This window comes from Manacus candei, unplaced genomic scaffold, assembly GCF_025592945.1.
Source record: "Manacus candei isolate 608988 ecotype Guabito, Panama unplaced genomic scaffold, ASM2559294v1 h1tg000042l, whole genome shotgun sequence".
Taxonomy (NCBI): Eukaryota; Metazoa; Chordata; class Aves; order Passeriformes; family Pipridae; genus Manacus; species Manacus candei.
Genome location: NW_026138090.1, coordinates 837,240 through 907,978, shown reverse-complemented (window position 1 = coordinate 907,978; position 70,739 = coordinate 837,240). Strand labels below are relative to the sequence as shown.

The following is a 70,739-nucleotide window of genomic DNA, read 5'->3' as shown; positions in this document are numbered from 1 at the left end:
AAAGTGTTTGGTGTGGGAGCATGCTGAGATCAGTTCCCAAATCTTTCAACCGAGACGTTAGATCAAGTCCAGGCCACTTGTAGGATTACCTACCCTGTTCATGGATCACAGGAGAGGTATTTAAAGTTGAATGTGCACATTTTGTCAAAATTGTGACTTAGAGCCATCCCGCAGCCCCTGTCATTAGCTCAAACTGATTTCAATTCCTAGTAATGGTTTCACTAACCAGAAGAATTAAATGCAAACAAATGTACGGAGCTTTGAGCAGCCTGGTCTAGTGGAAGGTGTCCCTGCCCATGGCAGAGGGTTGGAATTACATGATATTTAAAGGTCCCTTTCAACCCAAACCATTCTTTGATTCTATGATCCTTGGCTACTGGTAAACACAGGAGCAAAAAATTTTGCTGAGTTGGGATCAGCAATTTATGCACCTGGAAGACTTTGTACTCCCTAAATAAGGGCAAGTTCCACTAAAAATGATTGGCATTTTTTTCTGGAGCCCCAGACCACACCTTTGCTCACACCAGAAGATATCCAAGTGCTGCTCATTTCCATTATGCTGAAACCCTTTTAATTCTCTCTGATGGCTTTACAAATGATGTGAAACACTTAAACTTTGTGGTTTGTCTTCCCCCTTACCTCAAGTGTAGAATGCTGAGGACTTGGAGATGCTGAAGCTTCTGGCTGGCCTTTGGCTTCATTCTACAGAAGAAAGAAACTTGAGCAGACTCGATAGACCAGATTGCTCCAAGCTCTATCCAGTCTGGCCTTGAACACTTCCAGGGATGGGGCAGCCACAGCTTCTCTGGGCAACGTATCTGTTTCCCTCTGACCTTCACTGAATGATCTACTCAATCTTCCCTTCATAACTTTATGCAAACAGTGGAGAAGATTCTATAGGCAGCCACAGATCAGAAAAAAACAACACTGCAGCTCCCAGTTGTTACCATTTGCCTGGCTTTTATCATTGCAAGTTACCAATCCTCAAGCATTTGCTTTTTCTTTCCCTTTCTATGAATTTTTAAGGGAAATGGCACCAGGTTTTTGCCTCCAGACACTGGCATGTTTTTTTTTAATTTGCACTCAGCCTACAGAAACTCGAGGCAGTTCACATCTTATGATGCCGAAAATATCCTCTAAACCCATTCCTGGAGGGAACACAAGGAAGCGGAGATTTAGCGTGGCAGTAGATGGCGCTGAAGACCTTGGAGCCCATCAAGGAGCCCCGGTCAATCCACTCCCACCCTCCCAAAAAGCCTTCTCCCACTCTGTTGCCTTCTTACAACAGAACACAGGGAGACCTTGTCACTGAAACCTGGGACACTTCGGGTTCAGTGCAGAGCAGGATTTGAAAGTTCTGAGAAGTGGGACCATATGCTGTGGATGATGGCTAGAGGGTCTAATTTATACTGGGAGTATGAAAATGGCAACAGGCCATGGATCACAGAAGACCCCTGTTCCTGAACAGCAGCCCTGTGTAATGCCTTCCCCACTCCCAATCTATTTGGAAGGTTCCACATGGCCACAAAGCAGCTCACGGCCTTCCTTTTCTGATCTCAGCAATCTCTGGAGATGCAATTTACATTTATAGCCTCAGAAGTGTGTCTCCAGTTACAGAAGTGCTGCAAAGTCAGCTCCAAGCCACTGTCTGCCACTGTTACCGTGAAACCGCCGGGAACTTGTGACAGCCTGTGTGCCATGGGATTTCAGGTCAGGAGTCAACATAGTTCCTCTTATCTGATAGAACATGCTGTATCTTAAATGGAACTTGACACATCTGACTGAAAAAGAGTACCTTGACCTCCCAGTCTTCCCTGGCCTATTCTTCTGATGGTTTCATGAAAAAAAAAAATAGGAGAAGGTGCTCCTTGGGCCGGCAAGGTAGGTGATGTTCATGTGGTGGTATGACTGGAGAAGCCCATACCTATGGTGGCTGGGATCTCAGACCACAAAGGTTTCTTAGCTGAAAAATGCAAATTTGTGTCTATTCCATACATGGATAGATACCTACCTGTGGAAGAAATGCACATTTAGAGGCACTCACAGCAACAAGCAGTGGAAGGATGACTTCAGGTGCAGCACATGTCATATTGAACCTCTTTCTTGTGTGACTAAGATGAGTTGTGCCTTCTATCCTTCTTTAAAGCAGTCTCCTGATCTGCCTGACCCTGGCTCCCTATGAAATCAATTGAGTCAGTGGCACATGGACATTTTGTCACCCACGTCTGAACTGGGTATCACAGCCCCTACTTTCGCTGGGAGCTGGGCATCACTTTCCTTTCTCTTGAAGTTAAACTGTAGTGTGGGCACTACAGGTGCTGGGATATCTCAGTAAAGTCTTGTGTCTTCCTAGCTAATTGGTGTCATAAAGACTATAAAAGTAGATTGTCACTGCTAAGGGTAAAACATGCCCTTATATAGAGGCAGCCGGACTTGGGCCAGAACAAGAATCTCCATGTTGCGCTCAATGCCTCTTTGAGTCATCAATTCAGATTCACAAGTCTCACAAGGGCAAAGGAGAAATGCCCCAAGGATCACATCTGAATACAATCCCAGATCCATAAACTACTCAGAGTAGCTGACAAATCCCCTCCCTTTCACTTGCTTGAAGACAGTGAAAAAAACCTTCCCCTGGGGCCAGTTCCCTGACCTCTAGCAGCCCATCCTTACTCATCACATCAGCAAGTCATCATGACCATTTTAGGTAGGAAATTAAGCTTCTTACTGAACACCCTTATCTAATCAACATGGTCAACATTTCCACCTTGCTTACCCTAAAGACATTTTCCCTAACATCCATAAAGCTGGGACAGATCAAAGGGTTGTTATCACTGGCTGTGTGTGCTCACAGTTAAAGCTTTTCTCCCAGGTGCCACACCTCCAGGTTTTACCTGCAGCCTAATTAAGTCAGTCTGTGGATGAAGTGCTTTAGTGGTCGTGGGGTCAACCAGGAACTTATCCTCTTTAGTCCCACAAGGACAATACATTCTTCTCTTAGCAGTTACATCCAGATGATCAGGACATTGATGCCTGCGTTGGGTTCGTATTGATTCTGCCGAACACAGCAGGCCTGTGATTTTTATTTTTTTAGATGAAAAGAAACAGTTTGCAAAGGCATGTAGTGATAGGACAAGGGGGAATGGCTTCAAAGTGACAAAGAGTAGGTTTAGATTAGATTAGATAGTAGGATGAAATTCTTCCCTGTGGGGGTGGTGAGGCACTGGAACAGGTTGCTCAGAGAAGCTGCAGCTGCCTCATCCCTGGAAGCGTTCAAGGCCAAATTGGATGGGGCTTGGAGCCACCTGGTCTAGTGGAAGGTGTCCCTGCCCATGGCAGGGGGGTGGAACAAAGTGGTCTTTAAGGTCCCTTCCAACCCAAACTATTCTGTGATTTTTAATTATTGTTTCTGCTGAGGTTTACTCTGGCATGGATAACCAGTGCTGTGTGCTATCTTAATTCATCCCATAAATATTCCCGTAAAAGTACATACTGGTGTTAAGCACACCTATATGTTCATGACTAGACAGATGGAGAAAAGATGTATATGTGTGTATGCCAAGACTGAAATGGCATCATCTGCTACGTATTCACTTCTGCAAACATCAGATTTATGCATCATTAATGCCAAGGCATCCAGATTATCTTTTCCAGCACTGTGTTCATACGTAAGTGAATGTGGGTGGATATATACACATGTATGCTAAACACATATGCATGCATACATATGTATGCAAATATTTGTGACTGCAAGATTACAAATGGATAGACAAATGTGTGGTGCAGAAGTTCAGATAGCCAAAGAGAAATATCCTTGTGCATCTAGACGTCAAATTGCTAGAAATCACAGCTTCTTTATAACAAATCTTGCAGGCTCTTTTCCTCCCCTGCCTTAGCAGACAGAAGTGTGCCCAGGCTTGCTGGGAACGAAGGCATCATCCCCATGGATGTGAGCGTGTGCCCCCGTGACACACAGAAACAAATATTTGGATGCTGAGTGGCGATGAATAAACACCTGCCAGTGTTTATTCCACACCCCAGGGTGGGGCTGGCACTTAGGCTGATCAAGTGAGCCCTTTTTGTGTTTGTTTTGTTGGTCTCCGGGGTTCTTCCCGTCCTTTCCCAGCCCTTCGAAGGGGGGTTGGGAGGCAGGTCCTGTCGGATAGCGCTGCTTGGTGTAACAAGAAAAGCTGCAGAGGTGGGCTGGGGACCAGCTGATCAGGGAGGTTTAATGAGAGGCGTGGGGAAAGAAGCATCTCTCTAAACATAGAGTGAGTCAAAGTCACCTCTGGCAAAGGGAGAAGAAGACCTGAAGCAGAGGAGGCGATGAGGCACCGTGTGTGCTCTCAGTCACATCCTCTGCTGCTTACTCAGGCTGGAGGGATGTGAACAGAAGTAAAACCTGATTTAGGTCACATATGCCTTTCTCTTTGCTCAGTGCTGGAGCTAAAACATCCCGTGGGCAAGAGAAGGAGGAGACAAGGAGCCAGTGCATTGTCTGGGAGATGAGATAGGACTTGATGCACAGTTTTCACATCTCTCTAAAAGCTATTTTTCTGTTGTTGTTGTTGTTGTTGTTGTTGTGGACTTCATGACTGGGTAGTTTGGCTTATCTGAGACTTTATTTTCATAACCAAGCAGCTTTGCATAACTAATGAACCCTGTTCCCAGCATGTTCTGTAATGTAAGCAGTAGCTGGCAAGGGATTTGCTAGATTTGTGCACCTAAAGAACGGGTATGGTTTGGATCCTCATCTTCTCCCCTCCCACCCACCCACACTACCTTCCCAGTGCACAGCCTCTGGGCTCTGCATAAAACCATCTGGGTTGTTAATTCAGCATGGCAAAGGCCTATCCACAGCTCCACATCCATGGAAGTCCCAGTGCAATAATGGTGGCATCTTGGTCAGCCTCTAGGTACTGCCCTCATGACCTAATTGTCCTGTAATTTCCTGACTGGAGGACTTGAATTTCCAAAGGCAAAGTCAGGGAGTTTGGCACCTCTGACATCCATCTCCTGAGCAAAGCCAGAAGGAGCTGCGACTGCAGCTCCATCACAGGTAACCCAAAGCACCTGGCCCCATCTCATGCAATTTAGACGTGGGGCATTGGTAGGGCCAAATCCAGGTCCAACAATGCCTCTCCTCAGGCATCCAGGGCCAAGACCAGTTCTGCCAGACCAGCAACTCATAAAATCGTAGAATCACAGAATGGTTTGGATTGGAAGGGACCTGAAAGATCATTCAGTTCCAACTCCCTGCCATGGGCAGGGACACCTTCCACTAGACCAGGTTGCTTCAAACCCCATCCAGCCTGGCCTTGGGCACTTCCAGGGATAGGGCATCCACAATTTCTTGGGGAACCTGTTCCAGTGCCTTACTACTCTCTGAGTAAAGAATTTCTTCATAACATCTAATCCAAATCTCTCCTCTTTTGGTTTAAAATGATTCCTCCCTGCCCTCTCACTATCTGCCTGTGTAAAAAGTCACCCTCCCTCTTTTTTATAAGCCCCCTTCAGGTACCAGAAGGTGCTTTAAGGTCTCCTTAGAGCCTTTTCTTCTCCAGGCTGAACACCCCCAGCTCTCCCAGCCTGTCTCCATGGTACAGGTCCTCCAGCCCTCTGAGCACCTCTGTGGCCTCCTCTGTACTCTCTCCAGCAGCTCCAAATCCTTCTGCTGTTGGACCCCAGAGCTGGAAGCCACTCTGCAGTTGGGGTCTCACAAGAGTGGAGTAGAGGGGCAGAATCCCCTCCCTTGACCTGCTGCCCACACTTCTTGTGATGCGGCCCAGGACGCACTTCAATCACAATTCACATGAATTGACTAGAAGAAACCTTCTCACTAAGAGACCACATGAAGAGACATATCATAAGATCAGTGTTGCTGGTTGCCTCTGTTGCAGCAACAGCAGAGAAGAAAAAGGAGACTTCAAGCCCTGTGACCAAGCAGTGGGAAAGCTTTCCAACATCTGCCTGGTGGTAAATTAAACATGAGCTTTGCCTAAGCACACACCAATTACTGGAAATGGCTGCCTGTGACATGTGGTGACATCCTCCCCCTCGCTTCCCCCTGCGATCGCAGCCGTGACTCTGGTTTTGAGCAGCTGAGCTGCTTCTCACCTCCAAGCCAGTGCCAGGCAAAGATGCAAATCTCAGTCACTTCTTCCACTCACCACATGTGAGAGGGCTGCATTTACTGGCGGAAACTGTCTACCCACAACCTGAAATAACCGCGCTACTCACAGCCCCCGTCTGCCTCCAGAGCTTCTCCTTCAACAGAGGAGCCAAACCTGCCTGCCTTCTGCAGGCTTTATACAAACAGATGGACAAAATTCACATGAAGTCCAAGAGTTTCATGGCTTAGGCTGGTTGCTGATAACGTTTTCCAACCCATGGGAGAGTTACAAATACAACAGTTAAAGCCTGGTCATCAACTGCTAAAGAAGCTGCAACATTTTGCCAGTGGCAGCACCTGCCAGGCAAGGCATAGGTTGTAAATCAGAGCATCAGCACTAATAAATGCAAAGTCAAGAAGCTAAAGAGAGGGTAAATATCCAGTCTGGACATTAGTTACAGGTTCTTCTGTGTTTTATGTCTCCATTGGTCCATTGGTAGATAAGGAGAGGATAGGAGGGAATGGTTTTAAACTAAAAGAGGAGAGATTTGGATTAGATATTATGAGGAAATTCTTTAATCAAAGAGTAGTAGGACACTGGCACAGGTTGCCCACACTACCAGCTGTGGCTACCCCACAGCTGGTAGTGTCCCAGGCCAGGCTGGATGGGGCTTAGAGCAACCTGATCTAGTGGAAGGTGTTCCTGCCCATGGCAGGGGCTTGGAACTGACTTTAAGGACCCTTCCAATCCCAACCACTCTGTGATTCTATGATCATCTGCCCCATTAGACAATGTCACTTCTGCTGCAATCCCCCAACCCCAGCAGATCCTAAACTAGAAGGCAGTGACCAAAGTGAGGTGAGAGCACAAGGTTGATGTGCCCTGTGGGAACTCTGTTTGATCGGGATTGCTTAATGACAGGTCTCAGGATTGTAGAAAATCCATAACTGGGGCTTGGGGGGGGGAAGGAGGATATCGTTTTTAGAAAACAGGAAGGATGTGTTTCCACCTTGGCTTTCTTTTGAGAGATGCCCTGGCTACGTTTGAAAGCAAAATTGGAGTCACATCTGAACCTTGGGTTTGTCATCTTCCCTATAAACATTCATCAGTCACTCAAACTGCTGAAGGTCCAGGCAGACAGGTGACTCTTCCTGGAGGCTATAGCAGATATTTATCCCTCCAGAAGTCAGTGAAATAATCCTGGGGATCACAGAGGATGAGAAATGAGGAAATTTAGCACTTCTGTTCCCGGACCCTTCCTGGACAAAGAAAACAAACACAGGGTTTGGGCACCAACACAGCTATACTGAATCCACTTTCTGGATCCCTCTATGACCTCCCGGCTCCCAAGATGCACAGATGAGCTCCTGCCACTCCCAGACATAATAACAGTGATAGTAACAAAGACAACAATAACAGTAGTAATAAGAAAAATATGGCCATCAAGGGCAAACCTGCCTTAGGGTGATTTAGCCATATAACAGGCTCAGAGACCAGCACAACAGGCAACTTTCAGAGGTTCAACGACCAGAGCTGGCAGGCAGCTGAAGGGGAAAACATTTTCTGCCTCTTCCCCTAAATCCTCTGAAACCCTGTGGTTTCCCACAACCATGCCTCTCCACATGCAAGTAATGGGGACACAGCTGTTGGGATGGAGTTTCCCTCTGAATGTTGGGACTTTCCTTGGGCAATGCACGGCATGGTCATGATGTGCATCATGCTCATGTGACCCCTGCTCTGCTCCTCACCCAGCTGCTCTCAGTCTTATCCAGTTCATCCATCATGTTCATTGTCCTCCTGACAGTAGGATACTGCTCTCAGCTGTGTTCACAGACCCTGTAGGTACAACCCACATAATCCTGTGGTCCACAGACCACATCTCTAGCCAAGATTTCTCCATGTGCTTCAGATAAGCAGCTAATTTGAGCACTCTGATTTATTTTGGGAGAGTCCCTTTGGACAGGAGACCCCCCCCAGGTGATGCACATACCCAGACTGGGTGGTGGGTATAGTGTGGCTGCATCCAGGAGCCATCCCTGAGCCATGGCATCCCCTGTACCCATCAATCACTGGTCCTGGTTAGTCCAGGCCATGCACCAGGGATGCACCAAAACACCACTTGTGATCACAGCCCATGCCCTGACCCTGTTGGTTTGCCCATATAAATATAGCCTGGCACATTGATGCAGAAAGCTTCAACATTTGACAAACCAATACTTTCAGCCAGGAAAAAAGCTCACCTAGAAGAATCCCACGTGGCTCTGCCTGCATTCCCAGCCTTACTTAAACACAGATGATTTCCCCCAGCAGCCACAGCCCCTGCTATGCTCCCTGCCTGCTCAGAAGAGCTCCTACAGACAGTGGCTATAAATAATCCCAGGCAGCACCAGAAACGACCTCAGTGACAGTTTTATTTACTGCAGGCATGACCAATCCACAGTGATTTAATCTGCTCTTTGCACACAGTTGCTTTGTTGCCTTGGTTAATTACCTAGAAGAGGATGCTACTGCATTTCCACCCTGGAATATGCCAGTTTTGTAGCTGATTGCTCCAGTGTTGTGCTGTGTTTCAGCTGAGGTGATAACCCAGAGTGACCCGGTTGCAGCTAATGGGATCTACCTAAAATACAGCTGGTTCACCAGAGGAGACAGGGCCTGATTCTGATAGACCTATTAGGTCCATATCCTTCTGTGGATTTATTCCTAAGCCCTGGCTCATCCAGAGATATCTTAACCACTGGCATTTGTGGACTGAAGCATGAGATGAGATGGTGAGTTAGTGTGGATCTCCCACGCAGCCTGGCCACGGACTTCATCCTACAAAACAGGACCAGACCATCTCCAGCAATGGGTCCCACAGCTCTTTATCTCAAATCAGCTCTGCAAAACAATAGAGGGAGGCAGCAGCTGCTTAATATTTCACCTGACCTTTGCACAGGGGCAAACACAGCCCCTTTTGGAGCAGATGGCCAGTTTGCTTGTGCTCATTAGCATTCAAACACAGATTTTCTGGTCACTATGTGTTTATTAGTTGTTGCTCATGTTTCCTTCTGCATTGATGATTTAGTTTTAGGTAGTTCTATCAGGAGTAGGGAGTTGGACACAATGATCTATATGGGTCCCTCCCAACCTGAGACACTCTATACTTCTGCAACTTCGATCCATAACCTGCAAGAGATCCACAGACATGAGAACGCCATTCACAGCCAGTGGATGGGGTGGAGATTGTGATTGTGTGGGGTCCTGCATGCTCTTGGCAAACATCTCGCTTTGGGAAAAATCTTGGCTGTGCCAAAGACAAGCCATGAAGCCAAAGCCTCTCCCCCAGACAAGCCCAAAAACTCACCAGCTCAACCAGAAAGGGAAATACTGTGTAAAACATTGCACTGCCATCAGGAAATATCAGAAGGGCCAGATTCCCAGCTCGGATTTGTGGAGAAAAAAACTGAAAAAGGCTCCTACAGAAGCTGCAAAACTCAAATTAGTCCTCAGACACACAACCAAGCCATGGCAATGGCAGCCCATCGGCCAAAGCCTGTCTGCCCAACACGTGCATGGGCTCATCCCATGGCAGCCCTGTGATTGCCTGGCTTAGTTTAACCCTCCCAGCTCTGCTGAGACAGCCTTTCTGCAGGCAAATCGGCTTCACAGCCCAGGCTAAAAGCCATCCTGGGCTGACTGACATCCTCACAGCCCCTAATCAGCCACCATCTCGTCCTTCCCAGCCCTCAGAGCACAGGGACAGCAGCTCAGGAGCAGCTTCAGGAGGAAGATGCAGACAGGGTCAGATCAGCTTAGCAGATAGGGAGGTAATTAATACCTGTTTTAAAACCACCAAGGGCAGACAGGTGGGCTTTTTGCTTGAGCCCACCCCTCCCAATCTTTCCCCCTATCTGGGGCATTGCTGACCAAAAACATTTCAAAGGATGATAGCGAGAGACACCACAACTGAGTCACATCTACATTCCTGAGGGAGCTCCTCCCTGCTGGGTCTCCCAGCCTGGAGGTGACCTGCTGTGTGGACAAGGCGGGTGTCTAACTCTGTGCAAGATAAGGGCAACAAAAACCTCATTTCTTCTTTCATGAGTGATGCCCTATTGTCCATCAGTGGTGCTTCTTCCCCCAGCATTACTGCAAGTTAGTCCAGAGTGGTGTTTTCTAACAAAGGAATGTTTTGTCAAAAAAGGCCAGCACTTTTTTTAAAGCATCTTCAGCAAAACAGGGGAAAACAGTATGTTGGTTCACGAGGTCAGAAGGAGCTTTGGAAATTTTGAAAAATATCAATTTCCATCCCATTTGGACAGGAAGATATTTTTATTTTTATTTATGTTCAAAAAAGATCTCTGGTGAACCGAGATCCTTGGTTTTCAGCCAGCTGTAACCATGAGTCTTGAAAACCCCTTATTACAACTCTTCTTCACTTTCTTCCCAGTCCCATCTCTCTCCAGGGTTTACTGACTCCTGCCACTGAGTTTATGTAAGGAATGCAGATGGACCTCTCTCACCTCTGTAACAGACCCCATTGCAGGTAAAATTGTGCCAAAAGGAGAGGTTTAAATTAGTCACTGCTCAATGGCCATGCTTAGAAATATTCACTATAAACCTGCACACCGGTCTAGCAAGTCTTGAAAGACATCCCAGTCATTAATACAAATTAATTATGGAGAATACTAGTGCTTTATTATTTTATTATGCCTTGCTGAGTAATTTACAGTCAGGTAATAACTTCCCTGCCCCAAGTAGCTTTAAAAAGGTGGAGTCATCCACAGCAAGGGGGCCTGTGAGGATGTTAAAACATTTCTGAGAACTGTGAGAAAATATTAAAAAGATAAATCAATATGGTGGTTGGAAAGGCACTGGGGTTTCATGGCAATGACTCTGAAACTGTAGATGGGTCCATCTCAGGTAGGAAGGACAAACTCCTCCTCCAAGAACATGCCCTGGGCATGACTTCCAGGTCTTTTCTGTCACCTTTCTCATGAGAGCAGAAACAAAAAACCCTGACATCTAACACTTGTGCCCAGACAGATTTCCCAGAGAAGCTGTGGCTTCCTCATCCCTGGAAGTGTTCAAGGCCTGGTTGAACCAGGTGTCAAGCAACCTGGTCTAGTGGAAGGTGTCCCTTCCCATGGCAGGGAGTAGAATGAGATGATTTTTAAGGTCCCTTCCAACCCAAACCATTCTGTGATTCTTTGATTCTACGCATACAGCAACAACTGTGCACAGGGAGCTTCCAGTGAAAGTTGAGCAATTATAGAGCAGGAGAATGAGCAGGGTGTCTGTAGACTGTCAAAGGACAAAAAGTGGCCTTGGGGTACTGCTCAGGGAGGACAGGTTTGGGAGATGTCTCCACATTGCATAGAAAACACAGAGCAAGAGGCAAACGTGTCGCACTTCAAATGCCAAGTGAATACTGAAGGACGAGGCAGTCAGAAGGAGTAAGGTGGATGTGTGGAAGGAGAGCACGTCTGCCACTTGTCACAGGTGAATCAAGGCTGGCAGAAGGGAGTGAGTCAGGGTGCCTGGTTGATAGTGGGTGATATTAATACTATCTGGAAGGTAAAAGAGCAGCTCTGGAACAGTCAGGGTAAGTCACAGTCCTTGCAGCACCACCACTGGGAGAGTCAGGAAGGAAATCAGCCATTAACACTTGTGCCATCCCCCTGAAATCTGGGTCAATGGTGTGACTTGCCTGTGGAGACACCCCTGGGGACACTGTGCTTGAAGCAAGGAGTGGACGAGGTGACCAGGTACCCGTGTGAGAGCTACAGCCTCCTTCCCCCCTTTTTTTACTGATGGATCAGTGCCCTGGAGTAATGAGTGGGTAGAGATGGACCAAGAGGCAGAGAAATGCATGGTGACATTTGCTTCTCCATGCTGTCATATGGTGGAACTCCCAAGAGAGGATACTGGTATTTTTAGGTACCACCAACCTCTAAAACAACACATCTCCTCCTAGCCAGAAAGCCTTCTCTTCTCTTCAGCTCCAGCTCTGCCCACAGGTTGGCATCCAGCTTTGGTGGAGGCATTTAACACAGGCTCTCCAGTCTGGTTTGGATGACATTTATCAAAATGCTGGGTTTTCTTTCTGCTGATGCTCAGCCAGTCATTTTGGTGGATAAAGGCAGTGAACAGCAAGACTCAGCTCTGGAAATGCCTCCTCGTAATGACCAAAATCACAGCTTAATTGTGGGGTTTGACTTGCAGCTAGAAATATCTGGATGTGGGGCTGTGCTCATTCTTGAGCTGCCCTCCACCATGGTAATTATTTGTTAGGTCTTAATTATTGTTTCTCTTTGTAGCTCTAATTCAACGGTGTTTTTAGTAGCAACCTCTGCTGCCACCCACTTTTTTAACTTCTGCACCAAGCCACCAACATTGATTTCAGTACAAAAAACACTCACCTCAGAAGACCAAATGTTTGCTGTGTGTCTGGCTAAGAGTGGGTGCAATATCAAAGTCTGCACCTTATACTAGAGGGAGAAGGAATTCACAAAACCTGTGGGATCCTGAACATTGTCTTACCACCATCCCTTCAGATTGGGGTAGCTCTGAGTCTCAGATCAGCAAGAAACGAACTTCTCACTGTGCAGAAAGTTGGGTGGACAGATGCATCAGTTGAGTTTTATCTGGCTGGTCAGGCAGCTCATCAAACTCAGTAACCTTGTCATAGTCTTAACAGGTTGTAAATTATATTTTCCTTAGGATTGTGGAAGGTAACATTTTAGAAGACTTCTTGAGGGATTTAGGCCATCAGCAGCTGGGTTGAGTTTCTTGGTCCTCAAGGGATAGTGGTGGCTCATGATGGAAGAGACTACCAGGAGATCGAGGCCCTGGCAACACTCAGAACCATCCCTGGAAGTGCTGACCCATCCCTGGAAATGTACAGGGTTAGGTTGGATGGGGCTATAATGGAAGTGTCTTTCTAAAGGAAAGTGTCCCTTCCCATGGCAAGGGTTGGAACTGGGTGCTATTTAGGGTCCCTTTCAACCCAAACCATTCTGCGATTCTGTGATTTCTTCATATTCTGTTGCTCTGTCTTGTGTCGACACATGTTGGACAGAGCATCAGACAACAGGGAAAACACAGGGCAACCCTTACAATGAAGGTTTCCCAGGACACAGAGCCCAGCCTGGACCCAGCAGCAGCAAGGATTGGGTCCACCCATGGCCTTCCCAGACCAGATACAGGTCCTAGGGTTGGATCATGGAGCAGGACACAGGATCAGCAGGATGTAGGAAGCAGGGCACTTCCAGGCAGAACATGAGACATTAGGCCTATTTTGTGAATGCAGGAACTGTAAATGAATTTCATTTCAAATGAATTGAATAATAGAACAGAATTGTAGAACAGTTTGGGCTGGAAGGGACATTTAAAGGTCACCTAGTCCAACTTCCCTGCAATGAGCAGGAACATCTTCAATTAGATCAGGTACTTTAGGGTTATGCTGTTTTGATATTGACTCTTACCACTCCTCCTCCATCCACGTGATGTAACATTTTCCAGCATTGCTGACAACTAGGTTCAGTTTCAATTCACTTTTTCTAACCAGCACTCCCAGCAGAGCCAATTGACCAAACCTTCAAGGCCCCCTCTGAGTCCTGCCACAGCTGTGGAGAACAACAGCTCTGCAAACAGCGTCCAGATCATCCAAGGCAAACAGGCCATAACCCAAGAGGGAAGAAATCGGAAAGGAAAAGCACATGGCTGGGGAAATGACACAGTCTGATTTCTCAAGACGTGTTATATGAAAAAAATCCCTCTGTGCATTTATCCAGGAGGTTGCAAGGAGCTACCACAATGGGATATGTCACTGTCCAGCTATAACCAAGCAGCAGTTCCAAGCTGAGGATGCTCTGCTGTGGTCAGGGCAAGTAACAGAAAGGTTGCAGATGGAGGTTTCTCCAGCAGGACCAACTCACAGGGCTTAGGAGCATCTGAACAGGTCCAACTGCAGACTGGATGGCTGTTGCTGAGATGAGCAAGGCCAGGGCCAGGGTCAGGGGATCCCTCAATGGGCAGGGGTGAGGTCGGAGAAGGGCTCAGGCAGCTACACCAGGAGGGTTTTATTTGGGGCATGAAATCGCCAGGAGCGAATTTTTACCCTCCAGACCCACGCTGAGCCTGACCAGGCATGGAAATGGGCTCTTCACACCCAGGGAATGGGAATAGGCTGTTACACACCTGGGGAAAGGACAGCTCAGGGAGACAAGACTGGTGCTGCCCCATTACACCCCTTAGCCTCAGAGAAGACACAGATGGACACATGAGCAAGGGAAATGCAAGTGTGAAATACTCACATCCACGCAGCTTTCTCGTGGCCATGGACAAAGCCTGAGCTCTGAGCCCACCCTTGAGGTGGGGAAGGGACCCTGACACTTAGCAAAGTTTAGCATGGAGCAGCAAGACTGTGATTTACACAGTTCTGTGCAGAGCTGTAAAATAAATTCTCTATATTTCAGCACAAACATATTCCTTCCCAGGACGTGTTGGTTGTAGCAAAAGTGCACAAATGCATCTGAATACCTGGAGCTGTTGCAAATAATTCCCATTAGAGCCCCTTGCAAAGCAATTCACAAAAATATCAATTTATTTACTTTTTTTTCCTCACAGATGGATAAAAAAGAAAAAAATCCCCTCCAATCCCATGACATGAGGGCTGTCACTTCCCAGTTGGAGGCAGGTGAGCCTGGTGCCTGCTGTGCTTCATCCAACATGTTGCATTGTAAAGGTTTGCCCGTGGTGGTTTATTTAATCCCAGACACATTCCTGAGCCATCAATCAGAGCTGAGTCAGCCAGCGTGACTGGGTTGTCCTTTTTCTTTTTTTTTTTTAGCAATCACAAGTTCTCTCGCCCTGTTTGCCAGCAGTGAGCGGGGGGGTTTTTTTTTTTTTTTAATTTTAATAAAAATGGGACTCGACTGACTGGAAGCAGAGAAATGTTCCTGCTGTCAAGTATAACCTTTAAAGCTGCCCTGCCTCAAGGAACCTCTCCTCTCTGAGATGCTAGAAACTGCATCACATGGAAGAAAAATAAAGGATACTGCCTGAGATGGCTTTGACATCGACTCCCCTTCCTTGTTTGGCTCTCCTGCACAGACATCTTGCTACAAGCTCCATCACACACATAGAAAAAGGAGAAAAGACTTTTTGGAGGTGGCATTTTCTTGCAGAGTAGCCTTGGAAGCGCTGCCCACAGCCACGCTCCGGGAGGCAAAGCCTTCCCCCCTGTGCTCCCCCCACAAGTACAAGGTTGTTATGGCTTCAAAACAGCCCCTGCCTGCCCCGGGGAAGGTAGGAGAGCTGAACTGATGTTGTGGCTACGTGTAACCTCGGCTCACCTCGGCTGGAGGCCTTATCAGGGCCCCCACACTCGTGCCAGACTCCCTGTGAGGTGGGTGCAAGGCTACGCTCTTTGCCTTAAAATAAGGCAAGTGTTTTGTCTCTGGTTGGGTCAAGGAGATGGCTGGGCTACCAGAGATCGGAAAAAAAAAACCAAAAAAAATTTAAAATCTTGTGGTTTCCGGATTTCCCAGAAAGAACGGGTCCTCCCTGCCCTCAGGATGGTTGCAGGGATGAACATCACCCCAGTCTCACATGTCTGCATGTTCACCTAGAAAATATTGTTGCAGGTGCCTCAATCAAGCTTAAAATGAGAACCTCCTTCCTGGTGAGAGGCTCTGAAGCACAGAGCAATTAGAAGGGAGAAGACAGATCCTTGTGCATCCCAGCAAGCCGCAGCCCAAAAGCAAGGCTTGACAGGCTCTGACACCCGAGGGGAGATCAGAGCAAGGACTGCACAGGAGCCAGCAGGAGGTAACCCCAGAGCTGAGCTAGGATACACAGTGGTCTCCACCTTTTTGCCCCTTTTGCTCCTGACAAGCTTTTAGAGTTACAGCTGCTGGTGGAGGACAAGCCTGCAATGACATTGGAGCAATCCACCCAAGATGTGCTCCGGAAAATCACGTCAAATTACACCACTCCCTGCCTTCCCCCACTCTTTCTCTGGAACCAGAAATAAACAATTTAAGAAAAACAACCCAAAACAGAACTTTGCAGGGAACTTTACAACTTTGCTTGCAGGTGGCATTTGCTGTTTCCCTGCCTCGTGGGCAAAGACAGCTGTGATCTCAGAGGCCAGCTCTTGCTCAGCCCTTCATTTAGCACCTAATCACTTTAAGCAGGTATTTGATTTCAAGAACTAGACTAGGTTTGAATAAATGCCTCTCATGTCTAATTTGCAGGCTAGATGAAGATCTAGGCAGGACAGGTTCCAAGACATCACCACCATACTCAAGGGTGATGTAGCAGGTAGAGTCATAGACAGGACACCTTCCACTAGACCAGGATGCTCCAAGCCCCATCCAACTCAGCCTGGAACACTTCCAGAGATGGAGCATCCACTATTTGTCTTTCATGAGAATTTTTATTTACAAGGCACAGGAACATATGTGTGAGGCAGCACTGTGTAGCACACGGTGACCCTTAGGGCCTGAGAGCATAAATCCTAATACAAGGAAGAACCAGGTCACATATGTATTTCAACAAGGTATTTTATTGGTCCAGCAACTGCAAAATATACAAATTTCTGAAAGGCAGACCCTGTTTTTAAGCTGGCACAGCTTTATATCAGGCAATTAATTATTCCAGACCTATATACAGAACAGTTAACATACCACAAATCAAAAACAAAAAAAAGTAACCCCAAGTAACTACACCCTTCTCTCCAAGCTTTGCAGTATACATTAAATAAATAAAGAATGCTTTGCTATCAAAAAAAATTAAAAAAATAAATTCAAGTATCACAAAGGAAAACAAAACCAGGGGAAAAGAGGGGGGAAGAAATCACTGGTGTGGTTTGACAAGTCCTCTTTCCCACCCTGCCTTGGCTGTTAACCAAAAGCAACGGGCAGTGAGTTTTTGGGGCAGTGTGATGGCACCATCCCACCAACCCCTCCAGCACAAGAGGACCTCAGAGACCAGTTTTCCCATTGCTGGAGAAAATGCCATGTTCAAATTTCATTTTTTCATGGACCTACTGAGACATCTATTATTCCCAAAGGAAGAAAGTTTAGGGCCATTTTTTTTCTGTTTTTATATATATATATATATTTATATATATATACACACACACAAATACACACCAAAACATCCGCAGAATTACATGTGTACAGGGTTGATCTCAGGGCAGCCAGACGTCATGTTTGTATTTGCTGGCTTATCTTTTTGCAGCAGGAGGTGGGAGATAAAACTCCCCAGGAAGGAGGTTGGAAAAGCCAAGTGAAGTCACCTCCCCAAAACATTCGTTTATCTCAAAGGCATAGAAACCAAAGGGGCAGATGCCACCCGTGCACACAGGGAGAAAGAGGTTGCTTTTAATGAGGCTATTAAGAAATGAATGAAGTAGGGGTAAGTGTTCTTGGTTTCATCTGTACAGGAATATAATACACATATGCACAAGCTCACACAGGCAGGGCACTGTAGGACACGGGCTGAGCGTGGTCCCGGCCCCCTCCCGCCGTTGGTGCCGCTCCAAGCGCGAGGCTGAAGCGTTAGGCACTGTGGTTCGCCTTTTCCCAAAGGAAAAACAGACCAACACCCCCCAAAAACATGCACACACACACACAAAAAAAAAAGTCATAACTTCTCCCCAGACCTCTCCGTCCAGCACTGCAGGAGGGGCAGCTTAACTTCACCTCCTGCCTCCAGCCAAAAAAACCCCATGAGATGGGGATGGAGGAGATGCTGCACGTAGGTGGGGAACAAACCAAAGCCCAACCCAAAACCCTAAAAAAAAAAAAAAAAAAAAAAAAAAAAAAAAAAAAGATAACTTCAAAATCCACAGACTTTTCCACAAAGCAATAGTGGTTAATTGCCATTTTTAACTGCTGTCTCTCAGCCTAGGGCAGGCTGCCAACAAGGAATCTCTTGTATCAAACCACTGGGACTTTGGCTGATGGAGTCAAAGTCAGGACCTCACCCCTTCCCCCCCCCCCCCCCCACACACACCTTGAACACTGTAACTACTATTATTTTGTAGTCCCAGCTTTTCAGCATGCAAAATACAATTAAAAACAAACAAAAAAACAAACAGTTGCCTGTATTCAGGCTTCCCCTGTTAAGGGGCACGACTTGAAAAAAATACAATAGTTATGCTCCTGCCACAAATAAAGTGCAAAAACCAAGCGGTTTCTATGTATACACATATACACACACACACGTATGTGCATGTATATATAAAATTAAAAAAAGAATACAGACAAAACTGTCCCTTCTCATGGCTTTTTGCAGCCAGACAGGGACTCCTGCAACCTGGCCAGACTTCTGGCCACCTCCATGAGACCTGTGTGTCTACAAAACGCATCTAAGCTCAGCCTGGGGATTCAAACCCTTCCCAATACTTCCTCTTTCCTCCAAGAAAGAGGAAAGGGGAGATGGAGTACCAGCACAGCACCTCAAAACAGTGCTCAGTCTCCCCCTAAATATCAACCACGCCTGAACTCAGACCATCCCTGGGTGCCCCCCGAGATGAAAGCATCACCCAAGCCACCAGCAGTGTGGTTCCTCCTACACTACAGGAGGCTTGTAACCAGTGTTGGCAGCAGACCTACATTCCCTGCAAACCCCTTTAAGGTGTTACTGATTAAAAAAAAAAAAAAAAAAAAAAAGAAAAAAGGAAAGAATGGGGTTTTTTAGTTAAACCTAGCAGTGAAGGAGTTCACACAGCTGCCTTCCTGGTGCTCGCAGACCTGGGTGAGACAGGCTGACGTGTGCGACAGGCTGTAGCGTGGGTGAAGGACTGCAGCACAGCTTGGGAGGGGCTTACCAAGAATTAATAATAATAATAATTAAGAAAAAAAAATGCAAAACCCCTTTGCCCACCCTCCCTTCCCCCTATTTCTCCACTAACCCCGCACCATCCACATATATACACACCCCACCCGCAGACAAGTGGGTACCAATCATCTATACAGAAGATCAAAACCGCTTAGAGAGGAAAAAATTAAAACTCCTGTGCGCTAGAAAGCACTTTACAGCTTCGCTACGACCCTACAGGACGCTGGAGAGGAGAGCAAACGCTGCAGCCTGAAGAGCTGGTGCTGACCCCCGGGGGGAGCTCAGCTCCTCTCCTCCGCTCTCCTGCATCCCTCCCCCCGGCAGCAGAGCGGTTTGCGGATGAACGGGCGTGAGCAGGAACAGCCGAGGGTCGCCCTCGCCGCAGACGGAGGAGACCGGTGGATAAGCAAGCTTCGGGAATGGCAGTGGGATGGGAAGCTGGCGTCGCCGGCGGCCTCGCGACAGTGCCAACGGAGTCACGACGGCTTCTGTGAGTTGTTCATGTTCTGAAACGAGAGGGGAAGGAGAAGGGGTTGAGAGGGTTGTGCTTGGGTCAGACCTGCAGCGTCTTCTACGTACACGTCAACACAGGGACGGAGGGAAACAAAGCACGGACGGGTCACTACGGAAGCATCCGCCACAGAGGAGAGGACACTGTCCACCCAGGGAGAGGGATGACCCTGAGATCAGCTCATTTGGTTGGAACACGGTACTGAAAACATCAAGGTCATGAGTTCAATCCCTGTGTGGGGCACTGGATGAAGAGTTGGACTTGATGATCCTTGTGAGTCCCTTCCAAACAATATTATGTGATTCTGTGAGGGGAGGATATGCTGGCTGGCTACCCACACCTCTCCCCTCAAGCATCGCCTGGCTTTAACTACAGGGTGGGAATTTGACAGAGATAACCCTAAGAACTGAACTAAACCCAAGGCAATCCTCCCACCCCACCTGGTCCGCACTTCTGAAGCTGCTCTGTGGTCCCCGCAAGGCAAGGTGACAGAGGACCACGTTGTTCAGTCAAGGTGCCCAATTAAACATCTCTCTTGCTCCCCTTGAGGGTGGGCAGTGTCCCCTCTGCCTGCCAAGGGCAAGGTCATTGTTTGTCCATCCTCGGCACTGACAAGAAGAGGCAACTCCCACCAGCCATGCCAATGAGGTCCCCAGCATGGGGACCAGCCACCACCATTGGTATGGCAGGAGCACACACTCCCCCAATGACAACCCCATGAGGTTTCATGGGCCCTAGAGACACTCCAGACACAGCCCTGATACAGGGTGACAACAGGTATCCACCAGTGTGTGGTGGGAACCACAAAACCAGAGACAATCATCTGAACACAAGCAGGACCAGGCCCAAGGAAAGTATCCGCTCAAGGAGAAACCCAGGGGAGATGACCACAAGGACACTGCCCAACTCACAAAACTACACAAAACAGGGTAGGGAAAAGAAGTAGGAAACAGCTAGGAAGGTTTCTATTTTTTGGAGGAGTATTTTTTATTTTATTTGCTTTTTCTACCTAAGCTACCTCTTACAAGCACCAGGAATCCCAGCCATGCTACAAGGCAGAGTTGCTCTCTCTGTTATCTAAGGAGACAGAAGGAGGATCAGGAAAAGCCACATGCACCAGAGCCATTTACCTTGGAAATATTAGTAAAGAGAAAACTTTGAGAAAGTGACAAACGGGTCTTCTTTAAGCATGAAAAGTGAAGGGGAGAAGAAGGGAGGGGATCAGGTGGTTGTTAAAAAGTGCACTTTGGATCACAAACCAAGCAAAAGGAAAAGAAATCATCACAGCAGGTAGTCCCACAATCCCAAACCAGCTCAATCCCACAGCCATGTTGCCTGCCTTTCCAGGTGTCCCCTGATCCTCCTGGATGGGAATCAAGACCCCAATAGCAAAGGTTAATGCAACAAAACACTCACTGCCAACCCAGTCCCATGGTGTAAATTGGGAATGAGGTACCTTCCACCTCCCCTGACCCCACACAAGTGGTGATGGGACAAAGCGAGTGACCAAATGTAAGAAAACAGCCTCTGAGAGTTAACAACAGCATGAATGTCACCAAGCCTTTAGTTTAGGGTGTCTTCATGGGTCCCACAAAAGCAGCCTTTCCACAAGTCCCACACTAGCAGGTGGAGGCAGGCTCCCAGCAGCTGGAGATTTTAAACTCGTCGCTGCCAGCCTACACCTGGGATGGGTAACCATCACTGCCTGCTCCAGTAGAGCTCTTGGTCCAGCTAAATCTGACACAGCCATCCCCCAAATTCAACACCAGGGAGTGTTTTCAGTGTACCAGCCAGTACTGAGGCATGCAGTGCTTTTTATTGAAATACGGATGGGGAAGAGGTGGATGGAGGGATGGACCAAAAAAAAAAAAAAACAAAAAAACAAAAAAAACCAAAAACAAACAAAAAAAAAAAACCCAAAAAAACAAAACAAAAAAAAAAAAACAAAAAACAAAAAACAAAAAAAAACAACAAAAAAAACCCAAAAAACCAAAAAAAAACCAAAAAACAAAAAAACCCAAAAAACAAAACAAAAAAAAAAACAAACAAAAAACCAAACAAACAAAAAAAACAAACAAACAAAAAAAAAACATTCAAAGCAACCCAAGAAGACTAGACATTTCATCAGGGACTTTAGTGCCCATGAGCAGCAAGGAAAGGAGCACAGGCATACAAGCCATGCTGACCAACTTAATTCCTACATTGGCCCTAGGAGCACAATGATCTTCCCCAATCCAACCACCAGCAAAGCCAAGGGCAATGTTCCTAACTACCCTTTTTTCAAAAACTTTTACTCTAGAAGACCCCCGGGCACTACCCCAGTCCCAACTCAGCCCCAAAGTCTTCTCAGTCTTTGAGAAGACATTTGAGCACATCTCTACAACTGTTGTGCTCTCAAGTCAATGATGTAGCATAAATTGAGTCCAAAGGCTTCAAATTCACCTAGAAGTTGTCCTGACCCTGTTACATAAGGATCTAACAGCACTAAGTCAAACTGTCAAAGTCTTGATTACTCATAATTAGTGCATTAAATGCTCAAGGTTTTTTCCTTTCTTAATAGAGAAGGAAATTTGCATCTACTCTGCCCATGACACCTAAGCTGACTGTTCCCAAAATCCAGGTTTGCAGAATTGCAGATGCCTGGTTCCAGGATCAGTCCAGCTCCAGAAGACACACTCCTCAGAGGGTCAGAACCTTCTCTGGTGCCATCACTCATAGACACAACTCAGAGCCCTTAGGAAGAACAGATCATCCAGGTCTATCACCTACAGCACAATGTGCCATCACAGAGAAGATAACTTCAGGAAAACCCAACAGCACCTCCCATCCCATAACTGTCCAGGGAACGTAGGCATCATCAACAGAATGCAAGTGATAACTTGCTTCATTTCACAACAAACTTGGGACATTTAACCAAGCTAGGATATTCAGGAGTTGGACAAAACAACATCCATGGTCTCCTCTTTACCTTTCCTAAGACAAATCCCCCTCAAAACAGAGAAATATTAACTCCAAAAAAGTCCACACCCCAGTCAGATTTCCCAACAAAACAACCAGTGGGATGGCAAGAGACATGGAAAAGGGTTGGAAGGGGGAATAAGACGCAAGAAGGTACTTACAGGCATGCCTTCCCTAGTAAAGGCTGCAGAGAGACAGAGAGAACGGAGAGAGAGGTGTCAGTAACGCCGTGCCAGACTGGGCAGAGGACGACGGACGGCACCCGACAGCCAGAGCTTCCAAACCCGGAGCCAGCAAAGAGTTTGTGTAAGACTCAACCAGCCCAAGCAGACCCCAAAAGCTGAAAGACAGGCTGGGCTGTCCCACTTGGTGCTTGCTGGGGTGGGAGGCTCATGCAAAGCAGCAACCAAGCAGAGCAATCTGGGAGCACAGAGCCATTCCTAACCTGCCCGTGATCTGGCTGAGGAGGGGCAAGAGGATACCAGACAACACAGGTAACAGAAAGAGGGGCTGGGCAAGACAGTGAGATCCAACAGGCAGCTGGTGGGAAGGGCAGCATGGCAAAGCAGCTCCCGTGCTGCTTCTCCAGTACCATCCCAGTTCCTTTATGAGCTCAGGGAAGGGTGTTTGTTCCTGGAGAAGCGTGCATTCAGCAAGGTCTCTCTTCCTAGATCTCTTCACGGGTGGGTGACAGAGGGTACGTGAGCACCACAGCAACCACCCACAGGGTTTCAACTCAGGTTCACCACACCAAGAAGCTTCTACTCAATTTTGGTCCATTTTGCCTATTGTTCCAGGAAAGAGATCCCTCCAGCCAAAGATGAGTCTTGGCAGCTCCATCTTGAGGGAAGCACAAGAACATTTGCTTTATTGCAATGCCCAGGTCAACACTGGAGCCGAGCACACACAGAGAGAAGGCACAAGCCCTTTGGTCCTGCTCCCTCTAGAAATGTAGCTCCCTGGGAGTCTGACACCACGATGCTGGACAGTGAAGGCACTAAATTAACACAGCCCACTGGGGGCAGTTCATGACGCTCTCAAAACCCAAGAGAGGATCAACAGGGACCCTTCGCCGGGCGCTCCTGAGACCAACCCAAGGCAGGGAAGGACAGCAGCCGTGGGAGGAAGATGCATCTCAGAGACAGCAGCACAGGTTGCGACAAGTGCAAGCAGTTCCTCAGCTTCAGGAGTGACAGGAGGACAACAAACAATAAAACAACAAGAACAACAACAAAAGAAAAAAAAAAAAAAAAAAAAAAAGAGAGATTTCAACTAACTTGTCCCGGCATCTGCGTGGGCACTTCCTGAGGAACACAGCCTGGCAGGGCAGAAGAAACAGCCACATGCTCCTCAAAGCTGTTGATGCGAGGTTTTTTGGTGGGCTCTGGGCTTGCTAGAGGGGTAACGCTATTACGTCTCATGAGCGGGTTAGGTCCCTTCTTTGCTTCCTAAATTAAAGTGAGACAAAGAAAATAAAAGTAAATATAAAAAAAAAATAAAGTAAAATTAAAAAAAAAAGGGAAGAAGGCGACAGTTATAAAGGAAAAAAAAAAAAGGAGCAGGTTGTTTTGGTTTTTTTTCTTAAAGTGGCCTCTGTTTTTCCCCACAATCACTGTCAATGAGCAAACGAAAGGCTCTGGACACATAAAAAAAAAACCCCGATACAAAAGTGTTCAAGAGCACAGAATGGGAGGGGCCAAAAATAAAGTGCCCTGCACTCAGACACAAAAGACCTTCCCCTCACCTAAGTCTCTGCTCACAAAGGAGTAACTACAGATAGCTAAAAACACCGAGCAGCAGTCAAGGCATGACTTTGCATGACAGAGAGAGGTACTCATCAGTCTGGTCTCCTCCTGGAAGCCGGTCCCTCTGCCCAGGGAGAGGTGTGAAAGCAAGAAGAGGGAAGACAAGCCAGCCCAAGCTGATAAGGAAGACTTGGGAAGTGGGAGCAGAGCAGCCAGCAAGGGTTGGCACTGCCAAGCTCCTACTCAAGCGAGGAGGGATGGAGGGGCAGCGCCGACACAGCCGAGCAGGGGACCCAAGCACTTCGTGTGTGTCTTGCTCCATCCTACCCTTGGCCCTCCTGCCACCCCCAGCAAGGGTGGTGGAGGAGGGCACTGATGGCCCCCATGGCAGGGGGAACGACTGGCTTCCCCCTTACAGCCACGGGGAGGGAGAGGTGGCCCAGATGCTGCCACCTGCCAAGGTCGGGAAGTGAAGGAAAGGAGACGTGGGCCAAAAGAGGATGGCTCCGACTGTCCAGCATCCAGTTGGGCTCCATCACCACTAAGCACAAGTTGGAAAGGTCCCAGCATCTGGGACAGGGGCACAACATCCCCGGGGCACCCAGACCCAACACCAAGCTGGTATCCCACTCTCTGGCCTCTGAGCTCCCAGTGGAGCACATGGCAGATAGACCAGCCCTTACAGGAATTTTTTCAGAAGAGGGGTCTCCTCCCCACAGCATTCCCAGCCCAGCACCACTACACCCCACCCAGCAGAAAGGCATTCTGGTAGCCCCACAGTGCCATGGGCATACAAGGAAAAAAAAAAAAAACAAAAACAAACAATCAAAATCTGCAAAGTCAGATTTTGGGCATTGAGCCCAGGCTCTGCCAGAAAACTGGGAGACCTGGGAGAAGTCACCTTCTCCACCCATGGCTCCATTCCTTGCTTCAGTGAATGGATGACTGTACTGGTAAAAGGGAAAGACCAGGGAGGAGCTTTCCCTGGGCCAGCTCTAGTCTGGGCAAACACACTGGGAAGCAGGCACATGCAATGCTCCTTTTCCCTTGGAAAACCCTGAACCAGCCACAACTTTGCCGAGCAAGAACCCATCTGATGCTCCACCAGCAGCACTTCCAAGCACCCAGCTGAGCCATCTCCCCATGCCCACTCCAGGTGTTCCCACTGCCAGTTGACCATAGGGGACAGGAGGGGATCACCAAGGGATGGCTCCAAGGAAAAGCAACACTCACCTCCGGCCGATCTCTGTGGGTGTTGACGGCTTCGATGTTCAGCGAGATGGATTCCACCCGGCAGCCTGCAGAGGGGAGCACAAGGAGACAGAGAGGCCATCAGCAAACCCAAAAGGTACAGGGTGTTGCCCAGTGCTTCACCACAAATCCCTGCTGTTCTCCCAGAGGCAGTCTGGATTCAGGAGGAGGTACAAGTCAAACCTCTCCACATGTTTAGTAGGAAGGTCCCACTTACCGTAGGCCACCGGGGTCAGCTTCAACACCGTGTGAAGGGGACATTTCAGGTAGGGCATTTCATCTGCAGAGACAGCAAAGCAGGAAGGTTATCCTACCTCCTCTCCAAAAGCATCTTTATCAACAGCCAAGGCCACCCCACACCTAACAAGATGTATGCTCCAGGCCCACATTGACCTGAACACATCTCCGCGGAGCTGCATCCATCACCCCTCCTCCAGCAGGGTCCATCCTCTTCCCACAGACTGGGAGCTCACCTGCACTCTTGTCCAGGAAGTATGCCAGGAGACAGCGCATGACAGCCTGGTGACAGATCACAAGGACGTTCTCTTGCCTCTCCAGCTCCATGATGACTGGCTCCAGGCGCTGCACCAGATCCTGGTAGGACTGGGACAAAAGACAGGAAGGAAGATGAGGCATAGACTCAAAGAAACGAGCACCTCAGGAGCAGCAATGCTCCTTGTCTTGTTACATTTACTGATTTCATGCCTCTGACTAAACTAACATAATTACTGCTAAAAACAAGTAAATCCTTATCTTCAGTCTACTCTAGAACACAGATACTTCTTCCATCAGAGAAGAAGTTGTTCCCATCTCAGTGAATCACATCTCAGTACTGGAGACTTTATTAAGGTAAGCAATAGAGGCTCTCAGGATAGCATCCCTCTCTCATCTTGAAATTTGATTTTTCTACAGGATTTCTAAGTTATGAAAAGTCTGGGGCAACCTGAGAAATGCCAGGGTTTTGAAGGACTTCATAAAGAACCATGACAGGCAGCCAGAACGAGCTCCAGACACCCAGAGGCGATGTCTGACATCTCCACACATTCCTCTGTTTGGAAACATCCTCATGACAGTGTATCTAAGATTTTTCCCAAATGTCTATGTCTATTTTCCCAAATGACTTTTAATTTGGGGATAAATAGCTCAATTCACAGCCTAAAGTATCATCCAGAACTGATGTAAATTCCCACCTCATTGTGTCACACGCTGAAAGCAGATTGCTAATAACAGAGCTGTTACCATCAACCCTTAGGGAATGATACTGAGAACAGGGTGAAAATTACTTTTTTTGGAAATGACAGAAAAGGAAATTGGGGCAGCACAACACTTTGAGTGGATATAATGATGGAACTTGAACTAGAAACCTCCAGAGTCCCTTTCCTTCTAATCTGCTGTAAAGTCAGTGGGACTGTTTGTTAAGTGGTGCATTTCTCAGTGATATCTTCACATACCACAATTTCACAAGAGCTCAGCATAGAGGTGAATATAAGCCCTGACTTTTCTCTATTCTAGTTTCTTAGAGCACTCACTACTCAAGTTTAGAGGACAGAATGAAGACAAAAAGGCCACATTTAAAGTAGAAGTCATGTCTCTGGAGGTCTCCCTGGGGACTTACCTCCCCTGAAGGATAACGGTAGTAATATTTATCCTGATCACGTAAAGCAAATTCCTCTGGATGTTGCTCCCTGATTTCCTCATACGTCATTTCTTCACACACACCCTGCCAGAACAGGACATCCATGGTTACTGGACATACTCAGGTCAAAAAGCATCAGCACAGCCAACACGTAAAACCTTCTCCAAAGCAATTGTCTATAACCCTATGAGTGCTCAGCTACAGAGCAGTTCCAAACAAAAATCATTTTAATCCACCACGCTGGATGGGGCTTGGAGCAACCTGGTCTAGTGGAAGATGTCCCTGCCCATGGCACAAGGTTGGAACAGATGGTCTTTCAGGTCCCCTCCAACCCAAACCATTCTATAATTCAAGACAACACTTGAAGAATCTGCAGAAGGTACAACTAAGATCAAAGCTAAAAGGTGAGTCCTGCAGAGGTATCACCCTTTCCCACAGAAGGAAAATCTCCCCATGGCAGCTGAGATTTAGCAGAAGCAAAGAGTCTGGTGCTATTTCTCTCTCTTGTCAAGCAACAACCAGCCTGATCCAGCTCTTCCTACTGCAATCAAAGATACTCACAGCATCAATTTCATTGAGTGCCTTCCACTGCTCGTAGGGCAACTGGAGAGCTTCTGCTGTTTGGATTGTCCTTTTTAGTTGGCTGGTCCAGACTTTGAGGTCCTTCAGGTTCTGCTCTTCTACAAATTTGTTCAGCGCCAGCGCAAACTGTGGGGCATAAAAAAAAAAACAAAAAAACCCGGTTGATTCCTGGTCCATAGCTTCCCAATGGGCCTTCTTCCCTGCTTCCCAGTAAGTGTTGACTTCTTCAGGTCTGCTTTTGCCCTCCATAAGCAGACAGATGAGTCTTCTGCTCATGCAATGATCCCCAAGAAGGGGTGTGAGAACAGAGAGAAAACAGAGGAGAAAGAGGCAACCTATTGTCTTCAAGGAAGATCAGCACTCAGGAAACAGCACCATGACCTGGGCTTTCCCACAGTGTTATGGAAAATGCCTGGCCATCCTTAACCATAGCTCTGCTTATTTGCTTTCTGCAGCCCAATCTCTGCTAAGGCCCAAGTATGTGCAAGACTACAAGTAACAATGATGGCTGGGAAGTCTTGTTTTGAGGCCATGCCCAAACTTAACCAGCCCTATGGATGGATCCTGAGCAACCCAGCTGTCATCAAATATACACTTCATCCAACACATGGCATCTACTACAGCCAAACCCCTCCTTGAAGCCACAGGGGAGTATTCCCCTTCTCCCTCACCTTCTTGCCCCTGTTGGAGAGGCCAGAGTCCCCTCCAATCTTGCCCATGAGGTTGAACTCGCTCTCTCCGTGCCGACAGAGATAAATGGTACGGGGCTGGACGTGGATGTTCATCAGGTAGTAAACAATCCTGCTCTGGATGTGATCCTGAACCCTGTTGACCAGGAACCGCCGGCCAACGTCAATGACTTTGATGAGAGAAAGTTCCCTAGGGAAAGAAAGAAACATCATTCTCATGAAACAGCCTTGTGACTTATCTCCCTCAGCATAATAATCACCCAGCTAAAAGGATTTCCTGCAGGCTATTTTCAACAGGAAGCCAACAGGTAGTGGGGATTCACGGAGAGCTGAATAACACCAGTGTAATCGCCATTCCTCCTTGCAGCAGTAAAGAGGATTAAACAGGACTAACAGGGAACATGCTCCTCCCCACAACAGGGATCAGCAGGAGTGGAATAATCCGGGTAGAGCACACAGACGTGTTTGTGAGCAGTGGAAAGGCTGGGAGGTGCCTGCAGAGTCATACAGGACAGCAAAGGTCTTCCCAGGGCACACAACCAGGCAGAAGCCACAGGGCTTGCTCAGTCCTGTGGACTGAGCCAACCAATCCCTTCCTTAAGTGGGACAATGACAAAAGCACCTCAACCGCTCAAACTCAAGTGCTTTTCCAAACCCTTTGTATTTAGACCTGCAGAACAGGGTTGAAAACAGCATATCTGAGCCCAGAAGAGCCTGGGAAAGTTTCAGTGCCCGACTCCCTGGCACAGGGCTGGGGAAAACCAGCGTTTTCAAGGAAAAAGCCTGGTTTCGAGGTGAGGCTTGGCCATACATTACTCCAGCACAGTCAGGTATTTGAACACAAAGTGAAATACAGCTTCATCCTTCACTGCTTCTCTCCTAGGAGCAGGAGGGTGTTTAAGCCAGGTCAAAAGTCAGCAAAGTCTCTTACCTGTCATAGTCATCAGGGTCTAGTGGCTGGTAACTGGCTTGGTAACAGTTGATCCTCTTCATGAAGTCCTCCATGGCATCAGTGGAGTTACAGTCCCGGTAATCTGGGCTGGACAATTTGACTTCCTGTAAAAAAAAAAACCCACACCACAAGGAGAGGTCAGGAAGGTCTCCCAGCCAAACAATGCTAATCTCGAATTCCAAAGTCCTGCCAGCATTCAGCAAACAGCTGAGACACTCTACAGTCATCACTTATCATGGGGCACAAAAGAAGCGAGTTAGACCCAAAAATAAGCATAAAGTGAGATAATCTGGTATAAACCATTGCATGGTTAGTATAGATGTGCATCAGTCCACTCCCATTCTCCCAGGAATTGCAGCAGCACCTCACCACCCAACACAGTGGGGAAAACTGAGCTTCCTTGTGGTTAAAAAAAAAAAAAAAAACGCATCAGGTTTAAATTCAAGCTGAGAATGGAAAGTGCACAAACTTAGACAAGATGTTTATCCTGGGTCAGCAAAAGGATATTTGCATAACAACATTCAAACCCTTTCTGTGCACTATTTGCTGCAAGTTACCGGGCTGACAGATACTACAAATGGGCAACATGAATATCCAGAACTCCCATGGACTGAGTTCTGCTTGAACTAATGTAACAGGCTATTTTTCCCCCTGAACTAATCTAATAGGCTATTTTCCCTGAAGATTTGGGTTTGAACAGCAGCATTACATATTAGCAACTTCAAAGGCAATCCTGAAACGAACAGGATAATACAACAGAGTGACACATGTGGCAGCATCCAGGGCCCATGGCGTATTTTCCACACTGATCCCAGCACTACGAGCACCATTCATCTGCAGCACCCCCATGGAGCAAAATCCCACATTCATTTTCTCCCCCTTCAAGCATTAGTTTCCAAATAAAGGGATTAAAATCCTCCAAAAAAAAAATCCAGTTAAAAAAAAAAAAAAAGATGCAGCAAACTGAGGGTTTTATTAGCATCATGGAAAAGGCTGTGTGCAACCTCTCAAAGAGCTGGTCACTGGCCCTGGGACAACAGCTCCCAACGGGAGCAAAAGTCACGCTCCAGTCCCAGCCCAGCACCCTTTCTCCTTAGGGCTGCTCTCGATCCATTCTCCACCCAGCCTGTACTTGTGCTTGGGATTGATCTGCCCCAGGTGCAGCACCTTGCACTTGGCCTTCTCGAACTTCATGGGATTGGCACAGACCCATTTCTCCAGCCTGTCCAGGTCCCTCTGGGTGGCATCCCTTCCTCCACACCACACAGCCTGGTGTCATCGGCAAACTTGCTGAGGGTGCTTCGATCCCACTGTCCATGTCACCAGAGATGTTAAACAGCACCAGTCCCAATACCAAGCCCTGCCTGTCACGCACGATTTGCCTTCAGTGAAGCCATGCTGGCTCTCTCTAGTCACCTCCTTATTTTCCATATGCCTCAGCATAGCTTTCAGGAGGATCTGATCCATGATCTTGCCAAACACCAAAGTGAGACTGACCAGCCTGCACTTTCCCAAGTCTCCTTTTTTTCCTCTTTTTAATAACGAGGGTTATGTTCTCCCTTTTCCAGTCAGTGGGAACTTCACCGGATGGCCATGACTTCTCAAATGTGATGGATAGTGGTTTCCCCACTTCATCCACCTGTTCCCTCAGGGCCAACAGATGCATCACATCAGGTCCCACACACTTGTAGACCTTCAGGTTCCTTAGATGGTCGCAAACCTGATCTTCTACAGTAGGTGACTGTTCATTCTTTCAGTCCTTGCCTTTGCCTTCTACAACTCCATCAGTGGGCTGAAGCACTTGGTGGTGAAAACTGAGGCAAGAAGTCATTGAGTACCACAGCCTTTTCCATATCCCCAGTATCCAGGATACAGGTCTCCTGTTTCCTTCTGGAGAGGGCCCACATTTTCCCTAGTCTTCCTTTTATCATCAAATGTACCTATAGAAGCTTTTCTTGTTGTTCCCAACATCCCTGTTCAGATTTAATTCTGTCAGGGCTTTATTGTTTCTAACCTGATCCCCAGCTACTCAATCTCTGTATTCCTCCCAGGCTGCCTCTACTTGCTTCCATCCTCTGTAGGCTTCCTTTTTGTGTTTGTCTAGGAGCTACTTGTTCATCCATGCAGGCCTCCTGACGTTTTTGATTACTTCTTTGTTGGTAACGCATCCCACCTGAACTTGGAGATGATCCAGCTTTCTTGGTTCCCTCTTTCCTCCAGAGCTTTATCCCCTGGTACTCCACCAAGCATATTCCTGAAGAGGCCAAAGTCTGCTCTGCTAAGGTCTCATTTCATGGTCACTGCAGCCAAGGCTGCCCTTGAGCTTCACATTCCTCACCAGCCCTTCCTTGTTGATGGCAACAAGGTGCAACACAGCACATTCTCCTTGTTGGCTCCCCTCTCTTGGGGAAGGAAGTTATTATCAACACATTCCAGGAACTTCCTGGATTGCTTGTGCCATGCTGTGTTGTCCCTCCAACAGATACCAGGGTGGTTGAAGTCCACCATGAGAACCAGGCTTCCTACCTGTCTATGGAGGGAAAACAAAAGCAAGACAGTTCCACACTTACCATAACATTGGTGGCAACCACAGTGGGATCGTTGCAAACAGATTCAATGAAGAACACCTGTGAAACAAAGCAAACCTCAGCTGAAAGCCAACAAGGCTTTTAACACACAACCAGCTCCTTGCCCAACCCAACCTCCTCCCTGCTAGCCCAGAGAGCTCTCCCTCTGCCCTACTCCCATTGTTTCCTTCTCCAGGACTTGTTATGAGGAACGAGGGAAGAGTTTCACATTTTTAATCAAACCCAGCAATGAAATATCCCTTACACAGGAGCATCATGAGGACAATATGTTAGTGAAAGAAGACACAGCAACAGTACACTAAAGGTGGACTATGCAATTCAGGCATCAGCCCCATGGTACCAACCTTAAATCCATTTTCTTTGGCAAAGTTTAGGATCATCCCTCTCCTCTCCCGCGTGGTATTGGTGGCATCGAAAACCTTTAAAAGCAAAGACATCAGTCAGCACAGCAAGTGCCTGGTTTCCCACTGAGCCCCTCCTCAGGGAAGAAACTGCAGAGCAAATGGCACAGGACATTCAGGACTGGGACTTGCCAAAATCCCATGGAGCGCATCTCCGTTCTTACCGCAATCTGTCCAGCCTCTTCCGTCAGGTACAGCTTGACATCCCTCAAGGCAGCCATGGCACATTGCCTGCAAAAGAGGAGATGTGTGGTCCTGATGTCCTCTGGATGTGCTGGTGACCCAGAAGCTACCAAGCCCACGCAGCTTCAGTTTTGAGCTCTTGGCACCCAAGTCAGGCCTCTTTGGTCAGGCAGGGAGAACTCAAAAGTAGAGCCCTGCTCATCACCCCCAAACAAACTGGGTAACTGTGCTCCAGCCATGGGCTTCACCAGGATGGAGGCAGTGCCCACACTTACCTCCTGACTTTCATGGCCTCCTCGTTGTCAGGACGGAAGAAGTCATAGGAGCTGTAATGCTTCACGGCCTCACGGCGATATTCCCCCACGTTGAAAACTATTTGGGAAAGACAAAAACCATCAAAATCAGGAGCTCATCTCATCTGTACAGTTTCTGCGATTAAAGCAAGCAAAGTGATAAGAAATTACATCCTTAGAGCAAAGGGCTCAAGGGACATCTCTTGATCTTGAAGTGAAGGAGGACCCAGGCTGCAGCAGAAATGATGGCAAAACACCAATATTTGGACCATCCGATTTTGGAAAGCTCTCCCACTACATCCCAAGGCACTGAGCTCCTACAGCAACTCCTGAGGACCAGACCTCATGCTTCCCCCAGGAAGCCAGTGAATGCCTCACCTTTTGTAGGGACACCGATCCAGTTGAGGTAGCGGGTCAGCTTCTTGGAGATGTAGGTCTTCCCACGGGCTGGGAGGCCAACCATCACTATCACAGTGGGGGAATTGGCAAGCTGTGGCCCACAGGCTATGAGGAGGAGGAGGAGGAGAAAGAACATGAGCAGCTGTGAATCCTCCAGCTCATCTTGTATCAACCCTACAAGGCACTTGCTCTTCGCTCAGCCTTCCCCTAAATCCTTCAGCAGCCGAGAAAACCCAAAACCTGTGTTCTTTGTGCACCATCACCTCTGTAATATCTTGTACATCCCTCTCGTGAGTTTGGACAACCAAGACCCTGAGCAGGAGGCATGGTGGATGGCTCCATGGCTTCCCACTGGTGAGACACAGCTGGCCCAGCTAAGCCATGCTGACCCAAATTCACCCTGGTGTCACCCAAACCAGGAGGGGATGACAATCACAGCCTGAAAGCCACGGTAAGAACATCCTGATGGCTGCAAAGTAGGCAAGGAACCAGCAGCTGGCCCAGGCTCCCTGGAGAGTCTCCAGGCCTCAGTTTCCTTACTTACAACCAAAAAAAAAAAAAAAAGAAAACAAGGCAAACACAACCTCCCATTTCTGTGGATTGGCCAATTCTGTGAAAAGCTGGAGGATGGCCAAGTACTTTGGTCCAGGTCCTGCAGCAGCACACTTCAGACACTGCTGCTGTGCTGAAATACCAGGTCTGCACAGAGATCTTCCCCCAGAGAGCATCTTCCAAAATATTTGACTAGATTCTTAACTGATACACGTGCAAATGCAACCAACTGTTTTTCAGAAGACAAACAGGGTATGAAGACCACAGAACTATCAGCATTTAAAAGCAGATATCCAAGTAATTTATCCCTTTTTTCTCATAAACCTATTTTAAGCTGGGTTGTTGGTTTGCGGGTTTTTTTGTGGTAAAGAGCATCCATGTCAAACAGCTGGAAATAAAATCCAGAGGCAGCACTTAGCAATGAGTTGGCAAGTGAAGAGAAATTCCTGTCCAAGTCACTTGAATGGCATGACCAAAATGCAGACAAATCAGCTGCCAGGCTGCCCAGGTGAATCACTTTCTCCCCCCATAAGTCCTTTTGAAAGCAAATTCCTGGTTCAGTTCAGGGGAAACTGCTGAGGTTACAGAACTGGGAATACAGTTTGGGAATTTTTTTTTTTAGTACTTTGCAGCCCCAGTGTCAGGGGATGCATCTGGACCACACATTCCGTGGAACATGTAATGAGGCAGCATCCCTCTCCCTTGGCTGCATCCCTGCTCCTCTCTAGGGCTTGCTCTGAAGAATTGCTTCTCACATGGTGCTGCACACGGGCAAGGCCAAGGCACAAAGCCAGGAAAGGAAGATCTTAATGATGCCTAATGGAATTTAGATTAGCCAGCTGCCTTTCATGCCGCCCAGTGTGACACTCCAAGAGCCCTCCCAGCAAGGGCAGGACAGGCAAGACCCTCCAGGGGATTTCCCTCCCACCCTTCCATCCACCCGGTGAGCCCAGAGACCTCATGGGAAAGGAATGCAGGGAGTGAGTGGCTGGTGGCAGAGCCATTAACCCCAGCTTAATTATGGTCTAGGTGGAGAGCTCTGCCTGCCTGTCCCAGCTGCCTGCAGGTGGGACCTGAGGATGGAGACTCAGATTAGATCTGGAGAGGGCAAACAAAACTGAGAGGTATCCATAAAACATGCAAATTACGTGGGATTCCCTTTGCTTTCTAGGAAAAAAATAAATCCAACAGCTGAAGAAACCAAATTAAGACCACAAGGAAGAGTGACAGCACTGGTACCCAGACAGCAGAGAAGAGCCTCCCATCATCTTCCTCGTTGTCTCACCAAAGCAGACGCAGCAGGCAAGAGATTAAAAACTACCTAAAATATATTTTCTCTTTTTCTTCTTTTCATAAATATTCCACATTCCTCAGGCTGGAGCTGCCCTCACACTCACTCCCTTTGTAGAACCTGCCTCCCCAGTGCTGCCTTTCAAAAGCCCAGGGTAGCTCTCATCGATTTTGGCAGCAAGTGCCAATTTTCCACACTTGGATACCAAGGGAGCTGAGCAATATACCCAGAAAAATCTTTGTTTCCCTTCTAACAGTTTCACTTCCTCTCACAACCTATGGCTGCAAGTCTGGTCTTGCAACAAAACCCACACACTTATTAGATAAAGTGAGGAGGAGGGAATAATACCCAAATAAAGAAACCCTTCCTTTAAGAGTGGACAAAGGATCTCAAAGAGCCAAGAGGATTTTGGGCCATTAATAGCAGTTCAAGAGGATGGGGACAATACTGGGTACTGTTCATGTGCCTTTGGCTCCAGACATCTGTGACAGTCCCAGAGGTGGCACATACGTGCCACCTCCAAAGGGTGCTGCAGGAGTTAAACACCTGTAATTGAGGAATCTCCCCACAGTTTGTTTTTCTGCCAAAGGAAAGATCAAGATCCAGGTTCCCCTTGGACCATGAAAAAGCATCTGTTTACAGACCTGGGAGCAGCTCCCAAAACACCAGGGTATCCAGCAAGGAACTTTTTTATCAGGAATCTGAGCCCAAACCCAACTAAATCACAAAAGTCTCCGGAGAAACTTTGTATCAGGGATGAAACAGAAACCAGTGTTTTGCTCAGTGTTTCACAAAGACCTCATTCATAATTTCTTTTCACCACTGCTGGGAAGCTATCAGGGATTTCAATGGATATTCATTACCGCTTATCCATATCTAGCCAGGTAAGTCAAGGTCAGGGATGACTTTCAGGCTCAGTCAGGATATTTAGAAGGCGCTCATCACGTGTGGCTTACAGCTGCCAGAAGGTCAGCACTGATGAGCTCCTGTGCTTTACCAGAACAGGGGAGGGAAGGAAGCAAAAACAAAAAAACACAACAAAACAATACAAACCACAAGAGGGAAGGAAATTTGCTTCTCTAACAGGTCGGATAGAACAGCCACCTCCCCACTTCAGGTACTTTTACGGTCTCCTTTTATAAGTGATCCCCCACACCACGTGTTCTACATTAGCCCTACATTCCCCTTCTGCAGCTTCTTCTCACCGCAATCCCCTGACACCTTCACGCATGAAGGTTTCTGCACTTTGCATCACACGCGCACGTGGAACCGCTACCGCCCCGAGAACGCGCCAGCCGGGGTTTTACAGGCACAGCCCCCGAGCGGGAGTGATGGCAAAGAGAAGTGATGGGACAGAGAAAGGCAGCGGCAGCCCCTTCCCTCCTGGAGCATCCCCCTCCCGAGCCCCCTCCCCTCGCCTGGCTCTGCCCACCCGGCGCCTGCGACGACTTGACTTTCCCAGCCCCTACGTGAGAGACGTGCAGCTTGACAGCAATTTAATGGATCGCCGTCAAAAGGCCAGACGAAGGCACCACTTCCGAGCCACTCCAGCCTCCCACTGACGAGGAAGCGACAATCGGACTAATTATTTCGCGCGCAGGGAGCAGCTTCCAGAGGATGCTCCCAGGGATGCTCCCGCTCCCTCCAGGGACCACACCGGCCGTAGTCTCCGTTACACCCCCGCTTCCCACCCAGCTTTGTGGCTCTGCTCTTTGTTGCTGCTGAGGAATTAATAGCACCTCGAGTTTAAAATAGCCACCCTGTGTTAAAAAAAAAAATAAATAAAAAGATAGATCTAAAAAAGCCTAACAACCCTCTTCCCATATTGCATAGCGAAAAGTGCCCAGCATGGCTTGTTCCCAGCCCGAGAAAAAATAATTAGAAGCCACATTGTGTTATTAATAAGCCCTTTAGTGCCTTAATATACTAAATATGTTAGTCTTCTCTACCAAGAGGGAATTCTCTCCTCTGAGAAACCAAGTGGCAAGAAACACTGGGAGACTCTGCGTGCACAAGGCATTTCTTTCAGAGGTGTCAGTCCTTGAGAAAAGTCAAGCCATACAGACACACATGCAAAGCATTAAGCCATTTTACCCCACTCAGACCAAAGCCCCTTGGCAACCCAGATGTTCAGCCTGTTGCTGAAATCCCATTTCCTCAGCAGCTCCTGCTGCAGAGCTGCCCTTGCCAGGCTCAGGCAGCACGTCCCAACATCTGCTACAGGGAGCCTGACCCATAGCCCCGGGCAACAACAGCTGGCAAATTCATAGGATATCTGCTTTTTCTAAAATTATTATTATTTTTCTTAAAAGGGGATACTTTCCAGCCAAGAGAAATAAACACCAGAAGTGACTTTAAATGCCTGATGAAGAAAAGCATCGGAAAGACTGATTCACCCAACTGCCCAAGCCACTTCTATCCTTCATCCAGTGCCATCTCCTCCATCCCGGCTCTGCAGATTCCTGCGATGCTCATTTAGAGTTACACGGAGTTGCACAACTGGTAGGTTGTCAGTTTAGCTGTTGGGTGAGTTAAAGGAGCTGCCTCCTGAGCTTTCAGATGAATTGGTTTATAGTAACACCCGGATGACCCAAACATTTGATTTTATTTATATATATATAATTTATTTTTTTAAACACAGAGGTTGGTTTTAACCCCTCAAGGATCTTTCTGAGCTTCAAAGAGCACTGTAGAAGTTTCAGCATTAATTTCTGCCTTCCCCTCCACCTGTCTCTTATCTCATCCCACAGGGTTAAATGATAAAGTGCAAACGGCTGGGGTTTTTTTCCCTAAACCCATTTCCCTAATCCTGCCTCCACCTCCAAAAAAAATAAAAATTTATAATGCACTAATTGGATGGGGCTTGAAGCAACCTGGTCTAGTGGAAGGTATCCCTGCACATGGCAGTGAGGTTGGAACAGGATGAGCTTTAAGGTCCCTTTCAATCCAAACCATTCATGACTCTGTGACACCCTGAAAAATCCCTGCTGAGCTGGTGACCGGGCGCCGAGGTGAACAACCTGCTCCCTTTCCTTTTAATCCCAGGGCTGGAAGCCGAGAGGGGGAGCGGGGAGGAGGGAGTGGAAATTGGGCCACGCGTGTCTCAGCACCTCCCCGCATCCTCCGCTGCGCGGGGCCATGTGACGGCTGCACCTTCCTCCAGCTCCCAAGGGCTGGAAGTGAGTCACGGGATGGCAGCGAGTGGGATGCGGGCACGGGAATGATGCTGGAGCAGGCAGAGGAGGGGGGAAGCGGGATGCTGCACGGATGCTGAGGGAGGAGGGCGCTGCAAAGAGCCCCCTCTGGGAGCGCAGAGGACGGGGACTGCTTCCCACCCACCCCTCCATCCCATCCCGTCCCATCCCGCGGGGATGCTGCGGTGCCCGTACTCACAGCGGCGGGGCAGCGCCGGGCGGTTGTCATTGGGAAGCCAAATCTTCTGGATGCGGCTTTGCGTCAGCTCCATGGGCATTTTTAAAACAAAGGTCTTTTTGCGCTCCGCGTCCACCTTGATGCGTTTGCGGGGGAGAGGAGGAGGAGAAAAAAAAAAAAAAGAGGAAGGAGGGGGAGGAAATATGTAACAAAAAATAAAAGGGGTTTTTGCTGCAGTCGGTGGTTTCAGCGAGCGGCTGAGGCGCTTTCGGATGCTGCTGCTCGGAGCCTCGTGAAGGTTTTACGGCAGGAGGGGGGAGGAGGAGGAGAAGGAAGAGGAGGGACGGGGCTTCAGGGCACAAAGCCGGGCAGGAACGGCACCAGCGCTGCCGCTGCGCGCTGGGAGGGAGCGAGGGCGAGCCCTGCCGCGGACTGCGATGGAAAGAAAAATATATTTAAAAAAAAAATAGAGGGAGGAAAATAATAAAAAAAAAAAAGGGTAGGAAAAATCTCCACGCGAGGCAGCCGGGGAAAAAAAAGGATTGAGAAGGTCTGCTCGTGGCGCTGGTGCTGCTGCTGCGGTCTCCGCTGCCGCCCTGCCCGGCTCCGCTCGCGATGTGCCGGCAGCTCCGGTGCCGCCTATTTCTATCCCGACAGGCCGGGCCCGGCGGCGCCCGCCCCGCGGGGCGGGGAGGGCAGGGAGGGGCCGGGCGGGCGCTGTGGAGCCGGGGAGGAGGCGGGGAAGGAGGAGAGGAGGAGGAGGAGGAGGAGGAGGGGGAGGATGAAGGGGGGGAGGATGAAGGGGGGGATGCGGCGCGGCCCGGGCAGTGCTGCCCCCCGCCGCCCGCCCCCGGAACTGCAGCGCGGACAAAGGACCCGCTTTGTTCCCCGCGGGGACGCGACCACCGACCCCCCAAACCAAAGGATGCGACAGCGAGGGGGGGGGATTATGGGGGTGTTATTACAGGGGGGGTGGGTGTGTGAAGGCTCCCCCAAGCTAAAAAAGTGTACGGTTAAAAAAACTTTCCCGTCTCGCTTCTCCCGTGTTAGAAAATTAATCGAGTAAAAGCAATAAAAATTAATAAAACCGATGATGATAATTAAATCATTAAAATGGCGAAAAGGAAATAAAAAGTAAAAGGGGGAGATTAAAACGAAATTTTTTTAAAAAAATAATCATTTAGAAAAATTAAAAGGAGGTAAAGCGAGGAAATAAAAAGGGGAAAATAAATGAAGTAAAGATTAATTGAGCGGATAAAAAGGAAATAAAAGGGAAAAAAATATGAGGATAATAAAATAAACCCTAAGAAAAGTAGAAAATAACAATGGAGTAAGAAAAAAAATAAAATAAAAATATAGAAAATAAAAATGGAATAAAATTTTTAAAAAGGGAAAAAAACTAAAATAATAGAATTTTAATAAAATAAAAATAAAATTAACTGAAAAAATCAAAACGAGAGAAACAAAATAAAAATTATTCTACAAATAACAATATTTTTAAAATAAAATAATAAAGTGATAATAAAATAAATGAATTCCAAGTACACAGCAGTGGGACGGGGGGCTCCGCTGGCGCGCCCCCACACCGCGCTCAGAGGGTTCGGGCCGGGGGGACCCGGGGGGCTCGGAGGGGGCTCGAGGGATGCCGGGGGGGCTCAGGGGATGCCGGGGGGCCGGGGGATGCCGGTGTCTGCGCTCCTGCACGTCCCTCACGTCGCACATGCGGTGCCGGGGCCGCCTCCCCCGGAGGGGATGCCCGGGATGCGGCGGCTCCTCCTCCGCCCGCGGCCACCGCGGCTGCTCCGCCCCGCTCCGCGCCCGCATCCGCGCCCGGGAGGCGCCTGGTCCACCCCCCCGCATCCCTCCGTCCCTCCCCGCAAGGGGCTGAAGCGGCGGGAGCGCTGGGGATGCTCCGCGGGGAACCTTTGCTCTCAAACGGGTGCTTAGTATTGATTTATTATTTATTTCTCTTATTATTTTTAATTTATTAATCTCGCTGGTTTCATATTTATTATTTGTTATTTCATTAATAATTTATTAATATTTTAATATTTTCGTTCTATTATTTGTCTATCTGTCATGCATATTCACCTATGACAAATATGTAATTATTATTATTCTTTTTTTAAATTTTCATTCTTCTGTTAGTTTATTAAACTCTTTAATCTGCTCACCAGGTTCCTGCAAGTCTCATTTCCACCTTCAGTTAGGCTGCAAACAGCACCCCAGCAACACTCACACCCTGACACAGCCCGTGTTTGCAGCACAGAGGGGTTGGGACATTGTCCAGGAGCCACTCAGAAAATTCCTATGGTGACACTGAAGTGCTAAAGATGCTCAACACCCTCCCCCTGCACCCCAACACTGCCTTAGCTATGAGGATTATCCCACCTGGCACAGGGGGGTCCTTTTGGCAGGATGCTGGGTGGGAACGTGCCACAGCAGGGAGAAGTGGGAATATGGGGTAGGTGGGAAGAGCCGCAGAGGTGGGAGCATCTGCTTTGATGGGGTTTAATAAAGCAAATTTTGCTTGAAAATTTAAAGCCCGTTAAGGAGCATCTCAGATACTTAAAGCATTCAAACCCCTTCTTTTATTATATAGGGCATTTTCCTCCCCTGGAAGCAAAGGCTTGTATTTGTTAACACATCTAGAAAGAAGGTATTTTTGGCCAATTCCTTAAATGGAGCCAAGATGGATGGAGTAAAAAATGCACAATCCTTCCCTCTCCTACACAGGGAAAAAATATTCACAGGCAACAACAAAAAAAAAAAAAATTTTTAAATAGCTACTATGAGGGAGCTGGAAAAGAACCAGATTTGGGATGTGGGAAGGAAGATGGGAGGGAGCAGTGAGTGCTCCAGCTGGCAAATGTGGGATGGGGATCAGGCACAACAGCGGTCCCTGGACCACTGTGCACAAAATGCATCCTTGGGAAAGGCCAGGAGGGTTGTTTTTTTTCCAAAATCCCCAAATCCTTTTCACGTGGAGGGTAACAGAAGCTCAGTTGCCAGCTAAAACATGAATCAGAAGTAGGACAAATATTCACATGATGTTACAGGACGAGGAATTTGGGCATCATCCCCCTTCCTCCAGCAGCTCACTCTCCTCTCTGTGGCTTCACAAGTCACCACCCCCACAATATCAAAAGGAGCCCGAAAGCGAAACCCTGCCTGAATTAAAATCACAGTCACTTCAAATTAGCTCCACCTAGTAACTCTTGGCTAAAAAACTCCTGAATAACTGGAGCGGAAAGCTTCAACTCCTAAATAAATGGCCTGGATTTCAGGGGCACGAGCACCCAGCTGCTCTGAGGGAGGTCAGCTGGAAGAACCATTACTATTTATAAGGCACTTTCACCCTGGGGAGAGGGTGGTGAGCAGGATGTCTCACTAGGTGCTCTGAGAGGATTATTTTTCCCCTCTCAAGTTGTGCCATGCAAAATCCCAGCTCCCTATTAATAGCACCCAGACCGGTAAATAAGCTGTTGCTCGCAGCTGCTGTGAAAGGAGCCCACGGGGGTGCTTAGCTCAGCGAATTTTCCAGAAATCAAGTCACTGAGGGGGAGGAATGCTGTCAGTAAGAGGTGTGTCAGCTCGCTGAGAGGCACAACAAGCACAGGATGCCACGGGACAGCCAGGGATGCTGTCCCACATCCTCTGCTGCGCCGTGTGATGGAGTATGTGGAGGGTGGGATAAACCAGCCAGCGCTGGCTGGAGCTGCTGCTTCACCCCTCCCCATCTCAGGGACCATTTAATAAATGCAAAGGGACAGGGGTATAAATGTAATGCAGGGTTTAAAATCTGAAAGTCCTGGTGGTGGATGGTGGACAAAATGACCTTGAGTGTCTGAGGGATGAAGGCAGCAGGTACAGAGAGGTGGAAGAGGAAAGGGCAGTGCAAAGAGGGGAAGTCTGGCAGAAAAGGGGGAAATAACCTGTTTCTGTGAGAACAGTATACCCATCTCTTACAGGGTTTACAGGCTGCAAACTTCTCCAAAACATCAGAGCCAAACTCCCTCAATTCCCTCTTATGTTCCACTGCTGCTCTAACATCGAACTCACCTAGTAACGCATCCTGAACAGTGGAATTAGGCTTTGGATGCATCCCACCAGAAGAATCCTGGACTTAATTCCCCATCCCCTTCGGAAGAACCCACTGGTCACCAGCCAGCCTCTCCTGGCACTCTGCCCCCGGCATCAAAATGCCAGCACCATCAGCAATTGCTCTAACGAGCCCCAACTCTGACTAAGCTGTGATTCATCCTCCTCTTTTAATGTTTTTTTTTTTATTATTATTTCTTTTTTTTTATATTCTCCAAAGGAAACTTGGAAGGAAAGGACAAGTCACGTTTTTGCCTACGTTCGGTGCAACACGCATCACCTCCTTAGGACACAGCATGGGGGTGCAGTGAGCATGATTCCTGCTGGGATCCGAGTTGCACAGTCCAACTCTGCACCCAGGAACTATTTCCATGGCTAGAATTTGGAAGTGGTGGCTGGGAGCTGTGTGGACATCGCCCTATGGATGCGGCCTTACGTGTGCTCTCTTAATGTCAGGGCAGCTGGATCCAGCAGCAGTTTCCAGTATGGCCTTGGTTTACCATCCTGGAACATGGGCACAAAGTTCACAGAATGACAGAATGGTTTGTTTTGGAAGGGACCTTAAAGATCATGCCATTCCTACCCCCTGCCATGGGCAGGAACACCTTCTACCAGACCAGGCTGCTCCAAGCCCCACCCAGCCTGGACTTGAACACTTCCAGGGATGGGGCATCCACAACTTCTCTGGGCAACCTGTGCCAGGGCCTCACCACCCTCACAGTAAAAATTCATTCATAGTATCTAATTTAAACCTACTCTCATCCAGTTTAAAGCCATTCTGAAGGGTTCCCTAGCCTGGAAGAGACGTTGCAAAAGTCAGGCAGCAGCTGCCCAAATTCTTGTTAGTGCATTAATGACACTTTCTTGCAACAGAGAAAATTATTCCTCTGGGCTGACCGAGGGGTATTTATACAATTTTTTGGAAAAACAAAACAAAACAAAAATGTTGAATTTTGCACTTAAAAAAAGGGGGGGGGGGAGATACTGAAAAAGCCGAGAAAATTGACTGCAATATTTTCGGGGAATTGGAGATTTTCAGAAATGTCAAAGAGGAAAACAACTGTTTGCCCTGTCCTCTCACCAGCTGGATGCTGAGCAGTTTTCACTGCTGATGCCGCTTTCTTTGGAGGGACTTGAAAAAGAGCTGCTGAGGGTCAGGCTCCCGGTGATAAATGGCTGATTTTTATCAGCAAAGGCTGATAAAAATGTTTGGATTTGTAAAGGCAGCTGGAGTTCACGGTCCATTGTGTCTGCAGGTTTCAGCCGCCTTCCTCGCCCTCACAGGTATTTCAATTACAGGAGTAAATAAACAAGGAGCGGAGTGCGAACTGTGCCTGTATCACCAGGATATCACCGCTCCCGCCCCACGTCTCACCCTCACCCTCATCCCGCCCAAGTCCTGATGCCCGGGGTGGGGGGACCACGATAAAATCCTGAATTAATCCCTATAATGGGTCGGGGTGTTTCTGCCACGGAAAAGTGCTTTTTTCTCTCCTCTCGTCTTATCAAGTTGTGTTTTCCTTCCTCATTTCTTGCCTTTCACCTCCCTGCCCTTGTAGTCTCACACTCCTTTTCCTCCTCAACAGCCTCAAACCTGCAGCATCAGCCCCGCTGTTGGGCAAAGAGGAACAGAAACCGGGCAAAGCCTGTTGACTACTCTTTAAGTCTGCAACTGGGAGGGCTGAGTTCTGCCGGGTGCAGGATCCAGGCAGGGCAGACAACATCGTGAGCTTGGGGCTGCTCCAGAGCTGTTCCACCAGGGCAGACGTCTGTTCTCCTGGCTGGGGACAAACCATCCAGCTTTTGAGTCTAGTGCTCTCTCCAGCTGCACCTGATGTGCTCATTAAACATCTTCCTTCCCCGACTGCAAGAAATTCAGCTCGTTGCACACAACGGCCAAGCACTGAGACTCCAGAGGAGCAAGGTTCAGGCTACCACACTCCTTCCTGAGGGTGCAGCTTTTCCCTGAAAATACCCACAAGCAGAGAAGGGGAAAATTCAGGAGGGTGCAGACTCTGACATTGAGAAACAAGTGCTGAGCCCCAGAGGGGGAAATCCCGGCAGAGGCACAGGGCATTGCTCACCCCACGGTATCAGCCCCAGTCAAACATCTCACCCAGAGCTGATCTTGCTTTTCCTGGCAGCCAAGGGGCAGGAAAAGCCAGGAGGGGGTTGCAGAAATGCACAATTCAGCCACACTCATTCCAGGGGACCTGCTTGGTTTTGCTCAGCCCTCTGCACTGAGCTCCCCACATGTTGTCACTGTCACACTCAGCGCAAGACAGAAATTCTTTCAGGGACAGTAAATTCTGCCTGAAGTCAGCCTCTGTTGTGCTATGCCACCAGCCTTGAAAAAAGCAAATTTGTTTTTTAATTTCTTTTAATTTAGAGCCCTTCAAGCAGGAGGACAAGGGTTTGAACTTTGTTTCTTTTGAGTTGTCAGATTTGTGCCTAAACAAGAGGTGTTTGGTTATAATCTGCTCAGTTATAAGAATTAAGTTATTATATAAGAATTAAATTATAAGAGTTATAAGAAAGGGAATGGGAGACTTGCAAATGCATTGCCTGGCTGCGACAAATACGGGGAAGAAGGAAGGATGAGAACCTGGATTCAATCTCAATTCACCAAATTAAAGGCTGAATCATTCAAGGTTCCCTCTGTTGTGCCCAGAGAGAGGTGGTTGCCTCCAAGTGTGCTCAGGTGTTTGAGGGTCCTTTGGAAGACCCAGTAAAGCTCAAGGCCAGAGCTGTGGAGGTGTAAAATGGGTGTCCATTAGACAGGACTGATGACCCCAAAGGAGCCAGACCAATGTTAATATTTAAAATCCCAGTTTCATCTGTAATTTTTTTAGAATTCTATTCTGTAGTTCTCAAAAAAATATAATTTGAAAAAAAAAAAAACGTTCTGAAGCTGCAATATCCATTAGAGCAGGGATGTTTCTCAATGCTCAGAAATGGGTCCAAGAGGGTTGAGCAATGTCCTGTGAAAGTTCTCAACCTTACAAGACTAGTGCAAAGTAAAACTCACTCCATCAATGAGATAAATTATAGAGATAATTGACTCCATGGATTGCAGAGAGGGTAGATTTAGATTTTAATGTGAGGGAGTGAGGCCCTGGCACAGGTGGCCCAGATAAGCTGTGGATGCCCCATCCCTGAAAGTGTCCAAGGCCAGATTGCATGAGCCTTGGAGCAGCCTGGTCTAGTGGAAAGTGTCCCTGCCCATGGCAGGGGTTGGAATGAGATGATTTTTAAGGTCCCTTCCAACCCAAAGCATTCTGTGATTCTGTGAAATATGGTGTTTTAAAAGTGGTTAGAGGGCAAACAGACAGTAAGACACTGGGATATTCCAGTCTCAGGAATCTAAATACTAGTTCCCCTTGCAATGAACTCTGGCTACAAAATTTCAGGCTTGGTTCCAACAGAAAGGGTTGAAGGGTGCAGTTCAGTCACAGAGCCAAAATTCATGTTTTGGCACCATCAGAGCGTCTGAGAAGACAATATTCACATTAGCCTGACACTGGGTTGTGCCTCCTACTCCCAGGTACTTTCAGTTACATGAAAAGAACACTTCCCTGTTTGCCCTGTGATTTTTAAGGAGTGAAATTCCGCACTGAATGTCCTGGGATTTATTTAGGGTGTAAATCCACAGGATGTTGAACTTGACTTTAGGTTACCTCATCCCTAATCAAGATGCCACAACCACCTGTGACATGGCACTGATCCAGCACAAAAATCCTGCTGGTCTGCGAGGAAAGTGTGTTTACAAGGTTACTCCGTCCCAGCTGCCAGGTTAAATATTGCATGTCATAACTTGGCATGTGTTATCACAGTGCCTTCTCTGGGTAAATCAGCAGAAACACAGCCACGTGCTCACACCTGAGCCAGACCTAATTTAGGACTGTCATGGTTTAACCCTGGCTGGAAGCTCAGGCCCACAGCTCACACAGACACTCGCTCACTCCCCGCAGTGAGACAGGCGAGAGTGTTGGAGGGTAAAAGTGAGAAAACTCGTGGGTTGAGATGCACTTTAATAGGTAAAGTGAAAGCCATGTGCACAAGCAAAGCAAAATGAGGAATTGATTCCCCACTTCCCACAGGTGTCAGGTGAACTCCAGGAAAGTAGGGCTCCACCACGTGTAATGGTGACTTGGGAAGAGAAATGCCATCACTCTGAACATCTCCCCTTTCCTCCTCATCCCCCCAGCTTTATGTGCTAAGTATGACACCATATGGTCTGGAATATCCCCAGGCTCAGTCGGGGTCAGGCCTCCAGGCTGTGCTCCCTCCCAACTCCTTGTCCCCCACAGGCTCCTCACTGGTGGGGTAAAGTGAGGAGCAGAAACGCCTTGACACTGTGCAAACCCTGCTGAGCAATAACAAAAACATCTCTATTTTATCCACACTGTTTCGGTCACAAATCCAAAACACAACCTCATATCAGCTATTATGAAGAAAATTAACCTATCCCAACCCAAACCAGCACAGTGCTGCGAAGCGATGCGGCATGTTGAGGATCTGATGGGAAAAACACAGAATTCCAGCCCTCCTTATTTTCACAGAGGTACCCAAAGGCTGAAGTTGGCTGTGTTCATGAAGAACTTTATTCTCAGCCCGGTGATGCAATTGGGGTGCAGCTCTCCAGGTCTCCTGCCTGCAGGGGCTCGGTGATAGATGTGAACCCCCCTCCATGGATGAGTCTCTTCAACCCATTTAGCAGAAGATGATCACCCTCTGAAAACCTCAGCCTGTCATTATCCCATGGACTTTGCTATTGAACTGTTTCCTAACCTCTCATTACCACCCACCTTTCATTAAGACCTGGATCGTTATCTCATCCTTGCAGGTTATTAAATCAAACAATGGCAAAGGCTGTGGCCTTTCTGGGGTTGACTCACCTCATGATGTAACAAGCCCAGGCCAGTGACAACCTCAGCATTGCCATGGTGACCGGGAAGCTCCTAAAAACATTGTAGGCAATGACGTGGTGAAGCCAGATACCCTAGAAATGCTGGGAAACGTCTTCAAAGTAATGCAAAAAAATTCAACATGAAGCTCTGGGAGAGAAAATGTGGTGGTTTGTATTGCTGCTGATCAAGGAGGACATGCTTGTAGGCAGCAGCGGGCACCAGATTAATCATAGCCTGGGAAAAAGGGTAATTTTTTATCTCGGCTCTCAACCCCTGCTGATATCAGTTTGGCTTCTGATACAGGGGCTGTTGAAGCAGCATCCCAGGAGGATCTGCACTGCCTGGGAGGCTCAGATGAAAAGGTTCCCTGAGGAATCCTGAGCAGGGAGGAGGCGATGAAGCTGTTCTGCCTCCATCCACCTCAAAGCTGTGGGTAGTATTTGGGAAGGATTTGTGTCATTTTGGGTATCTACAAGGTGGTCACCTTTGACCACTTCTATGATCCGTGGAGAGAAATGGGCACTCCCAGAGCAATTCACTTGCCCTGCTGTGGGTATTGAATGTAAACCAGGATAAGATGTGTCCTGGAGGAGTTTGTATCCTATGAGCACAGAGAGACGCCCCAGTGTTCTCTGTGTCTAAAACCAATGCACATCTCAGTGCTCTCCAGCACAAGGTGACCTAAAACTCAATTCCTTGTTCAATCCTCCATGTAGGGAGGAAGGGTGAAGCTTTGATGAGGAGCTGCATTTCGAAACCGCGTACGTGCTGAGCATCTTCCCACCCACACCCTCCTGAGCACGTCTGCCATATCCACAACCTGCTTGTCCCTGCTTCCTCACAGGGCTGGGATGATACAGGCAAAGGTTGCTCAACTGTGTCCTACACACCTCAACTCTGGCCCAGAAGAACCACTTTTGGGACCAACACCACTGCTGAAGTTGACCCATTCCCTGGATGAGCCTCCCTAAGGGTTCCCCTCTCCATTGAGCTGATGGAAACCACAAGGCATCCAGAGGTGAGGTGCAAGTGTCCCACTTTTCCAGAGTGTTGCCATGTGCTTTTAAACTTGAGACCTGCAGGCATTGCTTTTAGGAGGTCTGGGAAAGACAACTAAGAGGGAAAGCGTGTGGTCAATGGGCTGAAATTTAGGATAGTAAGGTCTTGGTCTAGTTGAGTTTCCACATCTTTTACTGGAGCTCCTTATACTCAAAGCCTCTCCCAGGTAACCTCCAATTTCCTAACAAGTCTTCTAACCAGTTTTTGGACCCAAATCACTGGAATCAGATCACACAGACTGCTGGAATGCAGAAGTTAAATAATCAGATTTCCTCATCAGGGCTTTCTTAAAATTTTTCCACTTGTAGAGCAAAGATTTTAATGTGTGTAATTCCTAGCAGATGTTTTAATTTGTGTACTTCATTTATTTTTTTTCTATGCCATGGAGACCTGGCTGGGAAAAAAAAAAAGGGCTAAAATTGCCAAAAAATATCTATAGAATTTGTTTCTTCTTTCCCTAATATTTTCCAATCAGACATGAAAAATATTAATGGGAAATTTCTCTGGAATTTTGGGGCAAGCTGAAACAATATGGGGAGCTTATTGCCAACATATTTTCTCAAATGCACTTGTATTTTCCAACACACAACGACAAACTGTTAACAGCTCCTTGGAAAAAAAAAAGAAATGAGCTGAATGTTTAGATTTCTGCCTTGGAGTTTATCATAGGGTAGCAAACCAGTATCTGGGTGCCTGGCAGGGATCATGGGGGAGGATGCTGTGCTTCAGAGCACTTGGGAGTGCTTCAATTTTCTCCCCAAACAACTATGTTCCTTGAGCTGAGAAACAGAGCCAGGAGGGGATGGCACAGGTGGAAGCACATGTTGGCCACGGACTATGACTTGCCCCCAGCGAAGAATGATGGAGAAGGGGGAAAACCACTTTTATTGTGCCTGCTTTAGTGTTTCCAGCAACACCATTCATTGTGGAATCACAGAATGGTTTGGATTGGAAGGGACCTTTAAGATCATCTCATTCCAACCCCCCTACCACAGGCAGGGACACCTTTCACTGGACCAGTTTGCTCAGAGCCTCACCCAACCTGGCCTTGAACACTTCCAGGGATGGAGCATCTGCAACTTCTCTGGGCAATCTGTGCCAGCACAAACTCTGCGTCACAAATAGGGTTCCACTTCTATTTCTCACTCCTTAAAATCCAAACAAATGACGTCAGGAGACATGGGCCCCCTCCATGTGTTCATCCCCACCTGCTCCTCTGCACTGCTCTGATGTGTCCGTGAGTCCTTGCACACTCCCTGTGCTGATGCCCAAGATGATGGCACGGTCAGAGCCAGGGTTTCACATTTCCCAGCCCAGCTGTTTACCCTGCACTCAGCCTGAAAGAAAACAGCTGGAGAGCAGCCTGACTCAACAGGAGATCTGAGAGCCACCCGACTCCCCTGCAGGTTTTCCTGCCAACTTCCCAATAAAAAGAGCCAGGCTCAGGCTCAAGGCATGACCTTCCTTTGCTTCATACTATGCATTTATTACCCAGGTTTGGATAGTCCGAGGTACCTTAATGATGGGCACCTCTCTCCCACTGCTGGGTGAAGGTGCTTTGATGCCTCGTGGATCAGATAGATGGTTGTGCTGAGCCAACAGGAGTTCCAGTCTGCCCCCACGGAGGTTTGCTTGGCAGAGCCCAGAGCACTTCCCAAACATGCCAGCTACGCAACAGCAAGGCCTTGCCACAGTTGTGGCTAAAGGGGCTCTCACAAGCATGGCTTTGGGGTGAAGGCAGGGGTGGTCAGAGGGTCACAGCAGCTGCAGTACCGTATCTGCAAGACATGCTTTCAGCACAGATGCCTTGCATTTCTCCTCCCTGTCCTGCCTTAAACACTGGTGCTCACCCCAGAGCTGACCAGCTAAATACCCTGAAAACCCATCCCATGCAGGGTCAAACCAGCCCTCCATGACTGAACAAGCACAGCTCCCTTGGGCACGTGCAGGAGCACACGCAACCACCTCAATCCCTGGCAGCCTGTGCCGCCGCTGCCGTCGGATGCTGCTCAAAAAATCTGGTCCTTTTGCATTCAGACAGAGTCAGTCATTGGCAGAACAGGGTGACTAAGACTCAGGGCTGGCACACACCAACCTCGTCCCACGTTGCCTGGTCTTGTCTTGTTTGCAGCAGGGCCATTATCTGCCGAGGCCACCCAACCCTGTTGCTGCAAGCACAGCGTGGCAGGACACCCAAAGCCAAGAAAAGGCAGCCTCGAGTCTTCCAAAATTTGGGCTAGTAAAGCCATATCCAAAAAGGAACTCTTCCCTCCCTCATGCCTTCCACCTAATTGCTGCCATTGCAACAGCCATAAATGATTTAGTGGTTTATTAACTTGCTCTTCCATTTATGGTGTTTGACTTGGTCAGTTCTGAGCGGCTCAGCTGCACCCAAAAACTATGAAGAGGGAAAAAAAAGGAAAGGGGAAACATGGCGGCAAAAAGATGTGCTTTCATGTTTAAGAGAAACAAAGGCTTTGCTGACTGTGTTCCCCTGTGTACATGTTCTTCGCAGCTGGCAGGAGGTGAAAATTCATTCCCCGCCTTTGGCAAATCCACCTTGGATAAACAAATAAACACAAAAATCACTGCTGGCAGGTGCCTCTTCTGTCTCGACTCATCCTGGTCAGGTTGGTTCAACAACATGGAGATTTTGCTGGCAAAGCTACTTCTGAGTCCCTTTTTCCATCTCAAAGCCTTGTCCTCAGATGTAATGGGATCCAGCTCTCCAGCTGGGAAATGGACCCAAGCTGGAAAAAAAAACCCAAACCAACTTCTTTTTTTTTTTTCTTTTTTTTCTTTATTTTTTTTTTTTTTCCGAAAGGGAGCTTTGTTTCATGAGCACAGATCCATCCCTGGGGAACTGGTGTTGGCACAAAGGGGACACTATCCCACATTCCTGGGAGTGGAGAGGCCTTATCAGGCTGCCCAGGCCCAAATCACAGCCCCAGCTATATCCTACTGCTCCTGTCAGAAATCCCTTGTTAATAAGGAGGATTTCTAAGAAAATCAGTGAGCAGGAGAAAAAAAACACAGGCCAAATCCTCAAATTTCTGCACCAGTATGTTAGAATTTCCTATTGGCGTCAAGGTGGGATGCTTGCCTCGGTCATACTTGGGATGAAGGTACAAGTTTCCTCCAAATAAATTTATATTGGTGAATAAGAAGCCTTTATTATCCACTTGTGCAGGGTAACCTGGCAGTGCCAATCTGCATTTTTAGGGGCAGAAAAATTCGCCCTCCCAGGCACAGAAATCAGCAGCTCCACCAGCTGCTTAATCCCCACCTTCAAGCCCATGAGCAAGACCCAGTGCAACCCATCCTCCTGCTTCTCCCTCTGCAGAAGCAGCCGGATCATTTTGGCTCTGGAGAGACCAACACTGGGAAGTCACATCCCTCCTTGGGGGTGTCACATCCCTCCTTGGGGGTGTCACATCCCTCCTTGAGGTATCACATTCCTCCTTTGTTCTTGTGGCTGGATCTGCAGCAGGAGACAAGACACCCAGTTTTTCTCCCATTACCACTGGGAGAAAAACACCTCTCATCCTGGTGGGTTACCCCTGTTGTTTATCACGCTCAGCTGTTCTCCAGGCCTCCTGGAAATAGCTGGAAAGCCCAGCAGCACCTCGGCACTGCTCATGCTCCTTTCGCATGTCTCGGAGGAGGTGCAGCTGCTGGGAGAGCCGTGGCAGTGCTGGGTGACAGCCAGCTCGGGAAAGCAGAGCCCGGCCGTGTTTCCTCCCTGCTCCCTGTGTCCATGTGAACGGGGCATGGACAGCCCGTGCGGCTTCCCAGAGCTGGCACGTGCTCCGGCATCCCGGCATCCCCGTCCCTCTCCTGTGTGCCAGCAGCCCGGGCAGGGCCAATAAACTGATAAATAAAAGGGTAAACAAGTTCACCACTCTGCCCTGGAAAAGGCTCTCCCTGCGTCCGGTCGGACAAACAAGCTCCAGAGGCAGCCAAGGTGTTAGGGAGGGAAATAAATCAGCTTGGCTGAAGGGATGCAGGCAATTTAACACCAGCCCTACCGTGTCCCTGCTCAAAGGGGAGCCCAAAGTGGGGCTGGATCTGTGTAAAGACACAACCAGTACCTTCTTTTCCCACTATCGCTTCTCCCCAAACCATTTCACATTTGTCCATCTCAGCTTTCCCACTCTAATAAACTTTTCTAGGGCTGAGCAAAGCTTTCCTGCATTTCCAAATCAAATCAACATCTCTCCAGGTGGGGTTTTAACAGCCTGCTCCTACCTACATGGGTTGATTTAGAAGCTCCATGTTGCACTACAATGGGGTCTGGTCCAGTAACACACACCAAAATATACCTACATGAGACACACACCTCGGGATGCTCTGGCACAGCCAGATTTGGTGCAGAGAGAGCTGGATCTGTGGATAAGAGCAACTAAAGGCGCAGTCACAGCGGCCTCCAGCCCATCTCTGCAACCTCCCATGCCTCAGTTTCCCCTGCTTCAAGGTACAAAGATGGAAACCATCTAGTGAGGAGTGAAGGACTGGGGAAAGAAAGAACAAAAAAGTCTCAGCAGCCAATCTGAAGAAACAGTATGATGTCCCTGGGGATAATATAATAATAATAGTAATAATAATAATAATAAGGGGGGGGGGAAGGAAAGCCCAATTTCAGGGTGTTTTAGCAAGAGGTCGTTATAGAAAATGTAGGGATGTTGGGTTTTCTGGCCTGGATGGTGCTGGTTCCTCAGTACGAGGGAAAGGTACATCTCACTCCAAGCCCTGTGCCTTTGGGAAGAGGTTTAATCTGGGATGGGACATGATGGGCAATACCAAGGAGATGTTTTCAGAATGGGATATATGGGAGAGCACAAAATGAGAGTGATTTTGTGCTCCAGGAAGGAGAAAACTGGGGAATAGTTTCAGCCTGGAAAAGAATGATACAGAGAAATTAATATTTGCTCCTTAGAGCAAAGAATATTTAAGGTACATACAGGAAATGTTGCCCAGGTATTAGGGGAAACTTAATACCTCTTGCAAGGACAAGGAATTCCCCAGGAAAAAACACCAGGGAAATCTGAAGCTGATTGTGTGAGTTTGATCTTGACTCCCAACTGGGGCCAGTCCCCCATCCTCTTTTTCTTTTGTTTGTTTCCAGCCTTAAAATGTGGCTCTGAAGGGGAAAAAAAAAAAGCAGGTGCCCTGCAGAGATGTGTGTGCGTGTGTGCAGGCACGCACCAGGAAAACAGGGATCACACCTTGCTGGCTGCTGGGTTTGGAAATCCTCCCACGTCCCTCCGTGAAAGACCCGCGGTCATCTGATTTAAAGCCTTTGGAGTTGTTTTATGCTGAGATTAATTTCCCCATCGTGGAGGGTGTGTTAGGGAAGGGTTTGGCAGCTGCTCTGCCAGCATGGGCTCGTGGTGGCAAAGGCATGGTGGGATGCCAGGTGGAAAAGCGGCCTGGGGGCTGTTGGTGGTGTGATCCAAGCACTGCAGTGAAGCCCAAGCCAACTCTGGGTGTCTTTCCCATGTGACAAGGCCACTGAGCCCGGTTTTCAGATGGTAGAGGCATTAAAAGCGCCAGGGTCATGCCAGTGCCTGTTTGCCACACAAATACAGCAATGGAGAGTCCTTCTCCATCCCTGCAGAAGGGAGGCAGGACTCCAAAAGGAGGGTTTTTCCTAAAGGTGGGATGCTGGCCCTGGCAAGGCAGGTTGTAGGCATGTCTGCCTGCTCCCAGGTTGGGAGATGAGGATTTGCTATCAGTGACTGCATCTCCACGTGGTTTAGTTCGCAGACTCAGGAAGTCTGAGAGATGGTAACAACAGTTTCTCCCCACCAGATGGTTTCCGTGGAGAGACTGGAGTGCAGAGTGGGCCCCAGTTCACCCACTGGACCTCAAGGGAGCTGCACACCCCTTGTGAGCCTCCTACAACACGTTCTAGTGGAGTGGTGGTTCCACCTGCAGCTGGTGCCAGCAAAGGTTGTCCCACCTTCCCACCACAGCCTGGCATGTCCTGCCCTGCACCAGCACCCCGAGATGTGTTCGGCTCTGCTGCTTGGTTGTGCAAAACCCCATCAGCACCAACGGGAACACAACCACTGGGCGTGGTGAATCCTTAAATCCGCTAAAAACTCTCCATGGCTTGTCAGAAAAGCTAAAGAAAGTGCAATGTCCAAGAGGCAGTGGAGAGGTTGCGCTCACTGGGTGCTTTCTTGGAGCTTTAGGGAGCAGGGAGGTGCTGGGAGGGCTGCAATGGGGGGACAGACACCTGTTCCTTTGGGTTGTTTACTCCTGTTTGGCTCAAGGGGCCAGTCAGGTGAAAGGGGATGAAACAAAACCAAGAGCAAGAAGGAAAATGCCACGGCAAGAAACACTGGCCGGGGGCAAAGCAGGACACGAGGGGATTTCCAACCTTCCAGGAAAGGTGTTCATTGATAACAAGGCGATGGTTTGACTCAGGCACGAGCCGGTGAGTCAGGAGAGCTGGGGCCAGTTCTGCCACACGTTTCCTCCCTGCCCTTTGAGCAGACACCCACGCTGTCACTGTCACCAGGACAGCCCCTATGGGGAGCTGCAGCAGCCAGGACCCCCCTCAAGCAGCTCCTGACTCCACACTTGGCTTCCCTGCATCGTGTGCTTTGCCCATTGGTGCTCATAAATCCTCCCTGGTGCCTCTGATGGGAAATGCTGGATAAAAAGTTTTTCAGGGTTGCCAAAAAAACACGATGACAAGGAGTGGCGTGACCGGCAAAGGCAGCAGCATGTGGGTTTGCAGGGCATTGCCAGCAAGCCAGAAGGCATCCCAAAGTGACAGAATTATCCCTTTCATTACCAAAAAAAGCTGCAGAAAGGCAATTCACCACCCTTAGCTCTAACCACTCTGCAAAAGCAGAGAGTTTCCCATCAGAGAGTGTTAAAATCTGACTCACTGCAGGAGCTGTGATAGCAAGGAAGTGCTTTGCAGAGAAGGGGACAGGCAGCAGGAGTAACAATACCGGGATGTGGCACAGTCCTGCCCTTTCCCTTCATGCTCATGGGCAAACAGCACCTCTGCTCCTGCTAACAAGAGCCTCCTTGATCTCAGCAAGCAGAAATGAGACCAGGAGATGTCGTAACTTCTGCTAACAGAAAATAAAAAGGCTTAATAAAGAGCAGTATTGTTACAGTGACCAGGCTCCTCCCACCACGTGTCTGGAAATCATAGTGCTTGGTGGCAGGAATCACCTCTGGAATGTCATCCCCACCAGGCCCTTTCTCCTGCCAAAACAATCCCCATTATCAGCTTCTCTGCTGTGTAATAACTTCTGCCACCTTTGAATACGAGCTGCTTGCAGGAGATCAGAGAATCACAGAATGGTTTGGTTTGGAAGAGATCTTTAAGATCGTGTAGTTCCAATCCCCTGCCATGGGCAGGGACACCTTCCACTAGACCAGGTTGCTCTAAGCCCCGTCCAACCTGGCCCTGAACACTTCCAGGGATGGAGCAGCCACAACTGAACTTTCATGGGAATTTTTTATGCTGAAGGAATCAGCCCTTATGGAGGTAAGGATGTGGGGAGGAAGGACCCTGGGAAAATTGGGGATGGTTTTCAAACCCACTGCTCCCCTCTGCGTGGGGGGCTCTCAGCTCCTCCAGCCCCTTGCTAGCCCTGAGGTTGTGCTCATCTCAGCTACATGTTGCCGCCTTGGAGACAAGTGTCCAGCTCTCCTTGTGGTCAATGGCCATGGAGAAGTTGCCACTGGGGCTACTGGGCCCATCCATCATCAAAGCAGCCTCCTCTGGGATCTACCCACACATTGCCTCCTGGTGGGACTGGCTCACACTGTACACCTCACTCAGAGGGCTAAGGAAAGGTGAAACCCTTCTCACCCCATGTGACATTTGTGAGGACACCCACTAGATTGTTCTCAGCCTGGGGAGAGATGTTTAATCCAACTCATGTGTGCAGCAACCACGAGGCACCACTGGCTTTCCACTGCCAGCCCAGCAGATGAAGGACAGAGCTCAGATTTCAGCCACAGACCCCTCAGGAGCTCCCTGGACCCCTCTGCTTGTGCTTTATTCAACATCCCTCCTTCTTTTGCCACTGCAAGCTGTGGCTGCTCCTCCAGATACTGTTCAGGACCCCAGCCCTGGTCCACCACATGCCCAAGGCTCTTCTAATCTCCACCTTGCTGTGAGTTCTTGTGTACCCTGCAAAGACAGAGTGCTCAGCACAGTTGGCTGCAGCTGTCCAGGTTGACTCTGCTTGTGGTTGTACCAGTGTTGCACAACCACAGCCAGTGTCCACGTTGGCAAGAGCCCCTTTGCAGAAACACAGTGTTTACCATCATCTCTCCAAACCACAACCCTCATCCATCCAGGCCCAACTCTGACACCAGCATGATCCTCCTTCGCAGTCCCAGAGAAGAGCATCAGCAGCCAAAATCAACATCAACCACTCCAGAATCTGCCCCCTCATCAAGCAGGGCCCTGAGTCCTCTCTCTTGCCCAATTCAAATCATTCAGCACCATTTTTGCTCACAGAATTCCAGCAGTGACATGCACTGGTGACCTGCAATCCAAATGGTGTCCAATGAGTTCTCCATCCAACAGTTGGAAGTCAACCCACACCTTTACATATATCCATAAATGATATATTCACAGCGTCACATGTTTGGTTTCCACTTGCACCAGGCATCTGTCTTGCCCCTGGCAGCTTGACAGTGGCTGTACCCAAACCCTGCGGAGCCAGACCTGGGTCGAGGCAACCTCTGATATCAATCCAGGCTGGGGGATGAAGGGATTGAGAGCAATCCTGCTGAGAAAGACTCAAGAGGTACTGGTGGATGAGAGGCTGGACATGCCCCAGCCGTGTGCTCTGTGTGCTGGGCTCATCCCACAGTGATGCTGGGCAGCAGGTGAGGGGAGGATTCTGCCCCTCCACTCCACTCTCATGGGACCCCACCTGGAGCACTGTGTCCAGCTCTAGGTTCCCCAACATAAGAAGGATGTGGAGCTGCTGGAGCAAGTCCAGAGGAGGCCACGGAGATGCTCAGAGGCTGGTGCACCTCTGCTGTAGAGACAGGCTGAGAAAGCTGGGGTTGTTCAGCCTGGAGAAGAGAAGGCTCCTGGGAGACCTTAGAGCCTCTTCCAGTTTCTAAAGGGAACCTATAAGAAAGATGGGGGCAGATTTTTTAACAGGGTCTGTTGCAGTAGGACAAGGGGTGATGGTTCCAAAGTGAAGGAGAGTTGATCTAGATTAGATATAAGGAAGAAATCTCTTACAATGAGGGTGATGAGGCACTAGCACAGGTTGCCCAGAGAGGTGCCCCATCCCTGAAAGTGTTCAACACCAGGTTGTACTGGACTTTGAGCAGCCTGATCAAGTGCAAGATGTCCTTGCCGTGGTGGGGGGTTTGGAACGAAGTGATGCTTTATGTCCTTTCCAACCCACACTGTTCTGTGCTTCTGTGATCATGCATTCAATCTCTGCTCACTGGCTTTCAGTCTTATCTCCAGTTCCTTCCAGCCAGCAATAAAACCAGGGTTTCATTAGTCCTCTGACAGATGACAAATGTCCCTCTGGCAATATCCTGGCAGCTTATCACCTGCACACTCCCAAGCTTCCCCCCACCAGCTGCAGTAATTAAATCAGATTTTTCAGGAAGGGTACTTTAGGCGAAAGCTCCCAGCACCTCCTGCCAGCTGAGCTGCAGCCCTGGATGGGCCTTTGCCAGGGTTATGGCACTGTTTGGGGACCAGGACTTTCTCCACTTTTTCCCCAGTTGATGCAGCAATGCTGGAAGAAATTAATTCCTGCCCTAAGCATATTCCTTCTGTTGTACTTGGGCATCCCTGCTAGAAATACCTTTCTTTAATATTTGAAACTGCCAAGTGCCTTGAGATGGGCAAATGGCAACTGCTGTACAGACATGAAGTGCAGATCCTGGGGCAATGCCACTGGCTATGATGCTCAAGGAGAAAGGAGGCAACAGAGCCAAGGCAACCAGTATTTTCCACAAACTTGTCGGGGAGACCCAGACAAGTGATGCCAAAGCTGCAAGCAGTGAGAAACTGGCAGAGATAGGGGTGTAGTTTGCGTTTTACTCTGCAGGATACTCCAGTTCCACACACAGGGCTGTGCAAAGAGAGTTTAGATCCTCTGGAATGTTCATCTCAAAGCCTCCCTGTGCCTCAAGCTACCCAGGGTGTGCAGAGCAGCAGCCCTTAGGCAAAGCCTCCTCTTTGCCCCCTGGATCTGGGTGGCAGTGAGCAAGCCCTGGAGTCAGACACTGTTCCCAAAAGGCTCCCAAAGGAAAGGTTCAGCCTCCTTGCCAAGCTGGCTGGAGTCCTATTTTCCTCTGGGAGGATCAAGCACACAGCCTGACTCCAACCCGGCCCAGGCCACCACCTTCAGCAAGGGTTTTTATGCACCAAGTTGAGCTACAAGGAAAATATCTTCATGCTCAATTCTTCAAACTAAGGACATGCACAGCTGGCTCTGGGCAGCTTCTGAAGGGCAGCTCACATAGGCCTGTTCTAGGCTAAGTGAGTCTTTTTGTGAGAAAAGGGGTCCTCAGAGGGTCTCCAACATGAGCTGAGCATGCACGTAGACTCACTTAGGTTGGAAAAACCCCGTAAGATCATCAAGTCGCACCATTAACCCAGCACTGCCAAGTCCACCACTAAACCACATCCCTAAGTGCCACATCTGCATGTCTTTTAAATCCCTCCAGGGATAATGACTCCACTACTGCCCCGTGCAGCCTGTTCCAGGGCTTGACAACCCTTGTGGGGAGGAAATTTTTCCTAAAATACAAAAGCAACGGACAAAACCCATCCACAGTGGCCCCCCTGCCACCTTGGACTTTCTGGAGCTGCAAGTTGATGCACGGAGCTGCCGGCAGCTGCTCTGGCATTTCAAGGTTGACCTCTAGAGGAAGTTTGTGGACAAGCAACGGCTGCGAGGGTGACACAACAACTGCAGAACAGAATTGCCAAGGACTTGGAGATCAGCTGTGCCCCAGGTGTCCAGCAGCGATGACAGGCACAGCACAGTCCCTCAGCAAACGGGTCCTCCCCAGTTCATGGTGTGCTGGGCAGGACTGCATGGAAAAGCATCTATAACTGCAAACCCACCCTGTGTCCCCAAGGGCTGGAGATCTGCCTGTCATTTCTGTCACTGGGATCCCTGCTGAGGCTGCAGCGGGGCCACGGGACCTGCCCTCCAGCATAAGAAGGTCCCCTCCATCTTTCCGTGCTCCCTACCACGGGCTCAGCACTTTTAAAGCCTGACAAGTTCTGCTTTCCTCCCACCGCCCACCCCCCAGCATCTCTCCTTCTGCTCTAAATTAGTCCGTTTATCACCTAAAATTAAATCAAGATCTGCAGTCTACTGCTCTGTCAAGATGCGAGGGTGTGAACCACATCACGCTTCGCTGAGGCTTAAAAGGCGACAGAAATCTCCGCGCCCGAGATAAAGGTTCTGTGAACATCACTGCGGGCAAACTGCCGCACACCCAAAACATCCTCCCCAGCGCGGGCAGAGGTGAGAAAAACAAATCCAGCCCTCTCTCCGCAATTTTCGCTCCCTCCCTGCTGCCCTTTGATGTCATGCCAGCCTCAGAGTGTGACATCTCTGCAGTGTCCCCTCTGCCACTGCCCCGCCAGCCCCAGCACGGCACTGGCTGTCCAATGGTCCAGGGACACCGATCCACTCTGGCAAAGCACCTGTGTGGGATCTGAGCAGCACCTTCTCCCTGTGTCCTTGCCCATCCCAACTTAACCCTGGTTCCCTGGCTTTTCTGTCTCCTGGAGAAGAGTTTTTCCCCTCCCTTTCTCCTCCCAGTAGAGTTGCCAGGACAGGGGACCACCACAAGCACCCCTGCCTGTGCCTCCACCATGCCCGCACATCCCTCCGGGCTGAGGAGGAGGTGACATTAAAGTCTCCTTCACAGCAGCCCGGAAGGGATGTAAAACTCATCCATAGCCCCGTGGGGCAGCACAGGAGCACCCACCAGGGTTTTAGGTCACATAACTGGGTCCTTCTTGCCCACAGTGTCAAGACAGGGGATGGCAAGGGGGAGGTTTCTGTCGCTGCTGGGATGGAGTTTTGGGGAAAAGAGATGGTTTGCTGAGCAGCTCGGAGAGCACCACGGCGTGAAAGAGGCTCGCCCAGGTGAGGTACCCTTCCGAAAAGCCATTTACCTCCCCAGTCTCTCCTCCCGGGCTCCCAGCCCCTCCGCTGAGCACCTCCCAAGGACACAAACGTGCGCAGTTCTCAGCCTGCATCGCCCCAAAACAGCCCCCGGCAACAACCCCTGCCCAGAACCGTCCCACGTCCTTTTGTCCTCAGCCCTTGCGCCACCCAGAGCACCTTGCACCACCCAGTTTATCCCCACGGGCAGGGACAAGACGAAAAGCCCCTCAGCTCGGGGAAGGTGGAGGGGGGACAGTTGGCCTTTGCAGGCTGCACAGAAATACTGCCCCCAAACACAGCGTGGAGGGGTGTCCCTCATCCTCCCCCGAAAGCCAGCGGTGCGGCAAAGCCGGGCACAGCCCGGTGCTCCCATCTCCTCACATCCCTGCCGGGACACGGACCCCAGCCCCAGCCCTGGACAGGTCCTCCCGCCGCTCCGGGGGAGCATCCCGGGGTGTTGCCCCTCCATCCATCCCCTACCTTTGCGGAACGGCATGGGGCAGGGGGAGGCAGGGCTGCGCTCGGACGCCTGGGTTCCGTGGCTGCGGACGCCTTCTCTTAGATATTATATATATATTAAAATATATATGTTTCTTCTGTATTTGTATTTTCTTCCTTCCTCCTCCTTCTTCTCTTAGAAGGAAACGGACATATTTGGGCAAAGCCCGGCAGAAACCCGCGTCATTCGGAGGGTGGCACTGCGGAAAGGAGGAAGTTCTTGCAATTTCAGAGCTTTTAACCCTTCGCTTCCTGGAGGCAGCAGGGCTGGAAGAGAGGTAATAGGGACGGGACAAGGAGATGATGGCCTTAGAAAGGGATGGAAGACGCTGGGAACGGGTTTTTGGGTTGGTCTGTGGTGGATTTTTCCTTGGTGGGACCAGTACAGAACTGAGTGTGATGGATGTGAGTGGGATAATGGAGTTTTAGGCTCCTGCATCACTTCTGCCAATTTCTGAGCTCAGCAGAACACTGATCCCATCTTCTTTGTGGAGGCACTGGAACCAGCTGGGAAAATTCAACTGCTTCCAAAACAAGGGTACCAGAAACACAGATCCCCCTGTTTAGCATCTCCTGTCTGCCCATGTGCAGGCTGGATCACTCAAGGCAGTTGGAAGTTCAGATCCTGCTGTTCTAACCCCCATGCTGAAGATGGGCAAATCCCTCTCTCCCAGGATCATGGGGCTGGGATGAGTCGTGAGCTCAGCCCAGAGTCTTGGAGCACCAATGGGGAGTATTATCACCTGGGACAGTTGTTTATTTTTACTGTGGCTCCTTTACTGCCCTCCCTGGAGGTAGAAATAGGCATTGGTTTGGAGCTAGTTCAAGAGAAACTCTTTGAACTGCACATGACTAGACTCCAGCCTTTCATCTTGGTGGTTAACAGTGATACCACGAGCTCCTTGCTGTGTCTTTGCTCCCTGCAAAACTGTTTTTCCCTCCTGAAGTCACCAAGACTTTCCCCAAACCAGCCCTGTGGTGTTCTAAAGCCTTCCTGCCCATCTCCTACAGCCTCCAGCCCCATCCAGACCACCATGGTGCTCGTGGTGAGCATTCTTCATCCTCTCCAGTGCAGAGTCAGCCAGATTTGGCTTAACTTCCCCTGGAGAAACCTGTTTAAGCCAGTGAGTGAGGAGCATTGCAAAAAAAAAGTGCCCCCCAGGCTATTATGAGAGCTGTGGCTCCAGGGAGGGCAGGGATATCAACATCTTACATGGCATTGCTGCCTCTGCCCTGCTTGGGGAGTGATGCCCACTGCACATGGAAATATTCCTGAGCCCCAGCACCCTGTGAGGGAAAAAAGAACAGAAGATTTGGTGGCATGGGCTGCTGGGCTTCCTTTCAACAACTGGAACCAGTTACAGCAGTTGTTTTTTTTTTCCCCTGCCCCCACAGACACGGTTGGACAGGCTGGAGTTGCATCTGCCCAGGCAACTTGAGCAGGCAACCATTTTCTTGGGGAAAAATCATCCAAAAATGGAATTTTGCGGGACATTTAGTAACCTTAAGTGGCCACAGGCTGGGAAAGTTTAAGGCAGGTGGGTTGGACATCCATGTGCTGCTGCCACACAGCACAGAAGGTAAAGGAGATCTCTTCTTCACTCCAGGTGCTCCAATATCCAGGCAGAAGGGAAGGACACCCCAGCCATGCCCAAGGCCAGGGCAGCATGACCCAGGAGCTCTACTGGTTCACCCTGACTCTAAACCAGTCCTCTGCTTTGGCAAATGAGTGATATTCCTTGGAGTGATGAGCTTTCAAATCCCTATAAAACACAAAAATAGATTTTTACAGTTTTATTACCCAGTATAAATATGGATTAGCAGTTCATCTCCAGGAGAGTATTTCCAGCACATGACTCCAAGGCTTGGCAAAAGAAACAGGATGAAAAATACTCAGGGTTAGACCCAATAATGAACTCGAGTGTCTTATCCACCAAAATACACATTTGGGTGCTCATGTTCCAGTTTGTTGTCCCTAATATTCTGCTCAGTGCCTGCACAGCTTGGAAGGGGCTTAACTCCTTGTGTAGTTTTTTTTCTGCAGCACTAATCTTGCCTGAACCCTGTCACTTCAGCTCCAAAAACTTCCCAGCAGGAGCATTTTAGAGCCTTGCAGGTGTGACCAGGTCCTTTATCAGAGGATGATGGATCAGGTCCCCATTAAGGTGCTTCTGTCACATGGTCCCTGCTCTTGGATTTGCTCCAGTCATTCTGTGCATTGGACCAGAAAGATCTCAAGTGGAACCATCTTTGGTGTCCATTTTCCCTATGGGAAAATTCCAGAAATCAGCTTCCAAGCTCCAGCCAAGGCCATCACAGGAATCAGAGCATCTTGTTGCTTCATTCCCTGTATCAGATACTATTGTTTTTCACCCACAGAAAGCACCTCAGGCATCTCAGTGGTGTCAGGTAGTTTAAATAAAGAGAGAAGACTTCAAACATAGTCTGGGTACTTCTGGTGGATGAGGATCTTCACCCCTTACTGACTGTTCAACAGCTTTCCTGTCTGGGATCTAAAAAGAACAACATAAAAGAACAATAATAATGATAATTAAAAAATTGCTGAGAATCAGGCTGGTCCCAAAAGAAGGTTTAGATTAAACTAAACAAACTATGGTCCAGGACAGTGAAATCAGGGCATCTCCTTTCGGCAGAGCACAAATGCCAGGCTGCACAGTCAGAGAGGGTGGCAGTGGCTCAGCATCACTTGAGGTTTTCAGAAAAGTTGGGCAAACATGGTGGGAAAGGTCTCAGCCAGCACTGATCACGCCCTGGGGCTGAGGGATGGTCCAGATGCTTCTGGAGATCTTCCCAAGTGCTGGTTTCCATGGGAGAGGCACTCGGAGACTCGATGTTTGCCAGTACCTTTCCCAAACGTGTCCTGGAGGAAACTGTCTCCAAAGGACATAAAAGCATAATTTAATGACTATTAATATTTTAGGGGGGTTGTTTAGTTAGAACTGACACAGCAAAGGGTCCTTTTACCTGTCTCCCCAGGCTTAAACCCATATTTTGTAGAAACAGAATGGTTTGGGTTGGAATGGATCTTAAAGACCATCTCATTCCAAACCCCCCACCATGGGCAGGGACGCTTTCCATTATCCCAGGTTGCTCCAAGCCTCATCCAACCTGGCTTTGAACACTTCCAAGGAGGGGGTATCCACAGCTTCTCTGGGCAACCTGTGCCAGTGTCTCACCTCAGAGTGAAGAATTTCTTCCTAATCTGCAATCTAACCCTGCCCTCTGGCAGTTTGAAGCCATTCCCCCTTGTCCCTCACCTCAGAGTGAAGAATTTCTTCCTAATCTGCAGTCTAACCCTGCCCTCTGGCAGTTTGAAGCCATTCCCTGTGTCCTGTCCCTCCATCCCTTGTCCAAAGTCCCTCTCCAGCTCTCCTGGAGCCATTTTAGGCACTGGAAGGGGCTCTCAGGTCTCCCTGGAGCCTTGTCTTCTCCAAGTGAGCAACCCCAGCTCTCCCAGCCTGGCTCCAGAGCAGAGGAGCTCGAGCTGAGATGCAGTGACTGCAGCCCTCAGCTTCATCCTCAACCCCAGAAAAACCTACCTTGGCCAAGATGGAGGTGGAGACTGGATTGGCCTTCCCCACCCTGCACCAGATCCATAGGGATGCACAACCAGGCTTTGTATGGAGGGGCACAGAGATGAGCTCAGCTGCCCAGCATTTCTGCACATACCTGAGGGAAGCTGAGATATCCTTACCCATACAGGGAATAATTGATCTTTATATCAGTGATTGCCCAGCCAGGAAATCGGTATCCACTCTCCTCCCTTTCCAGTCAGTTAGATAATGGGTGGGAGCAGTCTGGGAGACAGGAATGTCAGTGCTTTTCCTGAGCTGGAGCCACGCAGTCATTTCAGCTGAGAATCAGTCACGGGGATCTCCTTCAATACAGGAGTTGTACTCTACAAGCAAATAAGAATGCAAACAGCTCCTTTGAAATATTTATAACATCTTGAATGGCTTGTGTGGCACAAACCCAAGAAAGACAAGGGCGCTCGTAATTGCTGGCTCTGGGTATGTCAGGAGACGTGCTTACATTGATTGATCTGCCTTGCATAATCCTATTTTGTCCTTTTATAGGATGTTTGGGTGCTCGAGCAGGCTGAGAGCTGCTCTTGTGCCTAAGCCAGCCTCCAAGGTGGCACTCCAGTGACCAGGCACTGACAATCACGCTTCCGTTTCCAGCCCATGCCCAAGGTGTTTGCTAATTTTCCCAAGCTGCAGCAGCCAGAGACACCTGGCTGACAAGGAGGTGTTAGGTCATAGGTTGGACTCGATGATCTCAGAGGTCTTTTCCAACCCAGGTGATTCTGTGTAATTCTGTGCATGGTACCCAGCTCCCTTTCCCACAGCAAGCTCTCCCCACATGTTGATCACCAACCTGATTCTTCAGCCTTGCAAATTCAGCAGAAGAGAAAGTTGCAGAGAGGCTCATGGCCTCTCACTGGCAATGGAAATGCTGTTTCTGCTGGGAGAACAGGCAGCACAACCAGGTCATCAGGGCAGGGACTGGGAACAATAAGCTTTTGGAGACTTTGCAGCCAACCTCCCCCCACCACCACTAAAACCTGACCTTGAGAGATTACTTTTATTAACCTCTGGTATTAGAGCTGTCCTCTTCATATCTCAAAGATTAAGTTCTCTATAAAGGTGTGGGGACAAGATTAGATTAGAAAGATACAGGTCAAAGATTTAGGACAAGGGGGAATGGCTTTAAACTGACAGAGGACAAGGTTAGATTGCAGATTAGGAAGAAATTCTTCACTCTGAGGTGAGACACTGGCACAGGTTGCCCAGAGAAGCTGTGGATTCCTCATCCCTGGAAGTGTTGAAAGCCAGGGTGGACAGGGCTTGGAGCAACCTACTGTAGTGGAAGGTGTCTCTGCCCATGGCAGGGGGTTGGAACTGGATGATCTTTAAGATCATCATCCAGCCCAAACCATTCTATGATTCTGTGACCAGGTATTCTTGGTGCCTTGCACAGCTCCTGATCCTGGTCTCCTGTTTTGCACAGTTATCAGCTTTTGGGTTTTGGAGAGGAAGAAGGAACGGGACAGCATTTCCCAGGAGTGGTCTGCAGGCAGTAGTTACTGCAGCTGTCAGGTACAAACCCTCATGGCTTTTCTACAGCTGCCAGCTCCAGCAGGTTTCTAACATGATTTTGCTCTTCCCATGCAGGAAACTCACTCTCCCTTCTCCATTGATTTCCATGGCTTTGAACTGCTACCACATACCCAACCTGGCACTGAAGAGGAAATGTCACATTTGGAGAAACATCTGCATTCTTCTTCTGATGCATCCAGAGCAACAAATAATCAATTTTACTTCACACACTCCAGGCTTGCTCCTTGCCATGGAGTTAACCCCCCCCCATTTTTTTTTAATCAGAAAAAAGAAAAAGTAAGTATTGATTTTATGATGCCAACATCATTACTTTTTAATATAAAAGCTGATAGTAGCCTCAAGTTTCCAGGCTTTTGTATTCCCCAACACTGCAGAAAAAACAGAAACCATCAGGCTTTTGCCCATGAATAAATCAACACACTGGATAGAGATAAATCGAAGTGAAACACTTCTAAATGATCAGGTAGAAATCCAAGTGAAGAAAGGGCAGGAAATACATGACTAGCACTGTGATAGCTGAAGATATTTTCAAAACTTACTTGATTTCCCTATTAGCTGTAAATTCCTGACTTCCTTGGAAGAGCTGAGCCCCTGCAGGAGAACATGATACTTCTGGGACAGCACCTGTGGATGCTACTGTTATGTGGGACGATGTGCAGAGCTGTAACTGGTGTGGTGCAGGGAGAAGGGCTGGCTGCACAATCCTGGTTCTTCCTCTGAAATTTGTGCTTGAAGCAAATCCTCAAATCCCACTTTCAAATTTTGCTTTAAGTCTTTAAATTTTGCTGGGCAAGTGCATCACCCCCTCCTACAAAGAGGGAAGACAAGTTACTGGGAATTGCTCCAGCCCATATCCTCTCCCAGTGATTACTCTCCATCACTACAACTGCACAAACCCAGCACTCTCCCAAAGCAGAAAAACACAAATCCCCACCAGTTTTCCCTTCCCATCCTCCCAAGAGGAGCAGGTGCTGGAAGAGCCTGGTGTGTTTTGCTAGAGTATCATTTGAGTTTTGGTTCACAGTTGCTATACAAGTTTTACAAGTTCAAAGCACTGAAGTCCAAAAATGCTGCCCAGCTTTCTGCCTGGGGCAAAAGGTGGAGAAATCCATGATGAGATGAAGGCCTTTGTCTTGGCAGAACCACATGGATTCCTGAGCTGTTGACTTGCTGCAAGCTCCCAAATGGAGGCCAGAGATCACACCTCAGAGACTGGGAGAGGGAAAACAACTCAGGGGTATGAAGTGGCAAAGATGCTTAAAAAATGCTTTGGCAAAACCCCCCACATTCTTCCTAGGGGAGGAATAAGAATCAGGAGAGAAGAAAGGAAATGGTTCGGCATCTTCCTGGGAAAGATCTTTTTTTCCATACAGCTGACGTTGTCTTGGGCTTCAAGCATGGGATACAACTTGTGGGAGATGGGGAGGAGCACCAGCCTTCAGGTTGCCCAAGCAGGGCAGTGGGATGTCCTGCACAGCCCAGTGGGAGCAGAACAGTGGTCCCCTGTCCCCTGCTGCCCACAGGTACAGGGCTGAGAGTCTGGGGAGTGGTAACACTGTTTGGACATAAGACATAAGGCTGTGCTCTTACATTTCTATACTAACTACAATGAAACGCAACACAAATCCTCGTGCTTTGGGATTTCCCCATTTCCTGATGCTAAAAAGAAAAGGAAAAGAAAGGAAAAGCCATAAAGCTGAAATTATGAGCTCTGCAGGAATCAGAAATCAGAGAAAGCAGGTAAGAGAGGAAACATCTGCAGGAGTATACAGGCTATCCCTTCTCCAATTAATGCAATGTTTCCTTTGGCTTTCATGTGTGTTCTTCCACTGCAGCTTTTCCATCTCAGTGCCCACTTCCCCCCCCATTCAAGCAGGACTTTGCTCACTGAAATGGAAAGCTGTGTTTCCACCTGTGCACAGAAAGCCACAAGCAAGACCCAGCCCTGCCTGACACAGACAGACAGCAAGATCCCTAAAGGAGCACAGCTCACAACGGGATCACATTTGTATTTACTGTCAGCTACTGCACAACTCTGGGTAAGTTACCAAACACAGGCACACAGACAGGGATTTTATCATCCATTTTTCTCTCTTGAGGAACATACGTGGAAGAATTTGTGTTTGCCCAGCTTTCATTCCAGCAGTTATAAGTCCTGCAGACTTTCCAGTAATTTTTTTCTCCTTGCCACTAACTGGACTCAAAAGTATTTTTGCAGTAAAAAGGAGGTAAAATCATGCTGGGCATTCAAGGCAAGTGGGCACATCTATCCCACTGACCTGCTGAAAAAGAAAGGCAACCTTAGCAACCTAAGCACTCATTTAGAAAAAGTTTCAGAGTTCATAGATCCTTTGGTGAGGAGGAGGAGGATCCTTTGCTCCTGACACAAGGCATGAGTATCTATCATTACATCTAGGGCTGCCCAGGGGTTAAAGGCTCTGGAGCTGGCTGGTGTTGTGAGCAACTCATATAATTGCCAAGTTTTGCATCCTTAAAAAATCCTTTCTGAGGCAGGAAATGTCATTAAAGTCCTTTGAGGAAAATGTCCATTTTTCAGCAACCTGGTCTAGTGGAAGGTGTCTTTGCCCAGGGCAGGGGGTTGGAACAAGACAGTCTTTAAGGTCCCTTACAATCCAAACCATTCAATGACTTTATGAGTCAGAACAAGGTAAAGCAGGTGAATTTATCCACTAAACTACATCACAGGTGAAAAACACTTGCTTGAAATGCATTTTTAGGCCAAAGTGGGACAGAGATGAGGTTCACATATTAAACAAACAGTCAAGGGTCATGTGTCCTGCCAGGAGCTGCCTGACCATCTCCAGCTGGGCTTTGCAAACCACTTCTACAGCTGTAACCAGAAGCCAGTGGTGGTGTGTGAGGATAAACCAAACTGATGGGATGATAAAGGCACTGGGATTGCTCTTTAACTGCCTTGCAGCTTGAATAAAATCACAGCATCACAGGGCAAGAGGGAAGTCCTTTATTAGAAGTCCTGTCTACAGGACACATAAAAAAAAATTCCCAAGCCCAGGCACTAATCTCAAATCCATGTATGAAAAGCCACCTCTCCACAAATCAGCATAGCTGAAAGCCAAATCTCCTGGCTGTATCTTTCCCTCCTCAGCAACAGCAAATTAACAGACAGCACACACTGCCAACAGTCAACCCCTACTCCTCTTTAAGGACAACTAAGGGCAGGAATTCTCCTAAGGACTCAATCATTACCACACTACTGCAGTTACTGGTACAGAAAGTGCTTGTAAGAAACATAGTAAGTCCTCCACAATCACAAGCAGCTCCTGCTTTATTGGGAAAAGGAACAGAGAATTTTAATTCATTTCTACAATTCTGGAGTAGCTAATCCTGAACATTGTTTTTTATGAAGGACAAGAAAATCATTAGCAGCAGCCAGCATGAATTCACTGAGGGGAAGCTGTGCATGACCAACCTGATAACCTTCTAGGATGAAATGACTGGCTTGGCAGACACTGTCACTAATTATCTGGATGATGGGGCAGAGTGTGCCCCCAGCGTGCTGGCAGATCACACCAAACTAGGAGGAGTGGCAGATACTCCAGAGGGTCCTGCTGCCACCCAAAGGTGCCTGGAGAGGTTGGGAAGAAGCTGGTAGGAGCATCATGGAGCTCAACCAGAAGGGCCAAGTCCTGTACCTGGGGAGGAACAACCCCAGGCACGAACATGGGATTTGATTTAAAGCAACTCAGGATGGTCTGAGTCTTGCTCAGGGCCTCTTGCACCAAGTGTTATAAGGACAAAGTACTCACTCCCTTATTAGACTTCTGCTTGTGGAGCAAGAAAGATCTGAGAGGTTTAAGAACCTCTTTGAAACCTTCCATGTTTGTCCTCCTACCTTTAAGAAAACTATGTGGGGTTAAAATGCTTATTTTCTCCTGACACACTCAAACCTACCACAGGAGCTTGGTCTCAGATAAACCCCTCCTAAAGCAAGCACTTACCCAGACTGCAGCACACAAATTACAAATCCTCCTGAATTTGCTTTAGAATCTAAAGTTCAAGGATAAGAGAACTTGCCATTTTCTGTTGCCAAAATAAAAAGCAGCACCACTAGGAATGTGGTTTTTGGCTGCATAGTTGCAAGTACAGGGTAAGAGGGTGTAATCCCAACTCTCCAAACCACCTTCTGCATGTTCTTGGGCAAGACACTCCCTGTACCTCCCTCTGTGTTCAAACAGCAAGTTCTTTGGGGCAACAGCTCTCACCTTTCACATAACAGTGGCAAAGCAAGCTTAGATTTTGACAGTAGTGTTAAAAACGTTCCCTGTGACTGTTGCAAAGCAGTTTAAATTTAGTAGTAGAATGGCTAAGGCTTAAGTAAAAGGGTAAGGCCTAGAAAGCAACACATTACAGTAGTGAGTTAAGCAGCAGCCTTGTTCGTGGGAATAGAATGTACTGAAGAAGTAGAAACAATAATCAAAAGATTTAGTCAAGCATGTACGTAACGATTTGTACCTTAGATGTGGTAAGGGTCTGTTAAACAGTT

At 48.4% G+C, this 70,739-nt stretch overlaps 1 protein-coding gene and 2 long non-coding RNA genes across 7 annotated transcripts; 1 reads left to right on the top strand and 2 right to left on the bottom strand.

The window, feature by feature from the left end:
* Positions 1-16,645: 16,645 nt before the first annotated feature.
* Positions 16,646-61,219, bottom strand: PFKFB3 (6-phosphofructo-2-kinase/fructose-2,6-biphosphatase 3). 5 transcript variants are annotated; one of them, XM_051795233.1, is made up of 16 exons: positions 61,056-61,219; positions 33,115-33,240; positions 32,719-32,815; positions 32,425-32,491; positions 32,204-32,278; positions 31,842-31,898; positions 29,251-29,375; positions 28,302-28,509; positions 27,610-27,756; positions 27,028-27,132; positions 25,886-26,015; positions 25,630-25,692; positions 25,395-25,459; positions 23,694-23,864; positions 22,578-22,600; positions 16,646-20,639 (listed from the first exon to the last, which is right to left on the bottom strand). In XM_051795233.1, the coding sequence occupies exons 1-16, from the start codon at positions 61,069-61,071 to the stop codon at positions 20,585-20,587; spliced, it is 1,530 nt and encodes a 509-aa protein (XP_051651193.1). In that variant the 5' UTR covers positions 61,072-61,219; the 3' UTR covers positions 16,646-20,584. The 5 variants fall into 5 exon arrangements, with proteins under 5 accessions (XP_051651193.1, XP_051651190.1, XP_051651192.1 ...); XM_051795230.1 differs by lacking the exon at positions 61,056-61,219 and adding an exon at positions 38,372-39,083; XM_051795232.1 differs by lacking the exon at positions 61,056-61,219 and adding an exon at positions 38,372-39,082 and having other exon boundaries at positions 16,646-19,453.
* A 1,404-nt stretch (positions 61,220-62,623) lies between these two features.
* On the bottom strand, positions 62,624-65,593 carry LOC127474482 (uncharacterized). Its single transcript, XR_007905872.1, has 3 exons — positions 65,472-65,593; positions 64,764-64,992; positions 62,624-63,586 (listed from the first exon to the last, which is right to left on the bottom strand). It is a non-coding gene; the product is annotated as an uncharacterized LOC127474482 (long non-coding RNA).
* LOC127474481 (uncharacterized) lies at positions 65,462-66,509 on the top strand. Its single transcript, XR_007905871.1, has 3 exons — positions 65,462-65,583; positions 66,053-66,193; positions 66,269-66,509. It is a non-coding gene; the product is annotated as an uncharacterized LOC127474481 (long non-coding RNA).
* The last annotated feature ends 4,230 nt before the right edge of the window (positions 66,510-70,739 follow it).

Bases quoted from the DNA above. Each gene is read 5' to 3' on its own strand.
- PFKFB3 (XM_051795230.1), bottom strand. From the start codon at position 38,450: ATGCCCATGGAGCTGACGCAAAGCCGCATCCAGAAGATTTGGCTTCCC. The intron at 29,376-31,841 runs GTAAGTGTGGAA...TTTTTTTTACAG, and splicing joins TGGTTGCCACCAATGTTATG to GAAGTCAAATTGTCCAGCCC. The intron at 22,601-23,693 runs GTTAGTTGAAAT...GTCTCTCTGCAG, and splicing joins CCACGCAGATGCCGGGACAA to CCTTTACTAGGGAAGGCATG.